This window comes from Pleurodeles waltl, chromosome 12 (genome assembly GCF_031143425.1).
Source record: "Pleurodeles waltl isolate 20211129_DDA chromosome 12, aPleWal1.hap1.20221129, whole genome shotgun sequence".
Lineage (NCBI taxonomy): Eukaryota > Metazoa > Chordata > Amphibia > Caudata > Salamandridae > Pleurodeles > Pleurodeles waltl.
In genome coordinates, this window is record NC_090451.1 from 164,338,647 (window position 1) to 164,410,735 (window position 72,089).

Genomic DNA, 72,089 nt, shown 5'->3' on the forward strand with positions numbered 1-72,089 from the left:
GAGGTGGGTCGCTAATTGCGGCCCCATAGCGAGTCTAGGCACTCGCAAACATGGAGGCCTGCTGTCGTCAGCAGACCTCCATGTTCGTGACTGCTTTAAATAAAGCAGTTTTTATTTTTTTAAGTGTAGCCCGTTTTCCTTAAAGCAAAACGAGCTGCACTTAAAAAAAAAAACGAAACCTTTAGTTTTTTTTTTTTTTTTCAGGGCAGGTAGTGGTCCCTTGGACCACTACCTACCCTGAAAAAATATTTGTGGGTCCATTCACAAAGTGGAAGGGGTCCCATGGGGACCCCTTCCAATTTGCGAGTGGGTTACCATCCACTTGAAGTGGATGGTAACTGCGACACCATTTGCGACCGCATATGCGGTCGCAAATGGTATTGCATACCACTCAGAATCGCAAATAGGAAGGGAACACCCCTTCCTATTTGCGATTCTGAAATGCATATTGCGAGTCGGTACCGACTCGCAATATGCATTTCTGCATTGGGAAACGCGAATAGCGAGTCGCAAACGGCAATTTTTGCCGTTTGCGACTCGCTATTTGTTTCCTGCATCTGGCCCTTAGTGCTTGAACTTTAGACAGAACAAGTCGGGAAGAGTGAGAAGAAACTGCATCTCTATATTCTGACTTGTTCTGTTTAAACTTCATGCATTCGGAGTGCAGTGCAGAGAAACAAGGTGAAAGCCAACAACACGTTTTTTTAATGCTTTTTCAGAATCAAAAGTGCCCTCAAGCACGCATTTCATGTGAAGCTATGGTGATAAATACTGACAGTGCTATTTGCTTAATTAAATGCAACATTGCATATTTTGTTTCAAACTTTCACTTACTTATGCAACTGCAAATTTCATGAATTTCGCACAACCCTAGACTGGATTTGTGTAACTGTATAAAGTATACAGCAATTCATAATTTAGTTTTACCTAAGAGTATACCACCAGTTCTTAGTGCAGTTATCAGGAAATGAGGAATTTCTCCCATTCTTAATCATGACATTAGGTAGCTAGTCATCTTACCTCCTCTGTGCTGTGTCGCTATATACTCACAGATTCAAAATATCAAAGTCAGTCAAACTTTTCCTAGTATAATGTGCAAGCCTGCAGATCAGCCATTTTGTCATCGTGCTTATTTATGATAATTGTTTCTAGATTTTGATTATGTCTTCCCGAGTCTTGATTCTTGATTTCCGTGCACTGCTACTTTAAATGCCTACTTTAGATATTAAGCTTCTCCCAGTTCAAAAATGAGTTGTCTGAAGTTGTCACACTTTCAGTGAAATAAGTTACAATGATGTCTCTTAATTCTTGCCTGACCACTAATGCTCTGTCCCAAGGAAACAAAACCAGATTTGTCAAGGGTGAAACACTTAACACATATACGCCTATCAAACCGTTTAACAAAAGTGGCTCATGATCAGACAATGTCTTGCCTAGCCTCATCTATGAACTCCTTCAAGTACGTATTGACAAGGAAAAAATCTAATCTAGAATTGAGATCATGTACTGGGAAGAAAAATGAATACCCTGTGTCTGAATGATGTAACAACCTCAATGTTTCAATAACGTTGAGGTTACAAACCCAAAATGCTGAATCTGGTCGAGTTTAATCTTACAGTTGGTGTAGCTAGAGGTGTAAATAATTAACCCTCTCAACAGCTAGGATGATTGAAATCATAGTATATACCAATTTTGTGAGTTGGTTGTTCAAGAGGGCTAGACGTTTGACTTGTAATGTGTTTGGGACATTGATGCACATTATCTTTAATCGGTCATCCTCTAATCGGTCCTTCACCAACACATATCTGCCTTCCAGGTCAATGTGTTCATTACTTATCTCACAATGAGCCCCTGGTATGAGTCATATTAATGCCCAAATAGCATATGAGGAGTATAAAGTGTGTGCCATTACACCCCTTCAACGTTTCAGCAGGTTAGCTTCTTCTTCCTTTTTAAATTTGATTTCCTGTAGTAACGCCATGTTAACTACTGTGAGTGTCCAGTTGTAATAGGTAATACTGTTTTTTGTGTTTGTTTGGAGGTGGGGCTTACTACTGACTGTGAGATTCGCGTGAAGGTATCATGAGTTGAGATTGCCCTATCTGAGAGCTGCTCATGGACTGAGGCCTGGTGCCATACAGCAAGTCTCAGCTCAATCACTACCAAAAAATAAACTACAAATTCTAAAACTCGACATAATCTTACAAGGTTTAGAGATGGGGGTAGCCATCTTGAAAATTCGAGTAGAACTTTCCTTGTTACTGCAGCAAGGTAGTTGTTTTGTGGATTCATAATTCGAGACTTGGAAAAGCCTGTAATACCTATTGTTCCTGAGAGACATTTCAGGTTTTCAGAGAAGTATTTTGGAATGCCAGGTCAGAAGGAAAATAAACTTTGAACTGCATTTTTAATTTATGCTTTAAAAGACCTTGGAAATGTTGCGTTAGTTAATGAAGTTGAATTCTTTTGAGAAAATACTGAATGAATTCCATCATTAACTGTCTATGTTTAAGGTATGTATATGTGATTAATGTTTAAGGTGCTAATTGCATTAGGATGGTAAGTCATATGTGTTTGTTGAAGATCAAGAATTACAGTGAGTTAACAAATGCAAATTATTTTATTTTGTGCTGCAAACAAATGAGACATTAAGGTGTAACTGTATTAGGAGATGCATACGTGTGAAGTTGCTGGTAGTTCTCTTCTAGGCGGGAAGGGTTCGACTTTCTTTTTGCAATTACTTGTGACTGGCAGCATTTCAATTTTCAGGAGAATCGGCTTCATATAAAGAACACATAGAGCTGGTTCTAGAGATACAGCATCAAGGTATTACAATGCTACTGTGAAAGTAAAATATGCAGACTACTCATGGCAGAAAATTCAGCATTTCTTATTTAATTTTAGATATTAATTTTAACCTGCAAACACCAGCACACAGAAGACTGATGAGATAGAAAAGTGATACTATGTTTTTCCCCCTCAGGTTCTTATCCCTTCCCCTATCTCTTGCTTCTGTAGCTTGTCAGACATTTCAGACAATAGTGGTTGTGATGAGGGATGGATGAGTGCATCCACTCCCTCACCCCCGGATAAGGTTTACCTGGTTGGTACTTTCTGACAGTTACTCAATAGTAAGGTTTGGACCAGTCTTTTAGCAATGGGGTGGATGGGCGGCTGGGACTCTATGGGTTCTTTCAACTGTGAATAACTTTGCAGTGCAATGAGTTGCTTAACTAAATGTCTTAGTTCAATATTTATCCTTTAAACCATCTCCAATAAACCAATAAGTAAGTCATTGTTTCTTCTGGACCAGTCTTCAAAGTCCTCCACTGTATATTCCAGAAATCAAACCCACTCTTGATGGCTTACAGAATAGGGCTCACAGCATATATTGTCTGAAAAAAATAAAGGTTCAAGGGACATTATAGTTAGGTTAAAATGTTGGTTAGCGCATACCACTGAATTTCTAAGTGTTTTTTAATTTAAAGTAAGATATTATTACAGCATTTAACTGTAATACTGTAATGTCTCTTTAACCATTGTTTTGTTCTGTGAATTTATATGTTTTTATAACATAAAGTAAGATGATCATTGCTCTGCATGGTGTGGAGTTGGGTGCAGGGCCTGGCCTGCGACCAGGCCCTTTGCCCACTGCACCATGGGCACCTTAGCTTCCACTGCACATGGCCTTGAGCCATGTGTGGCATGGAGTTAGGTAGAGGGCTTGATCTGTTGCCAGGCTCTGTGTCGAACCCTCCTACTGTTATCCAAACCCCTACTGCACACAGACTTCAGCCTATATTTTTGGGATGTAAAGTAAGATGTCTATCACTGAGCATGGCATGAGGTGTGGCACCAACCCCCGTGAGAACCCCATGCCTCCACTACATATGGCCAAGACCTGCACCCAACCTCCCACTGCACCCTAGCCCATGCTGCCCACAGCCTCTGGATGTGAATGGTGTGAGGTCTGTCCATGGCTTGGTTTGCTGCCAGTCCCTGTGCCTCACCTTCTGGTGCCACCCACCATTCCAGTCCACTGGGTGCCAACAGGGAGATGGGTGGAGGGCTTGGCTGCAGACCTAACCCTGCGTCCACCCCACTGCACATAGAATTTGCAGGAGTAAGTGTGTAGCACTATAACAAGTACCATTTTAGGTAAGGCAGACCTACTGACTTTGTCAAAGGGCCCGAACACCAAAATAAAAAAAGCAGGACTAATGGTTTATCAAGAGGTCAGCTCATCAACAGATTTAAATCAGATCTATTGTCTTTGTCAAAAAGTCACCAATAACTATAATCAAATGTATATCTTATAAATTCACTAATTCAAACATTTAATAATAGAGAGTGTCATAAAATATCTTTAATAACATATGTTTAATAACACTTTATTAAAAATAGCATCAACAATCATTGGAGACTTTTAAAAATATTATTCAGGCCTCAAAATTCAACCCTAGAACCCACCACAAAAAGGGCTCCATTATGAGTTTCGAGGATGGAAAACTCTGTCTGCGTAACTCCCAAAAGGGTGGCCTCCGCCTATGTGTCAACCTCGATGCTGGAGCTATTATGGGTTTCCTGTTAGGTAGGCAGGCCGAAACCTTAGTTTCTGCCCACTGTCCTAGCGGGAAACAGGCTACAGTATTGTCTCTGGCTGGTGATCGAGCAAAACAGACAGTGAACATTGAGATGGTGCTGGCCGTGGGGGGGCAGCACTGCCCACATTAAGTGCATGGGCAGTGCAGGCCCCCCTGTGGCCCACCTGCACCTGTTCTCTGCCAGCCTTTTTATGGCAGTGCTACCGTCATGCCACCGCCAGACTGCCGAGATCCACGGTCCTGACAGAGCTGGCAGTTTTCTGGCGGTTGGACCTCCAAGGTTGTAATGTGGCGGTTGGACTGCAACCACGAGTGTGGCGCTCTATAGACTGCCACATTCGTAATGAGTCCCAAAGTCTTTGCAATCCAGATGAAAAGCATACAGCTGCAGCTCGGAGTGCCTCAAAAAATATGGTAAGCTCTCCTGGGGTCATAGATTCAATGACCCCGGAAGGTTACTATATTTTTTTTATGTTGCTGAGGACTTCTGCCTCCCTGCAGTCCCCACAACATTAACAAAATGGTTGATTGTGCCCAAGCCCTACTAGGGAACCACCTGCAATAAAAAATATAATAAAAAAAAGCCCTAGGGCAATATGAAGCAGTGAATAATAAATGAGCTGTTCTTGGTGCTCATTTATTATACCTTTTTTATAATGGGTGACCCTGTACCCACCTGGGGCACCCACAACATATTTCAATGTTGAGAGTTGTGGAGGGAGAGGCTTGAGGGGAAAATGCAAAACTTGGTCCCTGGGAATAAGGTCTCCAGGGCCATAAGAGGCATGTGTTAGGGGTCAGACACACCTTGCCCAAAAAAGATAATCAGCTCCACGGGATGGGGTCCCTGGGGTCAAAAAAGGCTTAGGATGGGGGTTTGCATATCCAATCTTAATTTTATGAACTGATGCCCCAGGGGATTGCATCCCTGGGGGTCTTTAAAAATTGATTGGGAAAGCTGTGTGGTCCCTTCCTCAATTAATAAAAAGTGTCCCCAGGGGATGTGGTTTTCTGGGCCTAAAAAGGCTTGCTGATGGGGACCACACATTCCACTTCCTGAAAAAAAAAGAAAAAATGCTGAGTCCCATGGGCCGGGGCCTAGGCCCTCCCCTGGGGGCTGAGATTTGAAAAGGGTGGGAGCCCAAAATGTTTTTTTATTTTTATTGTTGCAGATCCTCAATGGATCTGCAGTGCCAATAAAAAAACATATTTTTCAACCAGGATGTGTCTCCTGATAAGGCCTATGGGTGCAAGGTAGGTCTTGTTCCAAAAAGCAAGTTTTTTTCTTATCTGGCGTAAATCTGGTCAGTGGTTTTTGAGAAATTAGGGTTAGAAATAGTAGTACATATACCACTGTGGATGGATCTGTGGCTCTAACAGATCAAAAGATATAATATCATCAATAAAGACGTAGTGACAGCCATATTAGGACTGGGGAACTCAATCCCTGTCATGAACATCTTACAAAACAAACAGAGGAGCATGGTAGGGGGACCTTGTCCACTGGGCCTGATGAGAAGGTGTCACAGAGGGACTGCACTGGAGCTAAAGACCTTATTTTGTTTAGCAGTGCCATGGATCTGCAGAGGATCCACTAATACGTATCTCTGATTAAAAAAAAACAAGGGCTCTTGCCTTTTTCAGATCTCAGCCTTCTGGGTTGCAAAAGAGCACGGAGGGTCAGCAGTTTTATTTTTTGGCAAGGGGGTGTGAGTTTCCTTGAGCTTTTGCCTCAGAGCCAATTTTATTTGAAAGGGGTTCACGTAGCCCTCTCGTTGACTCTTAATTAGCCTCCTGGGACACATCCCTTGGGCCACATTTGATAATATTGGGAGGGGGACACTGAGCCTCCTGCTTGAGTCTTTTTCTCCCCCAGGTCCCCATCTCCTGGGTCAGTGTTTTTATTTTTACTAGTGGTATTAGGCCCCCTTTCTGGGCCGTTGATTGGCCCAGGGGACCCCATCCGTGGGGCCCCATTCCAGTGCAGTGTCCAGAGGGCCTTCTCTCCTAGGACACTGATGGTCTCTTCCCAAGAGAGTGCAGACAGTGAATATAACTATTCCCTACCGCAGTCTTCCTTACAGGGAACACAACTTTGTTCTTCCTGGGATGGAGCAGTGAAAAATGCTGCTTCAGCCAGGGAGGGCACAAAGGAAAGATGCTGGCTCCAGACTGCACCACATTGGGTGCTGGCTGGTCCCTATTCACTGGGGCTAGTATTTTTGGGGGGAGGAGGCATCAAGCCCCCTCTCCCCGGTCGTAGGGTACCGTTGGGGCCCCATTCCAGTGCAATGTCTCAGGGACCCCATCTCCCAGAACACTGATTTTCCCTGCAGAGGAGATCATGGGCAGGGAATATAATCTCCCAAGATAGAGCACAGAGAAATGCTTCTCCCACCAGGGCAGAAGCAAAGGAAAGAAGCTGGCTCCTAATATCACCACAATGGGTGGTGGCTGGGAAGGTGGCTGGACTGAGGCAGCATTAGGGCTCCCCCCACAGACCTTAATGATTTTGGAAGTCGTGGCTGCCCCTGTTAGCCACCGTTTAAAAAAAATATGCCACTTCATGCTGGCATGCTGTATGAGTGTTGGTGGGGAGCTGGGAGGGGCCTCAGGGCTGCCCCCTGTTTCCAACAAGTTGGCTAGTTGTTTGTGCCACCGCTCAACCCTGGACCACCCCTTTTTGGGAAATAAAGGCTGGCTCTTGCTGGCCCTTATTATGGTGTGCTGGCTGGGGAGCCAGCAGAGGCCCTAAAGTCTTTGGGGCTTTCCCCACTGCCCCAATTTATAAAACAAATGCGCCAGCCACCCATCACCAATAAGAAAAACACTGTAAATCTCTTGGGTCACAAAATCCATTACCCTAAAGGAGCTTACCATATTTTTTTAAAGTATTCCTACCTGATGTTGTATGCTCTTCAGCAGAGGTGCGAGGACCCATTGTGGCGGATTATAGGGTTCCAATTTGTGGCCTTAAAAAAACTGAAAGACATGTTGATGATTTTCTCAGTAAGCCTTTATTGAAAATATTGAAAACTGTAATAAGTGAATTTATTAAATATGTTATGATTTGATTATAATTATGTGCAATGTTTTTGATAAAGACAATAGGTCTGCTATAAATGTATGTTGATGTGTTGACCCTTTGATAAAGCTAATAGTCTACCTTTTTATTTTGATGGTCTGATCCTTTGACAAACTCAGTAGGTCTGCTTTACTTATGTACCCAGAGGTGCAGGACAACAGCAATGCAGCAGTCCCTCTCAGAAAAGCAGTCCAGGTGAGTCCTTTGGGCAGCCAGGCAGTTCTTCTTGGCAGATTGCAGGTTCTGGTTCAGGGATTCTTCACCAGCAAGTTTCTTGTCCAGAAGTGTCTGAGATGGTAGGGGCAGAGGCCCTTTTAAAATACCCAAATGTGCCTTTGAAGTGGGGGATACTTCAAAGAGTGGCTTAGAAGAGCACAAAGCCCCCCTTCAGTTCAATCCTATCTACCAGGGTCCCAGTAGGGGGTGTGGCAGTCCTTTGTGTGAGGGCAGGCTACTGTCCTTTGACATGTAAGTGTCAGGCCCTCCACCCTTCCAACCCAGGACGACCCAATCAGTATGCAGATGTGTGCAGGTGTGACTGAGCATTACATGTGTTTGTGGTTGTCTGGGTGAAATGTACAAGGGAGCTCTCAACCAGTCCAGCCCAGATGTGGATTGGAGACAGGCTGTAAGGCACAGAAGTTTTTTAAGTGCAGAGAAATGCTTACTTTCTATGAGTGGCATTTCTAAAATAGTAATAGAATCCAACCTCACCAGCCAGCAGGATTTTGTATTGCCAATCTGGCCATACTAAATATGACTTGTCTACCCCTTTCGGATCAGAATCTACCACTCAAACAATATATGAGGGTAGCCCTAATGGCAGCCTATGAAATGAGCTGGACCTACAGCAGTGGAAAACTTTTAGGAGGTTTCCACTATCAGGACATATAAAACATACAGGTATGTGTCCTGCCTTTTAGCTACACAGCATGGTGCCATATGGGTTGCCAAGCGCCTACCTTAGGGGTGACTTATATGTAGAAAAAGGAGAGTTTAAGGTTTGGCAAGTACTTTTAAATGCCAATTCGAAGTGGCAGTGAAACTGCACATGGAGGCCTTGCGATGGCAGGCCTGAAACATGGTTAAGGGCTACTTATGTGGGTGGCATAATCAGTGCTGCAGGCCCACTAGCAGCATTTAAATTACAGACCTTGGGCACATGCAGTGCACTTCACTAGGGACTTACAAATAAATTAAATATGCCAATTGGGTACGAGCCAATGTCACCATGTTTTTAAGGAGAAAGCATATGCACTGTAGAACTGGTTAGTACTAAAACAAGCAAAAACAGTGTCAAAAAGTGAAGGGAGACACCCTCTATATTGTTACATCCCATAGTTAGCCATGCGCTCAAGGAGTATCAGGCCAGGCCTTGCCCCAAATCTGATGTCATACCGAGCAAAAGGCCATGCACCACAGGAGGAAGAAGGCCTGGCCTTGACCCCAACCCCACACCTTGCACACTGATGAACATCTTACATTATATGAAAAAAGATAGAAAGTCACTGCTTACTGTGACGTTTCAGTTAGCAATTGTAATTTTATTTTACTTTACATTAAAAAAAAACTTTGAAAGTCACTAAAAAAAACAACAGTTTAACGGAAATTATAGTTAGATGGGAATGTCTGTTAAAGCATACTGTTTTAAAAGAAAAAAAGCACAGTAATTGACCAGTTATAGTTATCCCAAGTAACTATAACTCATGCCCTAAGGTGTCTATAACTCACACCTTTCTCACGCACTGTTAAATACCCACATATTACATCTCTCATGACATGTTCCATGACGTGGCATGTTCTATGACATCAGTGATAACATCTCTGAAGCATCTGAAATGATATACTTGATAACACTGTGCACAATTCACTCAGCTCACTGGGAAACAAACAGAAACCCGGTACACCAATGGTCAGAATTCATCTATTTACTCTTCAATGGTGCATAACATTGTCAAGATGATGCGTTTCAGCTGAATCCTCTGCCTTGTTCATAGTGATTGCTGTTTCTTAGTTAGCATTTTAAACATAGTTTTGACTTGTCATCACAAAAATGAATCACTCACTCACTGACAAAATTAATTTCAGTAATTCTTGAATGGTTATGTCCATATAGCAATATGTCTATCATTTCACTTTTATTGATACTGTCTGATTCATTTCTCATCTATTTACATGGTTTCAAACTCCTTCACATTGTATATCCCAAGTGGAAATATGATGTCTGAAGGGTCCAATATTGCTATTAAAGTAATCTAATGACTTCATAAACCAGAGTAGAACAATATTACACTTCTCACTTATTATGTATTTTTAAATAACATGCTTCTTTTTGGGATTTAGCCTGAAAAAGTTGTTTTCTTCAAGGTGCAGCTAACAATGAGCACTGATTACTCGCGCCCTCGCTATGCATAGTTGTCTCATCTATAATTTTACCGCAAATGTTGCAGTGAGAATATGAAAGACGGCATAGAATATGTCATCAATGAAATAATATGTGAATTAATTAGCTCTGCATGGTAAAGGCGTGATTTATAGTTACTTTAGGGCGCAAGTTTTAGTTACTTGAAAGAACTTTAAATACAGTTGCTACATTTCTATGGTTTTGTACGAGTAAGTTCAGAATCTAACTGTAATGTCCCTGCAAACTTTGTTTTTTTCAGTGTATGCCTATTTTTTTTAATGTATAGACATTTTCATTGCTGTACATGAATCCTACCACTGCCAGACCCTGAGGTCAACCCCCTAAAAGCACCCAACCTTGCCCGGCCTTTTCTTGTGAGCAGTAGGGGTTGCCTCCAAGGGCTGGCCTGCAGCCAGTCCCCACAGCCAACCCCCCTAACTAACCAACCTGATGCAGTGCATGGCCCGTTGCACATGCACAACAGAAGTTGGCCGCACCCTCTCTGGATGTGAGAATAGGTGTGAGAGGCTGTATCTAAGGGTGAGAGTGGCTTTTAGAGTGTCTGTCTGGGTGTGAGAGTGTATACATCAGGGTCTTAGTGGGTAAATCAGTCTGTGAGTGGGTGCATCAAGGTGTTAGTGGGTATGTGAGTGGGTGTGTGTCGTGATTTGAGTGGGTGCAGAACTGTCTGAGTGAATCTGAGTGGGAGCGTGTGGGTTTGACTGGGGCTGTGAGTGAGTGCATGAGTGTCTGAGTGGCTCTGTGAGTGGGTGTGTGAGTGCCTGAGTGGGTGTGTGAGTGAGTGAATTGATTGAAAGAGAGAGAGAGAGAGAGTGAAAGAAAGTAGGAGGGAAAGAGATATAGGGGGTCATTCTGACTTTGACGGGTGGCGGAGGCCGCCCGCCAAAGTCCCGCTGGCAGAATACCGCTGCGCGGTCAAAAGACCACCGCGGTAATTCTGAGTTTCCCGCTGGGCTGGCGGGCGACAGCCAGAAGGCCGCCCGCCAGCCCAGCGGGAAACCCCCTTCCATGAGGATGCCGGCTCCGAATGGAGCCGGCGGAGTGGAAGGGGTGCGACGGGTGCAGTTGCACCCGTCGCGATTTTCAGTGTCTGCTTGGCAGACACTGAAAATCTTGGTGGGGCCCTGTTAGGGGGCCCCTGCAGTGCCCATGCCATTGGCCCCACGACACCCGTTACCACCAGCCAGGTTCTGGCGGTCAAAACCGCCAGAACCAGGCTGGCAGTAAGGGGGTCGGAATTTATGCACTATCTGGCTCCCCCATGGTCCCTCCTTATTTATTTATTTATTTTATAATAATTTGTTTTAATAAGAAGCACTGCAAGGACACAGATGAAAGATTCAGATTTTGACAGTGGGACCTGCTTTACAAGTCCCACTGTTAAAACCTTAAAACCCGAAATTTTTGCTGTGGCTTGGCTGCAGTTGCAGAGCTGCAGCCAAGCCACAGCAAACAGCTATGTCCCCGGGGGTGGGCACACTGGGACATAGTAGGAGCCAGACCTGAGGGGTGGCAGTCCTCAAGGCCATCTGTGGCTCTGCGAGGGGGTCCACGCTGCCCCCCTCCAGCGTAGGTGTAGCCCCAGGTGGTGATGGTCCCTGGTATTTGGGGGTCCCAAAAGGACCCCCTTTCTTTTTTTAAATATTTGCCCAGTGGGGAGGTGGCCCCCAGGAAAGCGAGAGAGCCACAGGCCCCATGCATATATAGTAATGAAAGCCCTGTGGAGGTGGAAGTCCCCAGGGCAGCGGGGGGCACAGGCCCCTACATTTCGAATAATGAAAATCCTGGGGAGGTTGGCAGTCCCCAGGGCAGCACGGGGGCACCTCTATAATAATGAAAGCCCTGTGGCGGTCCCCAGGGGAGTGGGGGACCGCGGAAACCCCTGCATCTATAATAATGAAAGCCCTGTGGAGGTGGTGGTCCTCAGGGCAGCGGAGGCCACTTGCCGCCAGCATATTAAGTAATGAAAGTCTTTGGAGAATGGCAGTCAACAGGCCCCCTACATATATATAGTAATGAAAGCCCTGGGGAGGTGGCGGTCCCAAGGGCAGCAGGGGGGGCACAGTCCCCCGTATTTTTTAAAATGAAAGCTCCAGGAGATGGGGGATGTGGGTTAGGGTCTCTCCAACCTGGCCCATTTTATTTATTTTTTACTTTTTTTCTAGGACTCGGCTCAAGTCGGGTCCCATGATGACTGTCAACACTTCCTGGTTTGAAATGTTGGCAGCCAATCACAGGCGTGCATTTCCCTGCACAAGCTTGTTTTTGTTCGCAAACACTTTGCCACCAGAGATATCCAAATTTAAATTTCCCTACATTTTGTAAAAGCTACTAAATGGATTCATACCAATTAGCAAAAAGCACAAAAGGCGTACCAACGGCAAGCTTTCTGCCAAAATTTATGTAATTCCATCCAGCGGTTTGCACTGTAGATGTGTTGACAGATCCTATGGGAATTCAAATGCGAAACGCAATGTTTTTGTAGCCCCCTTTTTCTCCGGCCCCGCTAGAGGGATCACCCCAAAACTTTTCCATGTGCATGAAGAATCACGGGCCACTCTTTTTGAGAAAATTTCGTGAAGATTTGCCAAACGGTGCCAAAGATATAAGCAAGTCAAAAATGCTTTTTCTATGGAAACATGGTCCTAACTATGACTGCCAGTAGGTAATAACTATATATATATATATATATATATATATATATATATTTATATAATGAGAAGCCTTCCAATTCCAATCTGGTACGAGTTTATCTCACAATGAAATGGCAGCAAATCATTCCTTCCTGCTGTGTTTCGGCAAAATGCCTTGTTTACAGGAGAGCAGTTGCATGCAATCACAGATGCTTCAAATTAATACGTCACATGATTCAATGACTGAATACTTCAAATCCCAGAATGCACCCTTCATGCCATTGTATTACCAAATTGTGGTGCACTCACATTATATTACTTCAATAGCATCTCTTCACCACAATTTTAAATTATAGTTCATGTTTTGATCAGGTGCAAAATGTCTCAAATAAAGTGGTCACGTGCAATTTATTTGAAAATAAAATGAGCTTTCAAAGTCCAGCAACCCTCATTGTCACAAAATGCTGTCATGAGAAGTACATTAGTATCTCTCACCCTGTGTGCAGCAGCATTGTCGCTGGCTCAATTATGAGCACCTTTCCCACTGGGTTGACCAACAGAAACCTTTGTATCTGTGACGGTCTCCTTGTTGCGAGTTTGGCGGACACCAAACTCCTAATGAGCCCCATAGTTCTAGGCTTATAAAGTCTTTATGCACTTAATCACAGCCCATAAGAAACTTTCTATAATACTACAAATATAAGGACTCAGTAAGGTTTTTAGAACCAGATATATAGGTTGACAGTGTACAGATATTTGGGACCTCAACAACTTAGCAGTATAACTGCTTTTTCGATGACTGCAAATTGAGCCCACTTGTCAATCAGCATACAGCTATCTGGATTGTTTATCTGTAGAGAGCCCTTGAACCTGGGTTCAAGAACATCAGCTGATCCAAATAAAACTCTATGGACAGGGAAGCGCTTTCTCATGTCGTCAATTTATGGTAAGCAAACTCAAAATAAAGCCTGGCCTTCAGAAATATGCCAGTTACGGTTAAACAGCAATGCACAACTGATACAACGGTCATGCATGCCATAATTCACGCAGTAAATGAAATGCTTACGGTCTCACAATATTTATACACAAAATAATTAAATAACCACACATATCAGTAAATAATACTACAGTCTTTCGTAGAGTAAGGGAACTATCTGTAATACTGTATACTACATCTGTGGTTACCTCTGTCACAACAAGTGAGAGATCTTGTGCATTGTTGTGGGTGTAACTTTGGTACCTCACACAGAAAATGGACAACAGCAGCAAAATGTCACTTGACCATAGTTACCAAGTTTCCTTTGTCCATGTGTGATGTGCAGCTCCAGGGATTAGTGACATTACATCAAGCTCAAAAACATTGGGATACACAAATATTGTGTCAAAATATAATTGACACAAGGATCAATTCCCCATACATATAATGGAAAACACAAAAATATTGAAAAACAATATCAATCCACATTATTATTGTAAAAAATAGAACAACCCTATTGATTTTTATTAAATAGACAGTATAACATAGAAAATATGTAATATTTTAATACATAACATTAATATAATGTATATTCAATAAATATAAGTAATGTTTATTATTAAAAATAAATATTTACTTCCATAAACATATATATATATATATATATATATATATATATATATATATATATATATATGTTCAATATACATACATACATTATACACTACTATTAAAAATATACATTAGATAATATTATTTTCTTGTTTTTTCAATTCATTAATATAAAATCAAATATATGTATTAATATGACTATAAACAAAGATAAAATATAAAAAAACCAAATATAAAACATTAAACACTTACCAAAATAATTAAAATAAAAAAGTACTAAAAATATAATAATATATTTATATATGCATATATATATATATATATATATATATATATATATATATATATATATATATATATATATATATATTCAAAAAGAATACAGAACTCTGGGTAGTTCCCAGGGTTAGGTGGAGAGCAGCTCTAGTAAGGAGCACCCTGCAACACCAGCGACACTCTAGATTTGCTCACCTCAATATCTGTATATATATATACAGTATATATATATATATATATATATATATAAACAAACATTAATATTACAGAAATGTAAAAGATATTAATAAATACATTAAACTCTAGAAATAATAGAATTATATGTCATAGATGTAAAATGTACTATTCCCACAGACTATGCAACAGGTGGGAAAGCGTTGGACTCAGGAGGGGTAAAATTTACCATTCCCATCCCAGTCTGTGCAACAGTAGGGAAAGCTTGCACTCCAGACAGGTGACAATTACTATTCCTACTCCAGTCTGTGCAACAATAGGGAAAGCGTTGCAATCAGAAGGGGTAAAATGTACTATTCCCACTCCAGTCTGTATAGCAGTAGGGAAAGTGTTGGACTCAGGAGAGGTAACATTTACTATTGCCATTCCACTCTGTACAATAGTAGGGAAATCATTGGACTACAGATCGGTAACATGTACTATTCCCACTCCAGTCTGTGAAACACTAGGAAAACATTGGACTCAGAAGGGGTAACATTTACTATTCCCACTCTAGACTGTGCAACAGTAGGAAAAGTGATGGACTCAAGAGGGATAAAATTTACTATTCCCACTCCATTCTGTGCAACAGTAAGGAAATCATTGGACACAGGAGGGGTATAATTCACTATTCCCACTCCAGTCTGTGCAACAATAGAGAACGTTTTGGACTCAGGAGACGTAAAATTCACTATTCCTACTCCAGTCTGTGCAACAGTAATTAAAGCGTTGGACTCAGATGGGTCACATTTATTATTCACTCTTCAGTCTGTGCAACAGTAGGGAAAGCATTTGAAAGAAGAAAGTAGCTCACTTAAAAAACATAACATAATTTAGTAATAATTCACCAAAAATATAAATGTTATGATATAAAAATTATATACATAACTTTAAATAAGATTTACACATTGTACATGATTATTAAATGTTAAAAATTGATATCAACTAAATAAGTGTTATTAATTGTTTATTTATTTCAGTGCCCACAGTATATTCCCACAAACCTAACATCCCAAACTAAAATATAATTAAAATAAATAAGTCTAACAAAATTAACATATTAATAATAAAAAAAAATAACCAAGTGATAATTAATTATTATTTGTATAATCTCCTATGATCCTGCAAACACAACAACCTACAACTTATAAATAGCATTACAAATATAAATATTGAAAACTGTACATAATTCTAATTCAATTAAATATTTCAATAAAAATGAATATTTACTTAGTAAATCATTATTACTTAATTAACAAGTTGATTAATTCTTAATTAACTTCCTACCCTATACCCCTACAAACCCAACAACCTGCAGCTAATATATAACATAAACAAATTAATTATTAAACAATTTGTATAGTTATAATTCAATTAAATGTTTTATTGAAAATCAATCAATAATGTATCTATGTATAGTTTTGCCACATATCGTGTACACCAACGAATGAATACGACCGTTCCCCCGAAGCGCGGAAGAATAGAAGATGCACAACTTGGATGTACCAATGTTATATGAAAAATAACATGACAAATCAAATTTGAAGTCAATTGAGTAGCCCTGAAGAAGCCCTATGGTAAAGGATGAAACACATTGGCTGTTGCTGCTATGAATATATGTACTGTTGGAAAAGAGAAAGAATAAAAAGAAGATTTGCATAATATCACATCAAAGAATTGGACATTGAAATATTATTAGTGGTGGTGCACTACCATTGTTCTAAATTTATAATTATTACTTAACTTCCCACCCTATATCCCTGCAAACTTCATATCCCACTATTAATATATAACATTAAAAATATAATTATTAAACAATTTGCATATTTGCAATTACTTTTATTAATAACTAATGAATACTTAATGTATGCCCCACCCTATACCCTTGCAAACATCATAAACACTATGACACTAAAAATTGCTATTACCATTAAATTGTAAAAAATAAAAAGAAAAAAAATAACTCAACATTTCAAACTATGTTTACAAATATTAGGAACAATTATACAATCAATATAAAACACATATAATTAAAATTTAACAAAAACATAAAGATATTTTTTTACAACTACATTTCTGAAAACAATATTAAGGACACAGATATTATTGTGAATGATGTTATTTACCTGTTTTTAATGTCAACGATATTTCTGCATCACATTATTTCTGTATTACGATATAAAACACTTGATGTTTGTATAACTCAGTATTATTTAGCTGATATTTTGTCCAAAAAACCAGCTCCAGTTGAGGTTGGGAGTTTTAGTCCTGTTTTATAATGTAATAAACGAGATTACAAGTCTCTGATTTTAAAGAAAATAACCCAGACTAGAGCAGCACATCACACATGGACCTGAGGAACTTGACAGGACTGCATGCCCAATACGGGGAGGCATTCATTTTAAGATTTAGGTCCACTGACAATTCACCAACTCAGATTTAAAGACTATATAAATAATAACAGTTCAGAAAGCTTTGGGCCTGATTTAGATCCTGATGGTGTTACCGCCAAGCCGCATCGGTGGAAGATCTGAAAACACCACCAAGTCACTGGGTTCCGCCAGCCGTATTCAGATGTTACAGCTCTGCAAGCAGTGGATTGGCAATAGATTGCTGATGGAGGAAGACAGTGGCGGGTCCCAATGGACTGTGTACAATTGCCGGAGCTATGGAATAGAGGTAAGTGACACACAAACACAATGTATCTTAGCCATATGTGTCCCCCTGCACTACACATTACACAACACAACACATACACACCATCATCTATTATAATTCCAACACAACACAACCTGTACATGCCGAAAACACACATTGACACACACCCATGACACAACATACACACACTATTGACACTGCACCCACACATGACACAACCAACAAAACTACACACCTCTCTACACAAACAAACTCACTCACAAGCACAACATACATCATGGCAACATCTGTCATACAGCAATGACACTTACCTGAATGTGTCACACGGCAACACAACATATACAATATAATCGATCTCACATGCAAGTCCCGCACATACAGACACAACCATGTCACCCACTCCAGCTCCCTCCACTTCAACCAGACAATCCACATACTCATATATACACGTACTGACTCACATACACAACAGATGGCAAACACCCACCAGTAAGGTCCCCTTGCAAAGCGCACACATGGACACTATTTGCAAGTGTGAATGTGCTATCATTATGGTGCCAGCAGTCATCTGGCAATGAATCTGACACCACAATGACATGAGTATATATGTGTGATATAAGTGTTGGGCCAGTGTATCCCCAGCCATGTGTGATACAATTGTCTCCCTGACATATGATTAAAAACAAATTACCTACCTAACGTACCCTGGCAATACGGCGTCCCTATCTTCAAGACTAGCAATGAGGGAGGTCAAATCTTTTCTGTGGGTAGATGGCAGTAGTTACTGCAGGTGTTGTCCTGTCAGGTTTGGTTTAAAACAGAAGTGGAGTCAGGAAAAACTGTGGGTTTTCACCCCTTTTGCCCCCAATATGCCAACTCAGAAGAGGAGGTCAGACATCACTTTGTGCTTGGCAATAAGACACATCCAAATCTGCATGGCAGGAAAGGGGACTAGGGTTTGGCCGACATCCACTTTTCTCTCTCCTGTCATCAATGAGTTACTTGGCTGAGATAGAGGTTCAAATTTGGGCTTTTGGCTATCGGACCACCAACATCCAAATATGGCAGTTGGACCGTCAGAGCAGTGGATGGGTTTTCAGTTGAAAACTCAACGGTGGGACTGTTACTCCCAACATCTAAATCAGGCCCTTTATTTTTCAACCCCTTTAGGTCCACAGGCAAGTTTTTTTTTTTAAACTAATGTGATGAAAAGTTTACCTAAACAACTCAAAAGCATGCCCCTCATAATAGTTCTAGTTTCATGTAAAGTTTAGTGTAATACTGATTAAGGTTTTTTTTTCTGCAGTGAAGCACAAAGACTCAATGATTTGTGACCCCCATTTATCCTCCACACCTTATCAGATCTGCATAAATTCTGAGGATACCTCACTGAGTTTACCATGCTCACAGCATGCCAGATTTCATGAAGATTCATTGAAGAGCACTGATGTTACAAACATGAAAACATGTTTGCTCTCTGTTAGACCTGGCATCATTGGGATGCTTTCTTCCTGACTTTTTGCCCTCAGACCGCCTGTTTTGTTGGCTTCATTTTCCTTGACCTTAGGATTCTTCACACTTTACCACTGGCAATCATTGTTAAAGTGCTTTTGCTCTTTCTCTAAAACGTGGTATCACTGGCTTATCTCCAACTGGCATATTTACTTTACTTACAAGCCCTTAGTAAAGTTCACGACACATGCCCACAACCTGTAAATTAAATGCTACTAGTGGACCTTCTTATCACATAACACATATTCAGTGAAACTCACTTTAAATCGATTTTGTATATTGTAGCAGAAAAATATCTTGCTGCTGACTTAATCACCCCACAATTTCTGAATAAAGACGGAACATCATCTGTCATAAACGCATCAAATTGGTCCACTAAAACCAGTACCTAAACATGTGTAATAACACAAGTTTATTGATATGAGAAAAACATTACCATGACATAAAATATCCTTTATGTAATCAAACTGTAAAGTAGAAAAGTGAGAAAGTGCACCCCAAGTGAAAAAGAGATGCCACGTCAAAAGGCAATAAAAAAATTGCTTGTTTTTCTATAGTCTCTGGTATATCACAAAAAGACATCCTCTTATTGGATTTTAGAATACATTTGTCAATACAGTAATTTATCATTCACAACACAAGAATAGAGGTCCGTCTAATTAGACTGTCGATGGTGACAATTTAAAGACCTCATTACAAATTCTCCCAATCGGAATAATAAAGTTATCTGTAACAAATTATTACTCCGATTGGGAAAATGTGTGTGCACAGCGTTCCTCATTTTCGAAAAACTGCCAGTCAGCCCAGACTACATACTAAGGTGACTACAGCACTGTCTTGGGCTGGATATGGATACCATTACTTTTTACCAAGATGAGGTCTTTGAATTGTCTATATTGTAACAACTACCATTCCTCAGGTTATTGTTGCCCTGATGAGATCCTGGTACCCATTGTTTGGGTTGAAGCGTTGTTGACATTCTAATGAGACAGACCTTCCTTGCTGTGTTGTCGACCTGCAAAGTAACCATTTTGCCTGGCCCACAACCTTCTATTTAATACATATGTCTCCCCCAAGGTAGATCCTAAGCAGCCACAAAGGCAGGATGTGCTATACTTATAAAGTAATACATGTATTTGCCCTAATAGTGAAAACCACTGCAAGGTCTATCTCTCCCCTAGCTTAACATTAGGATTACCTTATTTCATCTTATAAGTGTAATTCACAATCTTGAAAAGATACTTTTTTTGCATTTGATGTCTTTGGAATCACAACTTAAGATCACAACTTATGGGAAAGTCGGATTTTAAATTGCAATACTTTTAGAAATCTGGCATTTTCTTCTCTTAGGGCCTCATTAGGAGTTTGGCAGTCCATTGGCTGCCATGGCAGCGGTGGCGGTCGGACCACCATTGGCTTGGCAGTCAGACCACTGTATTACTAGTCAGGTGGACCTATAGAGCAAAGACCACCTTGGCCCACTGGCACAGCCAGGCGGCACAGACCACTGTGGTTACAAGGCCGGTGGAGCCTGTGTTTCTGCCGGACACATTATGAGGTTGCACACTGCCAATGTGACCGTGGCGGTAGAGCCATCACATTTCAGCAGACAGAGATAGAGAGTATGAATGGAAAAACTCACCTGCAGGCAGTCTTACACGTCGGGTGCTGCCATGGAGCCCATCACACATGTGCTGCTGCTGTTGGTCATAGAAGGAGCCCAAAATCCATGCCGCCGTGAATGCAACCTACTGTAAGCACACACACCTACCTGTGCCACTAACCTTAACAACAGATTGTCATGCCGTCAGTCACATGATAAGGGGGTCACGCTACGGGCACCAAGTACACGTGACATTGTATACACAGTTGCAGTCATTCACAGAGAAGGACACATTCACAGTCATCAAACGCCCCCTTTGGGCATGTGACTCACACTGCACTGCAACACTACTCAAAAACACATGTCTTACACATGTTAGGCACAGGAACAGTGAAGTGCACACAACATTGTGTCACACAACAGCAACTACATAGCAACATCACATCTGCAAATATAACTGACTCACTCACATTGGACACATGCCTTGCACTGCTGTCACATTCAACACATATACGTATGGATGAGTCATGGAACACAGCCACCCTCATTAAATAGCCCTGCAATGGACCCACACATCACCCACATTGCAAGGACAATGGGATGCACAATACACAGAGAGACAAATATGCAAAGCTCACTATGCAAACATTACCTACACAATAGGGATGAGGGCACCAGGAAAACTCAGGGAAGAATGCTGCCCTGGGACACATTATGCTTTGCACATGCCCCCTAAAGCAGCATTTGCACAGGAACTGGCCCTTCAGGTATCTCAGGGACAAACAATAGTAGAGCCAAGTGACATGCCCAGCTGCACAATGTGGAAGTGCAAGACAAGAAAGCGCATACATTAGCAACTGCATACGTCAGACATCTAAAGGAAGTAGCTGCAAGGTACACACATAACAATGGACACATACACAGTCAAATGCAAAGCAAGCTAGCATGATTGAACATCCTCCATGTCTGCACAAACAAAACTTGATCTCCTACATATGAGACAAATGTGCAATCCATATCAGGGGGACAAGTCTCACGCTATATATGCTCACAATGGACCACACAATATGAAATACTCACAATACGAAACAGAACGCAATGCAATGATGAGACAATTGCATTTACATCCGCCTATCCATATAGTCAAACCATACCTTTGTCTTGGGTGACACCAGCTCTGGCCACAAAGTCAGATATTGCAAACCACAGCAAATGAAGCAGCAAGGAGACTGAAACAAGCGTAACTGTAGGCATACAGCACAAGTTGCTCAAGAACAGCAAAAAGTTAGAAAGGGAATTGCAAGCCTAAGCTGTATCCAAAGAAACAACTGTTCAGGTTCATTATGTAGAAAATTGGAAATGTCCAAGGCCATTGGCCAATCCATCAGTTTTTAAAGTGGACAGTACTGTGCCAACACTCCTTATACTGCCAGGGAACCTCCACAGAAAGGGGCAGGCAGTCCAACTAGGGATCATCCATTGAGGGGGTGCATTTGGGATGGGTGGGTTTGGGAGGAGAGGACTCTTTCTTTGGTGGTGAGGGCTTCTTCTTGAGGGTTATGGTACTTGCAGGGGAGGTAGGTGTGACAAGGGAGGACTTGGAGGTGGGAGGAATGGGTTTGGGATGGGAGTGGAGGAAACCGACAAAGGGCCAGGTCAAAATAAAACTTTCCTTAGGAACACAAGGATGATCATCAGAAGGGAGTGGGGATTTGGAGGCTGCGGGAGTGGTTATCCTTTATGTCAGTGTGGCTGACTTGGGTGTGTGCATGTATGAGGTATGTTTATGTTTGGAAGGTGTCTGTTAGGTGTGTTTTATTTGCATGTCTTGGGGGCTGGGAGGTGAAGGTGCTGGGTGATATGGGAGTGGTGGATATTTGAGTGTCTGTTGGGGTGGTGTCTGCAGGTCTGCCTGTAGTGGTGGATGTGTCTGTGTGTGTGGAGTGGTATCTGCCGGTATGATGGATGTGTAGGATGTATGTGTGACTGTTGGGGTGTTGTCTGCAGGTATGGTGCATGTGGTGGATGTCTGTGTTTCTGTTGGGGTGTATCTGCAGATATGGTGGGCATGGTGGGTGTTTCACCGACTGTTGTGGTGATGCCTGTGGGTATGCTGGAATTGGTGTATGGGCCAGTAGGGTTGGTGGGGGTGTCTGGGGAAGTGGTGGCAGATGCTGTGTGTGTTGGTGTCTGTTGAGTGCTTGCGTGCCAGTGAGTCATGTGGTGTTTGTGTTTATGTGTGCCGCTTTTGTGTGTTGAGGTGGGTGCATGCGGATATGTCCATGTGCTTGAGATAGGTAGGGGAATTCAGGATTTAGATAGGGACAAGGGGGGTTGAGGTGGAGGAGGGATGAAAGGTAGGGGTGACTTCCATCACTGAGGAGGACAGAACCTGAAAATATCTCTATAGGCCAGATATGGCACTATGAATGCCTTCCAGGAAAGCATTGGTCTGCTGAAGTTGGCAGGGAAGTCTGATCCACGGAGATACACCTCAGGAGGTCAATAGCCTCCTCGCTCAGGGCAGCAGGGGGATCAGATGGTGGGGCAGACGCGTCTTTGGCAAAGAATATGCTCACCCTCTTAGGTGAGCAGGCATGGCCAACTCGGTGGGGGGCTACAGGGAGGGTGGAGATAGAACTGGGGGTGGCGGACAAGGATGGTACTGGAGTATGTCCCGATGGATGTGCCACCACTAGGGAGTGGCCACTGGATGAAGAATCTGATGATGGGGATGTAGATCCTCTCTCCTTTGTAGCACTCCCCTCACCCTTCGGGCCACTGGTTCCCTTTTGAATGCTGCAAATACAAAGCAAAACAGGGTCATCACATGTCCATGATCATACTTGAACAACAGCTCTGAATTGCAAATATCACCATGATGTCAAGTATGCCCCAGCTAGGTGGCCCATATGTATACCATTCCATATGCATGCATGCCATCTGAACTGTCAACAGTTGCCCACAGGAAAATCAGGATCTCAGACAACTACAGTTGCATGGTTAAAGGTGTGCAATCACAGCAACCGTTGAACAAGTATGAAACCACATCACCTTCAATGCTTTGCCTCATGAAGCATAAATCAGTTACCTGTTGTCACACAATAGTAGACCAATACCAACTACATTCCCAAAGATCCCACACAAGGTCATGTAGATGTCTGTGTCATATACACAATCTCACAGCAATGAGAAATGATACGCCCAGAACATGCCATGTTTCTGACAACAGTACAGTATCCCAGAGAAGGTGGCATGGAATTACTCATGTCACACTGGAAACATATCAACAATGCACACTTCACCATGTGAACTTTGTCCCAGTGGCATCATGAAGCTAGTGCCAATGTTGCTCAGATATGCCACAGAGTTGGCATGGAAATATACACAGTGGACATCGTGTGCAAAATGTCAGGCAGGGAGATATGTCCCTAAAATCCACAATACAATGAATCGGCAAGTCCCAGGAAAATCACCACTAATATCTGGCACAACTTATAAATGTCAAACCTTGATTGCATCAGTAGACACCATTAGTCCTTTGTAAGTTGGAAAGGCCCAGAGGTTTGCAAGTACTTGTAGAAGGCCCTCAATGTGTTGCCCAATAGGAAGCTACATCACTGTCTCCATTTTGGCCCTGCAAACCCAGATATCTGAGGATGAATGGCTGTACCCAACCACATGTGATTTCATCATAACAGTCAGGTTATAAGCCTTCCCCATTACACATGTGCATTGCACTTTGCTACATGATGCCACATCAATGGCATGGAAATGGTCTGTAACACTGAGGAGTAGTGGTCAGTTGCACAGAATTTACACCCCCTACAACAACAAACAGTATTCGATTGATCCATGTGCACAGCCATATATTAACCCTGGAAAGCAAATAATTTGTGCATTGTGCACAATTGTGTCCTAGGTCCGTGGGCCAATTTGCATGGCACATCAGTAGGCACCACATGACATGTCTACACAAACAATCATACATCTACTGTGTTACACTTGGTTCATCCTTAAGAATCACGGACAGATTTCGGAACCTGACACAATATTCTGACAATGTGACATGCAGAAATATACCCTGTACTCTGCTGTGCTGTTCTCAAATGCCCATCAGGGTCTTGGTAGGCCACCAACAGAATGCATGCCATTAGAGGGTTCATGGTCCGATGTGCACCCCGCCCACACTGGGAGGACATCCCTAGCTGGGCCTCTGTGATCTTCCTGGCCCACCATCTCAGGTCCTCCTACCTCTTCCGACAGTGGGCATTCTGCCAGCTGTGGCAATACATATCCCCTTCTTCTGATGGGCATTAACCTGCATGGATGCAAAAGACAAATCAAGAGGTTGTAATCACAAGTTTTTCACCAAATGGTTGAGTCACAAAGATGTCAGAAACACCAAGCTAGAACTTTTCAATTTGTTAACACTCCACGAGTGTGAAACCCACAAGCCAATAAGTACAGGTACAAGACTACAGACATATAATTTTCCATCAGTAGACTAATCCACTACCCTGCTCATCGCCTACAATGACTAAGCAAGCTTACTGAGGTCAGTTAGCCAATGCTCCAGGAACAGGTACTGTAATATGAATCACAATGAAACACTACACACCTATGTGGCTTCTGGAGGGTAAACTCTTTAGCCCTGACTGGACCAACACACTCACATTGTGTGAGATTGACTCATGCATACAGTCTCACAGGCAACTGACATAGTACAGACTTCACCATTACACTTGAGTGACAATCAAGGGGCTAGCATGGTGGGTACTGACAGGGTCTTCCTTGTCCATGTGGGGACATATGGCCTACGAAATGCAGACTCATGTCACTTCAGGGGGTGGCTTCTGTGGTATTTACCAGTACCACAGAATACTCCTTTGGACATGTGTGTCTGACGTACAGAGATTGCATCCAATATACAAAGGCATGCATAGTACAAAATCTGAAATGTGACCAAGCTACCGAGTCACATAACATGCCCTCCCAGGAATCAACACACTGTCTGCACAGTTGGTTTGTCATTTTTGCAATACACCTGTACAGGACAAATATGACCTGTGTGAAGGTGATAACAGATCAGTGGAAGTTATGGACCTGTAATAAGTCAAAAACATACATTGACTATGATGCAAATTGCACACATGGACTAGTTTAATGATTTACCTCAGTACTCATTCCTAATCTAGCCAATGGACTGAAGCCTTCAGGACAATTTTACCACTAGAGAATCATATTGTCCAAATGACTGGATCTGCTGGTGTACAGGGAGTGGGCACTGTGCCACAGTTGCATAGCCACAGTGATTCCTCCACAGCCAGGCCTATGTTGTTACTGGGAGATACATTTGACAGGCCTTGGTCTATGCATACTGAGCATACAGACCCTAATTACACTCTATTTCCATCATTTCCATGCATGACAGCACATCATGTGGACATCAGCAATTTGGCATGTGGTGTGTAAGGCAACTTGAAGGGCAGAGTGAGTCAGGACATGGATTCCATACAACATTTTGGCATGGCCAAATATGGGTTGAAAGATCTATGATAAAATACAGATTGCTTACAAGATCCTCATACAAAATGCATACACAGCTCATGCTGTCATGCACATACATGTTGTCCAATGTTTACAACCATCATAAACAAAAAGATGTGATTGGATGGCAGTAAAGTCTCCTTGCCTAGTAATGTGCATCCAACACTATGAGGATCTAGCATCCGATACACCTCACAGGACACACTGTGACTGGACTTGACATATAGTACTGGCCAGCAATTCTGCACAATGTTCATACCATTGATGCCACACAGACTGAAACAACAGACACACTTAAAGTCTAACTGGCACATAGGGACACATTGTAGCCTCTGTGGAGGGAAATGATAGTGAAGTACAGAGAAGATTGTGCACATGAGATACATACCTGTTCCTCTGGTGAGCCATAGAGTTGTCCATATAGAGGTAGGAACTCATCAACTAGCCTCTCCAGTTCCTCTAGAGAGAAGGCAGGGGCCCTATCACCTGCTGGACGTGGCATGGTTGCTCCCATAGTTGGCACACAGCAACTCAGGTCGTGGAGATGTTGCGGTTTGCGGGCAGCATTTTCAGGGGTCAAGTGAATGAATCTGCTCAACATGGGGGTCACTCCCATCATGTACGTGGTCATCACCGACGGCGGACACAGTCATTGGCCATGACTGCCTCTGGCAACACTGTAAGCCTATGGGTGTCTCTGCCGTGGTTGCAACCACCTACCACGGGTGGATCCTAATGTCCAGGGAAGCAGGTCAGGCATCCGCAATTTTGGTGGCCTGAAACACTATATTTAACATTTTAAACTGTGTCACACCTACAATTTATGGTGTGTTGCACCACAAACATACTTATCGTGTCTTGTTATGTATGTCCTTCTACTCCACCACCATTGTAGTATGATGCAGTGCACAGGTGCCATTTTACAGTGGTGCAAGGTCTACCACTGCAGTCAGTCATTTTGGCAGTGCACTATACAGCCATATTTTAAGGGGCAATTGTGTTGCACATCTATGAATTTTGTCAGAATCATTGTTATGGACACATGTTATAAACCATGGGGGTCACATGTGACCCTTGTTTATTTGCTAGCTGGAATGTGCAGTGGGTGTCATGTCTATCCAGTCAGAAATGCTTTGTCACATGATATTATTGGCATGCATAACTTAAGTTGGTCTAGACACACTGACTAATGTTACAAATTATGGGGGTCATTCTAAGTCTGGCGGGCGGCGGAGGCCGCCCGCCAGACTTCCCCCACCAAAATACCGCTCCGCGGTCGAAAGACCGCTGAGGGTATTTTGGGATTTGCCCTGGGCTGGCGGGCGACTGCCAAAAGGCCGCCCGCCAGCCCAGGGCAAATCATCCTTCCCACGAGGACGCCGGCTCAGAATTGAGCCGGCGGAGTGGAAAGGTGCGACGGGTGCAGTGGCACCTGTCGCGTATTTCAGTGTCTGCATAGCAGACACTGAAATACAAAGTGGGGCCCTCTTATGGGGGCCCCTGCAGTGCCCATGCCATTGGCATGGGCACTGCAGGGGCCCCCAGGGGCCCCGCGGCACCCCCTACCGCCATCCTGCTCCTGGCGGGAGACCCGCCAGGAACAGGATGGCGGTAGGGGGTGTCAGAATCCCCATGGCGGCGGAGCGCGCTCCGCCGCCATGGACGATTCACAAGGGCAGCGGAAAACCGGCGGGAGACCGCCGGTTTTCCGCATCTGACCGCGGCCGAACCGCCGCGGTCAGAATGCCCTGCGGAGCACCGCCGGCCTGTTGGCGGTGCTCACGCCGACCCTGGCCCCGGCGGTCTCTGACCGCCGGGGTCAGAATCACCCCCTATGTCTTGTCACACATAGGTACCCGGGGAGAGGGAGGATGCAACACCCGCCTGTCTACCATCCACTGCCAGACCTTCAGACCATGGAAGAATACCACATTATAATGTGCTATCAGCTGAATAGGCAAACAATAGTGGACTTATGCGATCATTTGGAGCCAGATCTGATGGCACCTATCATTTATCCAACCAGCATACCACCCATCGTACAGCTTATGTCAGAATTGCACTTCCTGGCCACAGGGACCTTCTAAATGATAGTGGCCTTATCTGCTGTTATGTCCCAACCTATGTTCAGTCTGGTGATGAAGGATTTCCTCTCAGCAATGATGAAACACATTGACAGCTATATCAGTACCCCCAACATGAAGATTTAGCAAATGTGAAGGCTGACTTCAATGGTTTTGGCCACATCACACATGTGGTGGGGGCAATTAATGGCACAAATGTTGGCTTGATGCCACCGAAGGTCTATCGCAACCAAAAGAACTTCCATTCCATTGACGTGCAAGTTGTCTATATGGCGGATCACTACATATCACTTGGGTGTGCCCGTTAACCGGTTCAGCTCATGATTCCTTCATAATGTGGAACAATACCAAAGCACAGCTGATGTCACAACTGCACAGAAAGAGGGCCTGGCTGCTTGGTAAGTCATGTATGTCCTGCTTGTCTGTGAGCAATGTCCGGTGCTGTGTTAGAAATGGGGTCTCTAGTTTTCAGTCAGTTTACACCCTGTCCAAGTGGGGACCCTCACACTAGTCAGATAACTCCTGCTCTCCCCCTTGGTAGCTTGGCACAAGCAGTCAGGCTTATCTCAGAGGGAGAGTGTTAAGTATTTGTACAAACATGCTCAGTAACACAGCGAAAATATCACAAAAGGACTCCACACTAGTTGAGCAAGATAACCAATATTTATCTAAAGCAAACAAGACCAAAACAACAAAAATCGAGCATACACAATCAGAAATATGAACTTTAAAAGATTAAATCCTAATAAAAACATGTAAAAACACAATAGCTCCAACTAGGGCTATCATGACGTTGTTGATGGAGTAGTTCCCAACAGGACAACGCCACTCATGGGGAAGACAGGGCGGTCACAGAGTTGCACAGACCCCCTGGTCTGTTTTGTCTTGGTTTCAAGCCAGCTTTCACTCCCAAGGGCCCAGGAACTGGACTGTCACCACTTGGCAAGTCAGGGTCCTCAGCAGGAGTACCCAGGTGCTGGCAGGTGATGTTGTTGATGTCCCTGCGACTCCTTCACAGGAGGCAAGCTCAGTCCATGCCTTTGTAGAAATTTCACAAGCAGGATTTCAAAAAGTCCAGTACTTTCCCTCTTAAAGCCAAAGCAGCAGCAGGCCAGCACAGCAAAGCAACAGGCAGAGTGGCAGGCCCTCCTCAAGCATCAAGCTCTTCTCCTTGGCAAAGGTTCCTCTTGATCCAGATGTAATCTAAAGTTGTGGTGTCAGCAGTCCAATACGTAAACTCATATCTGCCTTGAAGTAGGCAGACTCCAAAGGGAAGTCTTTGTAATACAAAATACCCTGCCTCTTCGGTGCCCTGCCCCAGACACACTCTAGGGGGTTGGAGACAATATTGTGTGAGGGCAGGCACAGCCCTTTCAGGTACAAGTGTCAGCTCCTCCCTCTTACTCTAGCCTAGGAAGACCCATCAGGATATGCAGGACACACATCAGCTCCCTTTGTGTCACTGCCCAAGTGAATTCACGAACAGCCCAACTGTCAGCCTTGTATTTCCAAACAGACTACCTAAAAACCAACTTTACCAAAAGATGTATTTTAAACTGTGAGTTCAGAGACCCCAAACTCTAATTCTCTATCTGCTCCCAATGGGAAACTGCACTTAAAAGATATTTAAAGGCAATCCCCATGTTAACCTATGGGAGAGGTAGGCTTTGCAATAGTGAAAACTGACTTTGGCAGTATTTAACTATCAGGACATGTAAAACACACCAGTACATGTCCTACCTTTTAAATACACTTCACTCTGCCCGGGGGGCTACCTTGGGCCTACCTTATGGGTGACGTACATGTAGTAAAAGGGAAGGTTTCAGCCTAGCAAGTGGGTACACTTGACAGGTCAAATTGGCAGTTAAACTGCACACACAGGCACTGCAATGGCAGGTCTGAGACATGTTAACACGGTGTCTAAGTGGGCGTGGCACAATCAGTGCTGCAGGCCCACTAGTGCACTATATTAGGGACATACTAGTAAATCAAATATGCCAATAATGGATAAAACCATCACCAATTCAATTTAGACACTTTACCACTGGTTAGCAGTGGTACATTACCCAGAGTCCTCAAACCAACAAAAACAGGTCAGAAAAAATAGGAGGAGGGAAGCAAAAAGTTTGGGGATCACCCTGCAAAAAGGGCAAGGTCCAACAAGCTGCAATCATGAAGTGAGCAACTGATTCTTGCACTTATGTCACATTCACTGTCAGGAGACTCAGCATATCCAAACTATCCTTGGTTGTTGACGCCAGAGAGGAATCCAACTACACCAGGGGAAGTCCTCTTCAATGAGGCCCATGTAGGAACACGGAGGTCTGAGGATTGGGCCTTTGGGTTCATGAAGGCCACATTCTGCTGTCTTGATCGGGCTGCTGGAGTCATCCTCTCCTCACCTGACACTGGGCATGCTGCATGCTCCCCAACTATTGCCCGGTGGAGGAATATCCCATACATCCCAGAGGAGGGGGAGCCTGTAGTGCCCCCAGGTGAGAATCCTCAAATGCCAACTGAGGATGACAGTAGTAAAGAGGAAGGAGCTGACCTATGGGAAGATCTTATCAACAGCTACATTTCATGAGTGTAAGTACGTCATGTGATGCAATGACTGTGACTGTACAATGAACTGTAGTTGTGAGAATGTGTGGAGTTGAGAGCTTTGGAAACATCCAAGGAGCTGATACTCTGCAATATTCAGCCAAAGGCTGCTTTATAAGATAGCTTTTGACACATCCCCACCGTGATGATGTTGCTTTGCTTGTGTCAGATTCCTTGCAATTAACTTTGTTTTCCAGATGCCTGCTATGTGACTTGTGTCATAGGTATGGCTTCAAGCCTAAACTCCTTGTTTTTTTCTTTGTACCGGTACTTTAGCCGTGTCATCTTCATGTGGGGATTTCGGAGTTGTGATAGTGGCATGTATGCAAAGTGGGCATGGACTGTTCCAGGTAATATAGGTTGCACAGTTGGGATGTATGAGGCATGTACCAAGAGATTTTGCACAGTTTTTGGATGGTGATACAGAGGTGCACATTGGACTTGTTTTGTGTGTTGTGGTGGGCCTGATGCATCATTTGTGTCATTATATGGTCATAAGATTTGAAGCCTGGCTTTTGACCAAGTCATTTCACCTTCCTATTGGCTAAACATTATTTTTCTCTGACCTGTGTGTAGCTGTAGATATGTGTCATCATTGCAGGGCACAGTGCCTGTGCCACAACATCCCACCAGATGCATGGTAACTGGATTATGATGGGCCTATGGTCAGGGAATATTGTACTGCCATCAGTCTGTATTTTGGAATATGTGATGTTGGATTACTTTGGTGTGGTATGTGATAAGGCTCAACCTGCTGACATTAACCACTTTAATGTTTCCCATTTCTACAGGACAATGTATAACAAAGCCCATTCTACCATGGTCTGGGGTTCTGTATCTTGAAATACGTACTTTGACTCAGTATGAGTCACACATTCTTGTTTATAAATGTCCCTACTTATTGACAGCCTATGTGCTGTACACTAGAATTATATTTTTGGTTTGTTCACACACTAGTACTAATGTGTTTGTGTGTAATGGTTATAATCCTGAGCTGGACACTGTGTACCTGTAACATATCCCTGCTTGCACAAGTAGCTTGTTTCTTCATCATGTGGTTCATATGGTCTTACATCTCAACTTAGGAAAAAGTTGAAAATTAAGCAAACAAACAATGAGTTTGTGACAGGTGATTTTATTACAAAGGTACTGCAGAAAATACATTTGGGACATGAAGAAACAAAAAAGTAAAGTGGAGGGGTCAGTCATGATGAATGAAATGATTGGAGTAGATGCCACACCACTGGGAGTTCAAAGTCCAGAGTACTCCTCCAATTGGAACTGGTAGGTGATTGAGGATCAGTCAACAGACTGAATGTGTAGCACACAAAGGAGGTCCTTTAGGAACAGATCACTTGCTGGCAGTGGTGGGTGCCTTGCCATCCGCACCTCCTGGATTCTTCGCTGGATGTCGCCACTTGTGTGCTGGGGGGATCTGCTGCTACAGAGGCAGGGGTGTGTAAGTCTGGTTCTTCGTCTGGCAGGACCGCCCTTCCAGTAGCTGGCACCAATGTAGAAGTGCCTGGTGTTGATGAGCTAAAGGAAGGGATAGACTGTTGTTGGGAAGCCCTCTTCAGGGTGGTGTGAAGGTCCCTCAGCACCCCTGTTAGGTAGGTCATGTTGGTTTTGTGGGCCTCCATCTGTTCCCGCATGTCTCTGTGCATGTCCCTCTGTAGCTGCTTCATTTCCCGGAGTTCGTTCGCACCTGGTCCATCACTCCTTGGGATTTCTGATAAATCCCCAAGACGTGGCTGATGGTACCTAGCCAGGATCAGCCCTAGTGGTCTCACACCGCTGGCCCACAGCATCCCTCCTACGTTCCCTGCCACCATGGGCCTGTGTCCTCACCACAGGGTGCCCTCTCCAACTCATTCCTAAACCCTAATTGTCAGAACTGTTACACTGCAACTCAGAATCCAGGACTGAGGGTCACGAGATGGTAGACATTGTGCTAGGCACACAGGTTGGGGGGCGAATGGTTGCTTATGATGTTGAGGCAACCAGCTGGGAGGTGTTGATGTGGGCATAGTGAGACTCACTGTTGATGTCTGACCAGGTTGTCCAGATGGGCGAGAACCGTCCTCCACGTCCAGATGACCAGTAGTGTCTTCTTCACTGAAGGCGTCATTCAGGGGGTAGTGGCAGTCTGTTGTGTGGCCTCTGAGTGCCCAGTGGCAGCTCGATCTGTTGATGTAACAATTACAGTGTTACTGGTTGTAGTGTGGCATCTACCTCAAACAGTTTTGTGTTACAGTAAGCAGAGACTTTGTACAAAGCTAAGTTGCAGTTAATCCTATTGTGGCAAGTAACTATGGTTTTGGGTGTATTGACATGACATGTGAAGCATGGTAATTCCATTTATGTCAAGCAGCTGCTTACATGTGCAGATCATTAGCACTTGGGAGGATGGCATCAGAATGCCATCTTGCCACCAGTGCAGGCAAAACAGTGGCTAGGCAAGATATGGCTTTGTCCTTGGTTGTTGTGCAGGCAGACCCAGGACTTTGTTGCATATGTGACTGAAGTCATCACATGCCTAGTGCAGTGTGAATGTGTCTGCTGCCACTACTAGTCTAGAGATGAATCTTGCAGCCTTATGTATACTTGTTATTCACACAGGGTAAGGTGTCATTCCTGTCCTCCAATATTTCATCTTGGGTTAGCAAGTCAAGATAGATCTATGTCGACAGATATGTCTGTGATTTGGGCATGATCACTTCCAGGTGAGCATACTTCATTTAAGAGTTGACAAACAGATGTGTTGCAGCATGTTGATACTGTGCTGGAGTTAGAGAAACATTTCCTCCTGGGAGTTTCAGTCATGTCACACACTTGAGAAATGTTATCCTCCAAAGTGAATAAACTCATTTGGGAGTTAACTAACAGATGGCTTTTGGCAAGTGAACACTGTACTGGTGGTTGGTGTTAGGGCTACAGGGCCTATTGGGCTTTGCATTCAGCTCACTCCCTCTACTTCCCACCAGTTGACAAATGTTACCCTCCCAGGTGAGTAAACTTCATTTGAGAGTTGACTAACAGATAGATTTGGACAATAAAACCCTGATCTGGCGTTTGGAGTTACAGCCATAAGAAATACTGGCCTTAGAAGTCCTGTCAGTCAGTGTACTACACACTATATAAATGTTATCCCTCCAGATGAGTACACTTTAATTGAGAGTTTCCAAACAATGGTATTTGGAGAAGAGAACACAGGGCTGGTCATTGGATTAACAGTAAACAAGCCTCCAGGCCTTAGCAGTTATGTCAGTCCCTGTACTACTACACACTATACTAATGTTATCTTCCCAGATGAGTCCTCTTAATTAGAGAGTTACCAAACAGGTGTTTTTGGGCACATGACCACTGGGCTGGTGTTTGGAATAAGAGAAGCTGTACCTCCTAGGAGTTGTACTCAGGTCAGTCCCTGTACTACACACACTATAAAAATGTTATCAAACCATGTGAATCCACTATAATTGTGAGTTGCCAAATAGGGGTGTTTGGACAAGTGAACACTGGGCTGATAAGTGGAGTAACAGTAAAAGTGACAACAGGTGAGCTATGGACATGCACAACATGGCATTTTGCTAACATTTTTAGTGTTGCGACTTATCAGACTCCACTCCCCCAGGCATTCCTGTCAAGCCCTCTTGATGCAGGATGGCCAAGACCTTCTCCTCCCATGGAAAGAGATGTAATGGGGCACTGAGAAGGCCAACGCTAGTCTTCTTGGCCTGCAGCTGGTGCCTGGAGACCTGGCCCCAGAGGTCGCTCCACCTCTTCCTAATGTCCTTCCTTGTGTGCAGGGTGGTGTCTATAGCATTGACTCTGTTAGCTATCATGTCCTACATTTTGACTTTCCTACTGAGAGGAGGGTGCTGGACCTGCACTCCAAACAATTGTGGTTCTACTCCTATGATGTCATCCAACATGGCTCTAAATTCACCTCTGAAAAACTGTTTTTTGTTAAAGATGACATGGTGGGGAAAAAAAACTATGGGTGACAGTGACTCACTAAACAGGGGAAATGTAAAAAGGGTTTGAATGGACAAAAGTGTGTTCAGGGTGTTCTATGAGATGGTAAGAAAGGTGTGCCTAATTTATGGAGTGTTTGTGAAAAAAGTCTCTCTGACTTCTGTGTCTTGCTATGTAAATGCAAAGGATTGTGTCCTTTGCAGGTGTGTCCACTGTGGCAGTGTGTGTAAACTGTGTTGTTTACAAATTCATCCAATGCTCAGTTGTCTCCTGCTTTGCTGACTGTGAACCGCCATGGTTCAAACCACAATTGGCTCACCGCCATGGCAACTGTGTGCTTGTAATATGCTCGATGTTTGGTCACTGTGCTGTCCGAGCTGGAGGTCTGACTGCCTATTTCCAGGCCGCTGTGCCCCTGACAGTCTGCAATTTTTGCTTTGCAGTCCTGCCTGTGTAAATTGTAATAGGGCAATCTGAAAGACCACCAACATGGCATTTGTTTTGGGACCACCATCATGGCAGTCTTGCGGCTCAACTACCAAACTCATAATGAGGCCCCAAGCCATTTGGTGCCTGCTGCCTTTCTCTGATGACCTGTGTTTGGTGGGTGGACAGCTGGGCTTCATATATTGACCATAATCAGCTACAAGCAAAGGGAGCTTTTGTGTGACTTGATAGGTAATCCATGTCCTGATGAGCCATGCTGGGCAGGATTTGACGGAGGATCTGAACACAGCCTCACTTACACCTGATTAGGCTGTGTTCTCTCCACATACAAAGGGCTGAAAACCCCTGTGTAGTGGGTCTGGAGCCAGGGCAGGACAGAACCTGACACCACCAACTCAGTACACTTCTGGACCTGTGGATACTCTGCCAGGAAGAAGGGCTGATGTGCTGCTGAAAGGACTGTCACTCTGCTGAACTGCTACTCTGAAGAAGCTGCTGACTTGCTGTGGTGACCTGCTGCCCTCCTGCCTGGGGAAGATGATTGGGACCTGCACCTCCATCTTGCTCCCAAGATCCGAGTGTGACTCCAAGGGCTAGTCTGCTGGCTCCTGATCTGAGCGTCAGGGACATATCAAGCTCTGAATCCTGGACCTGTCTTCAATGCATTTCTGACCCCCAAGAAGTGCCACCCAGGTTCTGTGCCATTGGTGTGGCTCTACACCTCTTTAAGTCAAGCTTTTGGCCTTTTCGTGAACCCGACCAGGCCCTTTGGCTCTGGAACCTAGCAATCATTTTGTGGATTTGCACTAAACTGGCATACCCACAGAAGTCTAAACCCAATTTTCATATGGATTTATCAAATGATGCCACAGTTGTTGGCATCAATTTTTTACAATAACAGCTGCCACTTGTAGTTGGGGTTCAGATGGTGTTTCCATGGAAAAGGCATTATTTGATTTGCCTATAAGTTTTGAACCCAATGGATTGATTTGCACGAAACTTGGGAAAATGCTTGCTCAATCAATTTTTCTATGTCAAGGTTTGTGAGCAAAGCTCACTCTACATGCTATGCTCGAAGCACCACTTTTTCAGCCCCATAGAAACACCAAAAACAGTTGTCAGGAAAACAACAGGGTGGACAGTGAGGGTTATGCTGGCTATTGTGTATTTTGTTAACTGTAACTAGCAAATTTCATCATTTGTCTAATTTGAGCCAGAAGCATAGTTTACTATGTGACTGTGATTTTTCTGTTTTTTTTGCACATGTCTGTGTGTATGTGTGTGTGTTGTTCTGTGTCTGCATGAAGTTATGAATTAGATCATCTCTGTTGTGTTATCTGTATTTGTATAGTGCGGCATCCAGGTGCTCTGTTCTGACGTGTGTGCCTGTAGATATTCTTGTGAGGTAGCTGTCCTGGTATTTTGGTTTTATTTTTTGCCATATGTGGGGCTTTCGTGGTATAATACGCCCAACCTTTGCAAATTGTTGCCACATTCATATTGTTGATAATTGTGATATTTGCTTCATCCATTGCATGTTGTGCTTACCCCTGGTAAAAGGCAGGACTAGGCATATTGTTGATAAAATGGCAAATTGATGGCATTCCAGAATGGTACTCCACGTTGGTACTGCTGGCTCTAACAAAATCATGTCATTCCTGGCCATTTTGGCCTTTGTGGACATTTATGGGACGAATATGACAAATAACCCGCATAGTATCTGAATTACTTTTTATTTTTATTTTTTCATTTTGGGCTTTGCTAATAGCTACATACCACCATGCAGACCAAACAAATGGAAAAAACCTTCCATACAGTGGCTATTGAGGGCATACGATGGTAAGTTGCAGCATGCAAGACAAACGGCACCATGTGTTCCGGAAGTGCCTTGATTATCTGATGAAAATGATAAATTGATATTTGGACACGATCATGTATTTACCGAAATTTAAAATGATAATCTTTTATTTGGGAGAATTGGGTTTATTATTCTAAAATGAAACTGGTTGAATTATAGAAAAGCTGCACAGTTTCATGAACTGATAAGTTGATAAGTGATCTTTTGAAGAAAAAAAGTTTGCATATTTAAATATATATTTAAAGCATGTATTTGATTTATAACAGCTGGCGCCAGCTCATACCCTAAAAACAGAGAAACAAGTTTGCTGTCTGTTAATCCTGTCTACGGCTACTCTGCATCCTGAAATTGCGAGGTGTGCATGTTTATTTTTTATTTTTCCTCCCTTTCCCTTCCCGAGGGGATTCTCAGTCATACTATAGGATTGTGAAAGTGAAAAGAGGCGTAATGGAGAAGTACAGCTTGATGTTATGATAAATAGTAGATCAAGTGAAATTTAATTGCAATAACTGCCTGAATCATCTATGGCTTTTTATACTTTTTAGTGAAGTTGTGGTAAAATGTTTACCACGATGTTTCACAATTATTTTCGAGAAAATGAATACTTTATAATGTCCTTTCAGAGACTATGGTTTTTTGCAAATGTATATGATAATTTTGTGTAATGTTGCGATGCATAATGTACTTACTTGCAGGGCTTTTAGCCAGTCCTCTTCATCCATTATTCCGTTATTGTGCTTTTCAAATTTTCTTCTGCCTATAGTAGCATACACCATGGAGCAATGGATCAGCCCACATATGCCATTGGCTACGTTCACTGTGAGTGACTGAATTCTGTCCTTTTACAAGAAGCGCATCCATACACAAAGTAGCTCCCTTTAATGCTGGGGAATACTATTGTAATGCCTGCTCTTGAGACCAAAAAACATTGATACTTCTTTTAGATCTATGTAGGCCTATTAGGTTTCCAAACAAAAAAATGCCAATTCAAAACAAGCATTGATAACGCCAAAAGGCTGGCAGTTAACACCTAGTGGCTTTACCAATGCTTGTTGTGTATGGGAAGTACTGATGTTGTTGCAAGGACTCACATATCTCAAACAGACTGCTGGATTGGGGGGAAGAAGCTCTGCCTGGAGGCACCCCTACACCAGTTGGCGATTGTCGGCCCAGTCCTTCCGGCTATCTAGCAGCACCTCACGAAAATCCAAATAGTAAAGGTGATTTCTGACAGCCTAGCACATGGACTCTAAAAATTTCTCAGGGAAATCGCAGTGGAACAAGTCTTTCCCTTTTCTCCCGCTGTCAATAAGTCTCTTACACACACACAGGCAAGAAATAAGATGTAGGATAGTTTTGAATACATTTATTGAACAGGCTGCAATCTGCAATAAAATGCATGAGCTGCAATGATTAGGATAATAACGAGTAACACAATCAGGATTGTGAAATTAAGCAATGTAAATATGAACAACCCCAACATATTGCATTAACAATGAATATGCAAACTCCTCCCTAAAGCGTGTTTTCTACCCTAAAGAGAGCAAGGAATGATAAACCTAGTCTACCTAATACTGTGTCCATGAAAAGCGACCCAACTCCCTTTAAGTTAGGACATGGCCGGCCTCCAGTCTCCAGATCACGCCCTGTAGAGACGCAAAGGCTGAGGAATGCTGCAAAGTGATGTGCAGTATAGATTGAATATCCTGGGTTGAACTTCATCTAATGGCCTTGGTCTCACAAGTTTTTTTTATAAGGCAAATGGTATTGTTTGTGCAAAAATCCGAAAGTGGGTATGTACGTAAACGTTATATTGTGTGCGCAAAGTTGTATCGACAATATCATAACAAATGCCTGACATGTTTACATTCTGTTGTTCTCCAACGTAAAGCAAAAGACCTTGATCACAATCTAATACATACATTACTAATAATGATGCTTTCAAGGAATGCCAACTGATTATGAAATAAAAACAGTTTTCTAAAATGCAAGCAATGCTAAAATGAATTAAAAAGAATAATAAAAACAGAGCACGTCATCTAGGTAAAAGAGCACAGGCCTGCAAGCCAAAGCTAAGCTAAACTCCTGTACCCAGGCAGAAAACAGAAATGGACCCACAACACCCTCTTCTATTGCTGAAACAAGCGTGCTAAGTCCAAAGTCTAAAAATACTCTAAACTAACAACTTAAAAGCAAATTTAAAATTATACATAAGAGAAATAGTCTCTCATTATGAGTTTGGCGGTGCAAGGACCGCCACGGTGGAGGTGGCGGTCGCATCACCACAGGCCCGTTTTTATTACCATGGCGGTGTTCCCAATAGGACACAGCCAATACACCACTAGTACCGCCAGTGTGACGGATCACCGCGGCAGGCATCTCCAGTGCGACAGGCACCATGTTACCACTGAGCATATTACGAGGTTACAAACCGCCAGGATATCCCACGCGGTCGGACCGCCACAAAAACCCTGGCAGAAACGACCAGTGTAAAAGGAGACACTCACCTTCGGGAACACAGACAAGTCTGGAGATTCCATGGAACCAGAACTCGAAGTCTTCCCACTGCTCCTGATGGTATTGCGACTCCAGAACCAGCAACGGTGACGAAGACAGCAACGATAAGTACACCCACCTAGCATACACTGGAGGGAAAGGCATTAGTATACAACGACACACAACACACACATCGAGGATGATGAGCTAGGGCCACCAACCCAAACTAACACCAGTACCAACACACATACACACACCAACATAAAAGCATGCACACACAACCACACAATGCCACACAATACCATCACAACACACCACACCAAGTAAAAAGCGTAATGAAACCACACAACACATGCTGCAACACAATCACATCACATCAGATACACAAAACACACATATACCAAATCCCACAAATACAACACATTGATCATTAAGGAAAGGCAGGACAAGTATGTCTCCATCGAGACCAACAGGTGGTTGGCCCATATCTATTGTAAATAAAGATTGAAACATTTAAAGACATGTACAAATAGGGTCAACTGGCCAGTCCAAATAGTCCATGTGCCACCATGCACATATGGCACTTTTGAATGCCCCAACTTGACTCCTGACTGCAAAGTAGCCCCAACTTGACTCCTGACTGCAAAGTAGCCTCCACATGGAAGGGGCATTAAGGGGGCAAGCAGGAACCTCAGGGGTGATGGGGTAGTGTTCTGGGGACGTTAGGTTTGGGAGGGGGGTCCTTGTGTTTGCCCTTGGGTTGTGAGAGTGGGTTTTGGGCCTGTCTTTCCCCTCATGTTGTGCCTCCTTTGGTTTGTCTTTGGGAGGGGGGAGCTTGGGTTTGGGGAGGGGGTTGTTTTTTTGGCAGGGGAAGGGGCATGCGCAACACCAGGGGGTGCAAGGGAGGACTGGGAGGTGGAAGTGTTGGGTTTGAGGAGGGACACAGTGAGTTTTGGGGAATCACAAGGTGGAAGAGTGGTAGGGAAGAGGGAAAACTCATAAAGGAATCTTTTTTTAGGGACGCAAGGGCGCTCATGGGAAAAGTGTTTGGGGGTGGAGGGAAAAGGAGTGGTTGTGAGGTGTGTACATGTAGGTGTCCTGGGTGCAGGTGCGTGGGTGGAAGTCATGTGTGTGCTGGGTGTCTGTTGGGTGTGTGACTGCGTGTGTGTAGGTGTTATGGAAGGAGGTGCAGGGAAATGACATGCTGGATGAGTGATGGTCTATTGGGTGGTGCCTGCAGGTAAGGTGGATGTGCTGCATGTGTGGTGTTAGTAGTTGTCGTGTGTGTGCATGTGGTGAATGGGGTGGTGGTATGCAGGCTTGGAATTGTGGTGATTGTGGGTATGATGGGACTGGCATCTGGATCAGGGAGTGTTGGTGTTGTGCTAGCAGGTGTGATTGGTATAGTGTCTGTGAAGGAGGGGGTAGTGTGGGGTCAGTGTAGGGAGTGGATTTTGTTGTGTGTGCAGGTGGGTGTTGCTTGTGTGCATGCCAGTGGTGGGTCTTGTGGTGCTTGTGTTTGTCACTGCGAACCGTGTCTGTTAAGGTGGATGAATGGTGGTCTAACTGTGTGATCTGGATTGGTGTAGGGAGAGGGGTATGGGATTGGGCAGAGGTATCTGGAGGTGGAATGAAAGGAGAAGGGACACTGGCTGCCATCAGCAAGGAGGCCGAGCCTGAAAGCATCTCCGCAGGCCAGACAGGGCACAGTAAATGCCTTCCAGGAACGCATTTCTCTGCTGTACCTGAGCTGCCAGTCCCTCAATGGCATTTATGATGGTTGTCTGACCCATAAAGATGGACCTCAGGAGGTCAATAGCCTCCTCACTGAGGGCAGTAGGGCTGACTGGGGCAGGGGCATTTGTGCCTACTGCAAAGGAGACACCCACCCTCTTGGGTGAGTAGGCACAGGCAAATGGATGGGGATCTGCTGGGAGGGTGGTGCTAGTAAGGGGGTGGCAGACACAGATGGTGCAAGGGTGGTCCCCGATGGGTCCGCCACCACCAGGGATTGTCCCCTGGAAGAAAAATCCAATGATGATGTTGAAGAACTAGTCTCCTCCGTGGCACTCCCCTCAGCCTCCATTCCACTGGGTCCCTCGGCCTCACTGGATCTAGCCTCCTGGATCCCATGGGTTGCAGCATCTCCACTCACCTCTTCTCCTTCACCAGATGGTGCTGATGCCCACAAAGAGAAAGAAAGAGAGGGGTAGCGACAAAGAGAGGTAGGGAAACAGTCAAAACCTAACTCTCATTTACATATATGAACATGCACATATCACACTTTACATCTCATGTCAGGGATTGCCATTTCCAAGGCACTCCAAGTTTGCCAATACCTATTACACATGCAAAGCTGTAAGTCTTAGTTTATATCATATGGGCACACAGCTAGGAATATGGACATATGGAGGCTGTGACTTTGCTGTACTACTATGATATGCCTAGAATATGTGGTGATTCACATGGAGTCCTTACGTTGTCACATCAGTTAGGTCCCCGGGCAATCATCTGAAATAGTAGCACTCCATTTTAGCAAGGCCTTATCCACACCCTGACATCTAAATGAGCAGCACTTGCACCGTACCATCAGCCCTCATCTCAGAACCATTAGCAGTATCCAATTGTAGTGTGTCAACACATCCTTGAACTCTAACAGTAAGGAATCAGCTATCAGTCCAATACTCTAGTCCCATAGAGGCCCTTCTCATGGAGGACATGTTGAGCCAGACCCACATACAGTCAATGGCAGCTACTGTATCATGTTAAATGCAAACACAGTTGCAGTAGCTCTGATACAAAAATGGATTTGTATGGAGCTCATCAGACAGAATGAATAGGGTGTTGAAACAGGCTCACCCATGTCAAGTTAGGAAGTGCACTTCACTAGCACCATTGGCTTGTCATACTTACTCCATGGTTACCCTGGCAGAGTCACTGATATACATTGTCGATGTGCACCTTACAGTGCGCACATTTACAGATCGTCAGTGTGCAGCCACTCAATCCCATTCAAGGCCTGTCAGATGACACTTTACAGGCAGTACTTACCGCCTTGTGGCTGCTGTTCTGTGCTCAAGCACTCATCCACCTCAGGGTCGGCCACTGCCAAAATGTGGTACCCATCCTTCTCTCATTGGGAGGACATCCCTAGCTGGGCTTCTGTGATCTTCCAGGCCCAGCGTCTCAGGTCCTCCCACTGCCTTCTGCAATGGGTGCTCCGCTGGCTATGGACACCCAGGGTCCACACTTGCTTGCCGATGGTCCTCCGAATCCCCTTCTTCTGATGGGCACTGGATGTGGATGGGTGACACAGCCAGGAGGAGATTGTGATTAGGAGTGGCACTACATCAACAGCAGTGGCCTACATACACCACACACACACACATCTCCATCCACATCTTTCCAAATGAATCACACTCCATATATCCATGCCCTCAGCATGCATGCACAGCATGACCGGGATGGCACTGCTACTCACAGCGACACACCCCATCACACACACCAATGGCATTTTGGACCTCTGTCCTCAGTTTTGGGCTGATCTACTGCTTGCCATCTGCAATCCCAATGCTATCCCTCCCATGTTCCAAGTGTTGTTGGTGTTGCACTGCCTTGCCACAAGGTCCTTCCGTTTTACAGTGATCTTGGCTGCAGGGATGTCACATCCCATGTTTAGCATTGTGTTGTGGGATGTACTGTCAGCTTTCCTAAAGCACTGTGAAGGCTGACTTCTATGACCTGGGACACGTCCCTCACATAATAGGGGCTATTGATGGCACACATATGCTTTGGTTCCTCCAAGTGTCAACTAACAGATTTATCAGAACAGCAAAAACTTCCACTCTATAAACCTGCAGGTGGTGTGCTTGGTGGACCAGTATATCTCCAAAGTGACTGCCAAGTTTCTGGGATCTGTCCATGAGGCCTACATAATGAGGAACAGCAATATCCCAAACATGATGGCACGTCTACAACAAGAGATGGCTTGGCAAATTGGTGGGTATCTGTGTGGAAGTATGTCTCTGTTGTTGCACCTGTCAACATTATCTTCCACGTGTCTGTACCTGGTTTCTAACAGGTCCTGGCTCTATTCCTCCTGGAGACTCTGGATAGCCTAACCTTCCCTGGCTGTTGACACCACTGAGGTACCCTGCCTCTGATGGAGAGACACATTACAAAGAAGCCCACAGTAGGATGAGGTGTGTGACTGAAAGAACATTTGACCTATTCAAGGCAATATTTAGATGTCTCCACGTCTCAGGAGGTGCCCTCCTCTACAGTCCCCAAAAGGTGTGTAAGATAATTGTTGCCTGCTGCATGCTCCACAATCTGGCCCTCAGATGTCACATCCCATTACTGGCAGATGAGGAGGTGACTGCTGGACCTGTGGGTGGTGATGGACACATGGAGAGTGATGAAGAGGCAGATGAGGATGGTGCAGCTGAGTCCAGGATGAAATTGATCAATCAGTACTTCCAATGACCTACAGGTATGTTGTCTGTGTGATTTTGCAAATTACATCTTAGCACTGAAATAGCCATCCTGGCCACGTTCATTAGTGTGGGTGCCAAATGTACTCTTCCCTTATTTGGCTGATGAAGGACATCTGATTGTTTGTCTGGAGCAGTGTAAGGGGTCAACACACTGCCATATTGACCATCTATAGGATGGTTTGTTCACATCTATTTGCAACAATAATTTGATGTGCAATGTGTCATGGCATCTCCTGTTCAGAAGTGAGGCAGGCTATGGACTGTATGAAGAGTTTCATTACATACCCTTTCTGCTGGTTGAGGCATTGATGGCAAGTTATGTCTGCATACAGTTAGGGGTGTTGTTTACAGCCCATTCCAGATGTCAGCTACATGTTTTTGGTTAAGAAGTGAATGTATTTTTTGATGTAGAGAGGCAATGTGATATGCCCGGTTTCCTATGCATATGACAATGGCCATCAAGGCAAGTTCCTGCATATGTGCATAGGGTGGCACCTTGACACAGATCCTGATTTGTGTCCCTTTGTTGTATTTGTTTACAGATTGGACTAGTGGGTCTACTCTGGTATGTGCCTGGGCTACTGACTCTCCTTTGATACCACTAATAAGCCACCTGTGGTGTCCTAGGTTCCCTGCAGAGGATGCATACCTCTACTGTGATTTACACTGGATGTGGGTAGATGGGTGGAATCTGAAATGTCATTTAAGGTTATTAACATTTACACATCATACAATGAAGACACATATGAATTTTCTGTGCTCTACAGTGTTTATTGTGCATATTGGGTTCACCAATTGATGAGTGGGCTCATGTTGGATGAAATCCTCACAGTGGATGGCCTAGCTGTAGGTACTACAGGTCCAGTGTCCAAGGGCCATAGGAAAAGTTGAGTTATGGCATTGAACAGTCAACAGGGTGTGTCAGTGGCATACAAGGGAGTATGATCAGGGGAGGTTCACTTCCTGGCAGTGGTTTTTGACTTGGCATCTCCTTCAGCTGAATGCCTGGCTGGATGGACACAATTTTGGGGGGGTTCCTCAGCTACAGAGGGAGGGGTGTCAGTGGCCTGTGGGTCCACTGGCAGGGCCTCCAGTCCATGGGCTGACGTAGGTGGCTCAGATGAGGGGGCCAATGGAAGGGTCCTGCTGGTGGGTGGAGGTTGGATGCAGGATGTTGGGGAGGTCCCTGAGCACCCCTGCAATGGTGGACATAGAGGCATTGAGAGTCTGCCACTGCTGCATGGCCTCCTAGTGGTATTCCCTCTGCAGCCTTTGTGTTTCCCACAAAATGGTGATTATTTGGCCTATCTTTTCCTGGGATTGCTGGTATGCACCCAGGACTTGTGAAATGGACTCCTGGTCAGTTGGTTCCCAACCCCCCACCCTCCTGTGCCTTTGCCACAGGCACAGTGTGTCCACTCCCAGTGCCACCAGGACCTTCATTGTCTTGGGTTTGAGGGTTTGACTCTAGTCCCTGTACTGCAGGGCACACAATTGACTGTCCTGTCCGTGTGAGACAGGTCTGGGGATGAGGGGTTGTCTGTGATCTTGTTGCCACTAGGTTGGGGGGGTTGGTTGTGGTCAGGGTGAGGCTGGGAGTGGAGGACTGACCAGATGTCCCCAATGGGCCAAATAAGTCATCAGTGTCCATGCATCCTGAGGCATAGTCACCACTGGGGCCTTCATCCTGGGAGGGCTGGCTATCTCTGGCATTGTCTCCATGGTGCAAGCGGCGGGGTTACCTGTGAAAGGAGTGGAAGAGTGCTAACTGGTGAAGGTGTGATTGGTTGTCTGTTTATCTCATGCATACAGTGTCTTCACTTAATTACCACTTATGGCAATCACAGATGCAGCACTGTAGGCATTGTTTGTGGATTGTGAGGGGGTGATTCGTTACATTGTGAAATGGGGAATGAGAATTGCATAGATGTCATTGTCATGAGTTTTCCTCATTCTATGCATCCAGTTGGTGTGGGGGATGCCAGGGTTGTACATGCAGGTATTGTATTGTGTAGTCCGGTTAACAGGTATTGCAGTGGATGTGCAGGTGCATTGTGGGAGGTGTAGTGTTTGGCATTGGCATTACTATCCGTTCACTTGGGAGGGGCTGTGTGAGCATTGTGACTGGGTGGTATTGTTGCTTGCAGGGGAGAGGTAGTGGGTGATTGGGTGTGAGATGGAGTGGTTGATAGGGTGATTTGAGGAGTGATATGGTGGTGAGGAAGCATGCTGGACAGTAGTAGTTGGTGCTAGGGGAGGGTTAGTGACTTACCAGACTCTAGTCCTCCAGATATTCCAGTCAGGTCTTCATGATGCAGTAATGCCAAGACCTTCTCCTCCCACAATGCAAACTCTGGAGGAGGACGTGGGGTTTCACCACCAGTTTTGTGAACGGCGATCTGGTGTTGTGATGCCATGGAAGGCACCTTACCCCATGGGTCATTCCAACTCTTCCTGATATCCTCCCTTATGCGTGGATGATTGCCCACTGAGTTTACCCTGTCAACATTTCCCTGCCATAACTCATTTTCCTGGCTATGGAGGTTTTCTGTACCTGTGCTCTGAACAGTTGTGGCTCTACCCTGATGATTTCATCGACCATGACCCTCAGCTCATCATCTGTGAAGCGTGGTGCTTTTGACATGACATGGTGGTTGTGTTGTGGGTGGTGGTGTATGTTGTGTGCAAGGGTGCAGTGTGTGGTGGTTGGTGTGGTGTTTGGTTATGTGCACTGATGTTGTGTGGTATTTTTGTGCAGTGGGGATGTGTGTATTGTGTGGTTAGTGCAGTGGTGTGGTTGTTGTACATGTAGTGTGATGCTGGCTATGGTATTGGAGTATTGTGTCTTCCGTGTGTGCGCTCCTCTCTGTCAGCGTGTTTTTCTGGTTGCTAAGCTTTGTGGGAGTGTGTGGAGGGTGTATTATATGGTGCATTGAGCAGGTGTGTGGTGTGTGTATGTGTCTCAGGTGTGGGGTATCCGCACTGTCCAATGTGGTGTTGTGTTCTAGTTAAGGTGAGTTTTTGAGCGCAGCAGTTCGGACCACCATTGGTTTACCGCTGTGTTAATTTGTGGGTCGCAATATGGAGGGTGGGATGTGGTTGGTGTGGTGGTGCTGGTGCCCCTTTCCCACCCTCAGATGTCGTAGTGGTGTCAGATTTGTGGCTGTATTTTGGCGGTCTTCATTGTGGACTCTCAATTCAGCGGGTGGGATACCGCCAACACTGGTGGTCTTTTGGTACCGGCAACCGTGGTGGTCCGGCCAATAGACCACCAAACTCTTAATGAGGGGCATAATATCAAAAGTGACAAACAAAGCAGGCCGCCAAACAGGTTGAATTCTAAGGCAATTTGGTTCCACATTTTGAGATAAAACCCAATGGTTGAATCAACAATAATCATAGACTTGCATAAGGTCTCCGATGTCATCAATGGAGAATGTGACCAGAAAGAACTCCAATTCAGCAGGCAATATATGGATCAAGGGATTAGCAGAGGGATCCATGGAGCAGAAGTGTGTAGGAACCTGAAACACAGAATGACCTGCAGAGGCAGCACCGTCCATTGTGCTAAATATTGTTGGAGCCAGGAAATCCACATTCAGTGGCTCATAAGATGCCATGCAAATCAACCTCAGACTCAAGGGGCATGTCCGTGAATAAACCCTCACTGAGAACATTACCAGATCCTTGTCCACAGGAGGCACAGGCTGCACGCCAAGACACACTATACGTGCACATTCCAAGGGGCACCAAATGGAGTGGAAACCTGGCTGCAAACATGTTGGGACTGGTCGGAACGTCAATGACCAATCATGCTCCAGCTCTTCCAGCAAGGAGGCTCTGAAGTGCTGCACCATGCGATCACAACACAGCTGTACTGGTAGTACCTCCATCACTCCACTTCACTGAGGTAGGACAGCCACTGCCTAACAAAAATGGCAGCAGCCTTATTCTGCCAATTAATGACAAAGTAATTGGGAATCCGCTAAGGACACTCAAAAAGAGTGAATGTATAGCTGAAGGTATGACTTCAAACACGGTCTGGAAGGTGCTGACAAATCCAGAACCAACAACCTTAAAAAAGTCCTCAATCCCTGCAGTACTGGAAGCATTGAAAATTCTGCTCACTAGTTCTCCAAAGTGTCTGGTGTAATTTGCATTTAATAGGGACAGTATCTCAGCTGATGACCTTGCTATCTGGAGATTGTATATCTCTCTGGCCGATGTCAAGGCTACTTGTTTTTTAAACAATATCGCCTTTAGTCTGCTCAGCTTTCAAAATTTACTTTAGAAGTAGCATTGTGGGGCCACAAGTCTGATATTCTTATCTCTTGTGTAGGGGGAATAAAACATGGCTGCAACAAGTTACCATTTGAGAAACCGAAATGACATGAGAAATTCCAAGCTTCATACCACAGAAGCTTTCATCGTTCAGAATCACATAACTTTCATTCAAAAGTGTCTGAAAGACTGGACGAATAAAAGGGAGTGGAGTGTGTGGTGGTTGGTGTGGTGTTTGGTTATGTGCACTGATGTTGTGTGGTATTTTTGTGCAGTACCCTTCAGATGGCATGCCAAGTTTGCAACCTCTTCATTGTGAAGGCTGTGCAAGGACACCTGCTTACTCATCATAGAATGACTAACAGTAGTCTCACATTTGATTCCGCTAAGAGACCTGTTTTGCCGTTAAGACATGTGAAATCGAAAGGCAACTCCCACACTTTGTGTATGTAACTGTCTTCTAGCCGCTTATATCTGCCTACAGCAAAATGTTTTAAACATCTTGTGAAATGAAAGGTGGAAATGGGCAGATATATAACTCTGTGTATTAACCAAACTGCTGAGGGATTTTTTTGCCACAGTAAAAGGCAACTTTTTGAGCTTTTCAATATTAAGCATGATGTAACTAGCTTCTTTTTTAGCCATTATCTGTTGTTGCCTAGAAAAATGAAAAGTGGCAAATCATTTTCTACTATTTATGTTATTCCAGGGTATGCACTCATTTTTTCAGAACCTACAAAGTCCAACCTAAGTGTATGATGGAACGCAGCCTACTTTGCCCATGTTGTAAAAAGGACATGTCATTCTGACTGATGTCAATCGCAGATGAAACAATATTATTTAAGGTGTAAAATCTGATTGACAAAGTGTTCATGCCATTATCAACAACAGCTAAATCCTTTTCCATGTTTTCTTTGCTGATCTGCCTTAGACATGCAGCAGCTTTTATTTGAGAAAGCATCAGGATCTCATTATATATGGCATACAGGAAACGATTTTAGTGTTGGATCCTAGGTCCTAACAAGAAATATTGTAAGTCTATTTCCTCAGAAAGGAGAACAAGTTGTTCTTTTACAACTGCTAAGGTGAAAGAATGCAACTATTGTTGGCACAGTTTACCCACACTGTATGTAGTAACAACACCTGAATGCTGGCCTGAGACATAGCAAGGGTCTTGCCGGCTTGCTTTGAACCCCTGAGGAATTACCAAAACATGCCTGGCAATCATTTGAGTCTTTTGGCCACAATAACCACCCACTGGGACTTGAAAGTGAGGTATCAAAGGTACCATTCTGAAACCAAGCCACGAGTTGATCTTCAGTGACATTTGAAAACTTTTGCCAATTGTGAAATTTAGCTGGCGTGGGTATTCTGGGTCTGTTTCTCTCTTTTATTTTTGCTAATCCCAAGCAAGATATTTGCTGGACAGTTTCATTTAAAAATATAGGCCCTCATTATGACATTGGAGGTAAGTCCTGCTTACCGCCATACCGACTGCCGCCAACATACCGCGACTGTGGCAGTATACTGCTACCCATATTATGAACCACACATAGAAATCCGTCACTATACAGACCAAACGTAAGTCCGCCAGCCCAAAGGTCAGTGATGAAATGGCGGTAGCAAAACCCACACCGGTACTCCAACAGAACTACGACCACAGCATTCTGACCCACGAATCATCGCGGCGGACATTCAACTGCAGTAAACCATTGGCAGTACATACCGCCGCGCTCAAAATACACATACAAGACAACACCACATTGGACAATTCAAACTACACACACCTGACACCCATACACACACCACACCCACACCACTATAAAACACACACCCACACCACCCACAACTGTTTACGACTCAAAGAAATTGACAACTGAGAGAGAGACACACCAAGAGCACCCACAGAACCAGAGCCACAGAACACCATCACCCATACACCATCCATGCACCTCACAGCACACACCCTAACACATCACCTCACACACACTCACACACACCACACAAACTACACCCATGGCACCACAAAGAGACCCCAGGTTCTCAGAGGTGGAGCTAAGGGTCATGGTGGAGGAAATCATTTGGGTAGAGCCACAGCTATTCGGATCGCAGGTGCAGCAGACATCCTTTGCAAGGAAGATGGAGCTATGGTGGAGGATCGTGGACAGGGTCAGCGCCGTGGGACAGCACCCCAGAACAAGGGATAACATCAGGAAGAGGTGGAACGACCTATGGGGGAAAGTGTGTTCCGTGGTTGCAAGACACCAGATAGCTGTACAGAGGACTGGCAGTGCCCCCCCCTTCCCCCACAACTAACAACATGGGAGGAACAAGTCTTGGCAATACTTCATCCTGAGGACCTGGCAGGAGTAGCAGGAGGACTGGACTCTGTTAAGTCAACTCTTTACTACTTTCACCCCGTCCCTCCATGCCATCACATACCCCCACCCTCAACCTCACTCCCATCACTCCACCACCTCCCACACACCCGCCATCACAAACCACCCATCCCAGTACCCAGCACTGCATGCACCACCAATGTATGGACACCACTCACAGCCCTGCATGGACACCCATCACCACAGCATGCACATTAGAGACAGTCACATAGCCCACAAAATAACTACTCACTCAAGGCAAACCTCACATGGCACTCACAACCATACAGGGCAACACACCCCTGCACAAGATGTCACACCCAGAAACAATAACACTGCATTTATATCCCCACAGGTCCCCCACACAATGCCACTGGAGAGGAGGTGCCAGCAACATCCAGCCCCCCGCAAAAGAGGCCCACAGTGATGAAAGCAGCTCTGCTCGCCTGGATCTGGATGACCAACCTGGCCCAACAGGGACCTCCGGACAGTCGGTTACCCAGCCCCAGTCCCATACCACCACAGAGCCTCCCCCCTCAGGAAACACCAGCACAGCACCCACCCAGCGGGTCCATACCTCTGTCCCCAGGACACGTCAATCAGCAATGTGTCCACCACTAGGAGGGACCCCAGGCCACCCCACAAACACAGGACAATCAGGGACCTGGGGTCAGTGGCAGTTGGCACACGGGTCAGGGGACAGAGGCACAGGACAACAGGGAAGCTGGGAGGACTGCTGTGCGACAGGGGGAGGACAGGCCCAGGGAACCGACTCTCTACAAGGCACTCACCAACATCCTGGGAGCATACCACCATTGCCAGGAGACGATGGGCCAGATACTGGCCAAGTTGCAGGAGACCAAGCGGCTGCAGGAGGGACAGTGCTTGGGGATCAGGGAGGACCTTAGGTCATCCACACCACCCTGGTCACCATTGCAGGGGTGCTGGCAGACATGGCCAACACCATGAGGGAGGAAGTGGCACACCAACAGGCCCATGACACTACGCACACCGATTAACAGCCCTCCACCTCCACTGATGCTAGTGGAGAGGAGGCCCCGCCACAGGAACAACAGGCCATCAGCACGCCTACCCCTGCAGAAGGAGGACCACCCTGAAAACGGTCCCTGCGATCAAGGCAGAAGCCAGAGAACATTGCAAAGACCTCTGCCAGGAAATAAGACTCTCCTGATTGTCACCCATGTGTTCCACTCTGTCATTCTGTCCACCTTGAACTGCCATTGCTCCACCCCCTATGCCCCCTTGGACAATGCACCTGTGATCCACATAGAATGGACTCTATCTTGTATATTCCACCACCATCACCCCCAGACCATTGCACATCCCCATTATATTTTCAGCAAGTAAATAAACACCACTTAAAAAAATACAAGTATGTAGTATGTCAAATGATTTAAGCATGTATTCCTTTTACAATCTGTAGACATTGCAAGTAGACTGTACAGTAATGTATACATAGGTATGACCTGTATTGCGCTGCAGTCAATACACCAGGAGCCAGACTAGGGCACACATATCTGTAAATAGACATGTCAAAGGGCACAGTAAGTGGCCATTGTAGTGGGAACAGCAGCCTGCCAGTAAAAATTTACAACGCAAAACTGCAATGGGAGATGAAGTTACAGTGTCTTACCTGTGTGTCACTGGAAGTACTGTCTGATGATAGATGTTTGGTTGTCCATATCCTCATTGTGAGAAAACAGGGCTGATTGCAGAGGCCCCATAACTTTTTGCCCCCATTTTCCTCTTTTTGCTGGTGTTTTCCTGACTTTGATGGTGCCCTGGGTACTGCTAACCAGTCCCAGGGCCTGTGCTCTGTGTAAAATGGATATGCAAATTAGGCTAATTATAATTGGCTAAGTTAACCTACCTATACGTCCCTAGTATATGGTAGGGCATGTAGGTTTAGGGACCACAGCATAGGTGGTGCACGCCTAGGTGCACTGCTGAGGTGCCCAGTGTCATTTTAAAAGCAAGCCTGCCTTGCTGGCTGCTTTTAAATAAAAGTTATATGCAAATTCGACTTTGGAATTAAAGGTACTTCCAAAGTCTTAAACTACCTTATTTTTACATATAAGTCACCCCTAAGGTGTGCCTTATGTGCCCCTAGGGCTGGGTGCCATGTAACTATAAGCAGGGACTTTATCAAAAACAGATTTATAAGCCCTGGTGAGGTAAAAACAGCCAAATTCGTTTTTCCCTCATTGAAGTAAATGGCCTTCATAGGCTAGAATGGGCAGACTTTATTTTACATTTTAAAGTCTCCTTAAATGTTACATACCAAGAATTTGGTATCAAATTAATTGTTGTAATAAATCCCACAACTTCCAGTTGTTGGATTTAATATAACTTGTTCAGGTAAAAAGTTTAGACTTTACCTAAAAAGTTGCCAATTTCAGCTCTGCATTGTTTTTGCTGCTGTGCTCTGCTTGGCCAGCCTGCAGCAGCTTCTGCCAGGCTGCCTTGATGAGGTGTGAAGTGGCCTGGCTTCACACAAAGGAATGTGCTTGGGGGAGAGAATCTCCCCTCAGCAGATGGTGAGGCAGGAAGGGGGAGGGCTGCCAAACTTGTCTTCAAAGGCAGAGAAGGACATCTGGAGCACCCAGCAACACCCCCACATCCTGCAACCCCAGACAACTAGGTGCCCCCTTGATTAGATTAGGAGAGGGCAGGAGAGGGGTGTGTTTATGATTTTTAGCCACACCAGTGGGTGGGCTCAGCCAGATGTAACCTCCAAAAATCAGATTCAGCCATGTTGGATTTTTAGAGACTGTTGCCTTTTGGGAGGGATTTTTGCCACTCTTCCCAGGAAGTGGTCATCACAGGGGGACCACCCTGTACCTGATTGGAGGACCAGGACCCCCTGCTTTTCACCCAGGAGCAAGGATAAAACTGGCAGACCTGCCCCCACACCTCAGATCCCCTCCAGAATTCAACAAGAAAGGAACTAAAGAAGAAGAAGGACTGCCCTGCTGGACCCCTGGCCTGCACCTGGAACCTGCACTCAGAAGGACTGCACCAGCTGCACACTTGGGCTTCACCACAAGAAGGACTTTGCCTGGCTTCAACTGGTTCAAGGAGGGACTCCCTGTTTGCTACAGGTGAAAAATTGCTAACCAGAGTCCCCTGCACCAACTCCTGAAGAAAGCGACCAGCTGACCACTGTCCAGTGGCCAAAAAGGAGTTTGCGCCAGGTGCATTCTGGGAGTTGAAGTCCGCACCCCCCAAGGACCATCACAGAACTTCTGGACCCTTGGGGTGAGCTGTGGACCCCAAAAGAACCTTAAAAGAACATCTGGGTGAAGCCCCAGAAGTTTGGAAAAGATTTGAGAATTTTTGTAAAAAAGCTCCAGAGAGGGACCGACCCGCCGTGGAAATTCTAGCCGGCTTGCCTCAACCGCGACCCGGCCTGACTTCGTGGCTCGTATCGGTAAAGAAAAACATCCGAAAAAGAGACTAAGTCCGAACGTAAAAAGTTGACCGGGACCTCCCAGCCATCGTATCCGAGAAGGGCTCCACGGACGTCGGATCAAGATCCAGGTTTACCCCGGTCGAAGGATTTTCATCTCGAAAAAACGACTAAGTCCGAAGGTAGAAATCACCACCGAGGAAACCCACATCGCGTATCCGGACAAGGGCTCCAGGAGGTCGGATTCAACTGGCAGGTTCGTCCCAGTGAAGAAAAACTTCAAAATAAAGACTAAGTCAGAAGGTAAATTTTTGACCGAGGCCTCCCGCGACCTGTAGCCGAGCAGGGCTCCATCGCGGTCGGCCTGAAAGTTTGACTTTGCCCCGGTCCTGGTGCAACCAGATGACCCGATTGGCGCTTTTTGTTTCTAAGCGCTAGAAAAATAATAATTCTTTAAAAATTCATATCTCCGGTTCCCCTGAACCGATTTTAATCGTTTTGTGTCATTTTAAAGATAAAAATATAAACTATTTTTATAAATTGGTTTTGGATTTTTAAACTGTTTCCTGTGTTTTATTTGAATACTGTTTCGTGATATTTGAATGCTTTACACTTTGTCTCCTAAGTTAAGCCATGACGCTCGTTGCCAAGCTACCAAGGGTTGAGCTGGGATTAATTTACTGAGACCTAACTGTACCTAGGTGGAGGTTAGTGGCTTGTTGCTAGGTGTAGGTACCTACCTGCCCTACCAATAACCCATTTTCCCACATTTTTGGAAGCAGCGACGGGATCCTGTACTTGTGTTCAATATCACGTTATAGTTTTAAGTAAAACAAATAAAAAATCCTTTAAATTGTCCTAGTGCAAAAATTGTTTTTAATTTTTAATTTGGATTAATTTCAATTATTGAATTTTTTTAATTTTTCTAAATTCTTGTTTCCAATTTTTGCAAAAAGTTTTTGTTGACACAAAACTAGGGAACCATGGAGCTTGATCTGGCTAGCCTACCCACACTGAGAGTAGTCCAGCTTAGGGGGTTGTGTATTGAAAGAGGGTTGCCTGCAACCACTGATCTCAGGAAGCAAATCCTGATCACATCCCTGACAGCATGGGCTGAGGCCCAAGAGGTAGAGTCAGAAGAAGCTCCAGAGGAGGGAGAAAGAAGGGAGGATGCAAGCTCTAACCACTCAGGGGAGGGAAGGCATCTGAGCCTAAGTGAAGATGAGGAAGAACGGTCCTCAGTAAATACAGTCACTAGGGGCAGACCCAAAGCTAGTGGTGGGAAGGGGGTCATTCAGGAGGAGAGAACCCATCCATCAGAGAAAGAGAGCTGGAGGCCCAGCTAGCATACATAGCTTTGGAAGCAGACAAGCTGGCCCTAGAAAAGAAAAAGTGGGCATACAAAGAGAAAAGAGATGGAGGCAGCGATAAAGAAGCTGAGGTGTCCATGGGTGGGGGAGTTTGCCCCAGATTACCCAAAGGGGTGGTTCCTGCTTATGTAGAGGGGGATGACATAGATAAGTGGCTGGAGGCCTTTGAGAGGGCACTCCAAATGAGAAGGGTTAGGCCTCAATACTGGGGTTCCCTTTTGTGGGAGTTGGTCCCCAACTCAGGGAGGGATAGGCTTCTGACCTTAAGGGGGGAGGAGGCAGATTCATACCCTAGTATGAAGAGGTGCTTAGCCAAGAAGTTTGGTCTGACCCCAGAGCAATATAGAATGAAGTTCAGGGACACCCAGAAGGTCAGTACCCAGTCTTGGGTTGACTTTGTGGACATTTCACTAAAGGCACTAGAGGGCTGGATTATTGGTAACAAAGTAGATACTTATGAGGGGTTATACAATCTGATCATGAGAGAGCACATCTTGACCAATTGTACCCAAGAAAGGTTACGCCAGCATCTAGTGGACTCTAAGCAGACCAACCCTAGAGAGCTAGGGGAGGCAGCTGATGAGTGGTTGAGAACCAGGGTGGTTGTCAAGTCCCAGGGGGGAGACTCCAAGAAGGGGGGGACAGGTCCCCAAAAACCTAAGGAGGGAGGTGGCAAGCCCACCACAGAGACTCCCTCTGTACCCCAGAACCCTAAGAAGGAGGAGAGTAAATCCCACTCTGACCGGCAGAGACAGTTAGACCCAGGGTTAAAAAAGCTCTTGGACAGTAGGGCTTGCTTTGACTGTCAGCAGACAGGTCACTTCAGAGGAGATGCAGCCTGTCCAAAGAAGGTGGTTAGCACTGGGCTGTCCAGTGTAGCCATAGAGGAGGATTCCTCAGATGATGAAGTCCTCCTAGCATTGAGCTGGGAGACAGGACCAGATGGTAAGCTGGTGATCCCTGAGGGTGGGAGTAGGCACTTCCACCACATTCAAGTGAATGGGATCCCTACCACTGGCCTGAGAGACACCTGTGCCAGTCACACTATAGTGAGTGACCGGTTAGTGACCCCAGACATGTATGTCCCAGGAAAGACAAAGAAAGTCAGGATAGCCACAGGGGAGGTCACCTCCAAACCTGTAGCCATAGTGCCCCTAGAGAGGGAGGGTATCCTTGACTGGATTAGGGTGGTAGTCAGTGCTGACCTTCCCCTTGATTGTATCCTGGGCAATGACCTCCCAGAGGTGGGTCTGGTCCCAGATGGGGCGGCCGCCCAGGGCGCCCCCCCAACCCAAAGTCCTGGGGAGTCAGTCCCTACAGTTAGGAGACAGGGGTCCCCAAGAAAAGGAAAGAAGAAAAAGAAGGGTAGGCCACTCTTAAAGAGAGTTCCAGGGAGCCAAAGGCCTTCTGCCCCAGTAGGGGGGGAGCCCAGAGTTGGCACTGGTGAGGCCTCCCCTGACCCCAAGGAAGTCCTGAGTAGTCAGGCAGCTGTCCAGATGCAAGGTGTTGCCCCAGCACTGACAGAAGGGAGAGTGGAAGGAGGGTGTCTGCCACAGGAGGTGGTAGCCCCCCACTCTAGACAGCAAGAGGGGTGCCAGGACCCCAAAGTTGCCCCTAAAGCAGCTCAGCCACCTGTCAGTGGAGAGCTTAGGGTGTGGTTCTGGGTACTGACAGCTGTCAGTAGCCTCTGCTGGGTGCTAGCCTTCCTGGCAGCACTGTACTTGGTCTGGGAGGCAGACCCCAGGGCCAATAGCAAAGTAGGCCCCCTGACCCTGTTGGTCATGGTGGGGTTGCTCAAGAGTTGGGTGACCTCTTTGGGTAAGCTAGGTGTTGCCCTAGCAAAGTTTGGAGTAGGGGAGGTGGGCACCTCACTACCCAAGTTGGCAGAGAGAAAGGAGGAAGACCCCCCTAGAGGAAAGTTTCAGTTTGAGTTGGGTCCTTTGACTGTTGGGATGGCTTCACTACCCATAGGGAGTGACCCTGACAGGAGGATATAAGGCAGAGTAGGCCCTGCAAAGGGACAGCCAGTTTTCTTCACTGTCTTCCTCGCCTAACAAGCCAGGAAGACTCTCCCAGGGTTGGGCTGAGTCTCCTGGGCGTGTGGGCTGGGGGGGGGGGGTTGTGTGAGAAAACAGGGCTGATTGCAGAGGCCCCATAACTTTTTGCCCCCATTTTCCTCTTTTTGCTGGTGTTTTCCTGACTTTGATGGTGCCCTGGGTACTGCTAACCAGTCCCAGGGCCTGTGCTCTGTGTAAAATGGATATGCAAATTAGGCTAATTATAATTGGCTAAGTTAACCTACCTATAAGTCCCTAGTATATGGTAGGGCATGTAGGTTTAGGGACCACAGCATAGGTGGTGCACACCTAGGTGCACTGCTGAGGTGCCCAGTGTCATTTTAAAAGCAAGCCTGCCTTGCTGGCTGCTTTTAAATTAAAGTTATATGCAAATTCGACTTTGGAATTAAAGGTACTTCCAAAGTCTTAAACTACCTTATTTTTACATATAAGTCACCCCTAAGGTGTGCCCTATGTGCCCCTAGGGCTGGGTGCCATGTAACTATAAGCAGGGACTTTATAAAAATAGATTTATAAGCCCTGGTGAGGTAAAAACAGCCAAATTTGTTTTTCCCTCATTGAAATAAATGGCCTTCATAGGCTAGAATGGGCAGACTTTATTTTAAATTTTAAAGTCTCCTTAAATGTTACATACCAAGAATTTGGTATCAAATTAATTGTTGTAATAAATCCCACAACTTCCAGTTGTTGGATTTAATATAACTTGTTCAGGTAAAAAGTTTAGACTTTACCTAAAAAGTTGCCAATTTCAGCTCTGCATTGTTTTTGCTGCTGTGCTCTGATTGGCCAGCCTGCAGCAGCTTCTGCCAGGCTGCCTTGATGAGGTGTGAAGTGGCCTGGCTTCACACAAAGGAATGTGCTTGGGGGAGAGAATCTCCCCTCAGCAGATGGTGAGGCAGGAAGGGGGAGGGCTGCCAAACTGGTCTTCAAAGGCAGAGAAGGACATCTGGAGCACCCAGCAACACCCCCACATCCTGCAACCCCAGACAACTAGGTGCCCCCTTGATTAGATTAGGAGAGGGCAGGAGAGGGGTGTGTTTATGATTTTTAGCCACACCAGTGGGTGGGCTCAGCCAGATGTAACCTCCAAAAATCAGATTCAGCCATGTTGGATTTTTAGAGACTGTTGCCTTTTGGGATGGATTTTTGCCACACTTCCCAGGAAGTGGTCATCACAGGGGGACGACCCTGTACCTGATTGGAGGACCAGGACCCCCCCTGCTTTTCACCCAGGAGCAAGGATAAAACTGGCAGACCTGCCCCCACACCTCAGATCCCCTCCAGAATTCAACAAGAAAGGAACTAAAGAAGAAGATGGACTGCCCTGCTGGACCCCTGGCCTGCACCTGGAACCTGCACTCAGAAGGACTGCACCAGCTGCACACTTGGGCTTCACCACAAGAAGGACTTTGCCTGGCTTCAACTGGTTCAAGGAGGGACTCCCTGTTTGCTACAGGTGAAAAATTGCTAACCAGAGTCCCCTGCACCAACTCCTGAAGAAAGCGACCAGCTGACCACTGTCCAGTGGCCAAAAAGGAGTTTGCACCAGGTGCATTCTGGGAGTTGAAGTCCGCACCCCCCAAGGACCATCACAGAACTTCTGGACCCTTGGGGAGAGCTGTGGACCCCAAAAGAACCTTAAAAGAACATCTGGGTGAAGCCCCAGAAGTTTGGAAAAGATTTGAGAATTTTTGTAAAAAAGCTCCAGAGAGGGACCGACCCGCCGCGGAAATTCTAGCCGGCTTGCCTCAACCGCGACCCGGCCTGACTTCGTGGTTCGTCCCGGTAAAGAAAAACATCAGAAAAAGAGACTAAGTCCGAACGTAAAAAGTTGACCGGGACCTCCCAGCCATCGTATCCGAGAAGGGCTCCACGGACGTCGGATCAAGATCCAGGTTTACCCCGGTCGAAGGATTTTCATCTCGAAAAAACGACTAAGTCCGAAGGTAGAAATCACCACCGAGAAAAACCCACATCGCGTATCCGGACAAGGGCTCCAGGAGGTCGGATTCAACTGGCAGGTTCGTCCCGGTGAAGAAAAACTTCAAAATAAAGACTAAGTCAGAAGGTAACTTTTTGACCGAGGCCTCCCGCGACCTGTAGCCGAGCAGGGCTCCATCGCGGTCGGCCTGAAAGTTTGACTTTGCCCCGGTCCTGGTGCAACCAGATGACCCGATTGGCGCTTTTTGTTTCTAAGCGCTAGAAAAATAATAATTCTTTAAAAATTCATATCTCCGGTTCCCCTGAACCGATTTTAATCGTTTTTGTGTAATTTTAAAGATAAAAATATAAACTATTTTTATAAATTGGTTTTGGATTTTTAAACTGTTTCCTGTGTTTTATTTGAATACTGTTTCGTGATATTTGAATGCTTTACACTTTGTCTCCTAAGTTAAGCCATGACGCTCGTTGCCAAGCTACCAAGGGTTGAGCTGGGATTAATTTACTGAGACCTAACTGTACCTAGGTGGAGGTTAGTGGCTTGTTGCTAGGTGTAGGTACCTACCTGCCCTACCAATAACCCATTTTCCAACACTTTTGGAAGCAGCGACGGGATCCTGTACTTGTGTTCAATATCACGTTATAGTTTTAAGTAAAACAAATTAAAAATCCTTTAAATTGTCCTAGTGCAAAAATTGTTTTTAATTTTTAATTTGGATTAATTTCAATTATTGAATTTTTGTGATTTTTCTAAATTCTTGTTTCCAATTTTTGCAAAAAGATTTTGTTGACACAAAACTAGGGAACCATGGAGCTTGATCTGGCTAGCCTACCCACACTAACAGTAGTCCAGCTTAGGGGGTTGTGTATTGAAAGAGGGTTGCCTGCAACCACTGATCTCAGGAAGCAAATCCTGATCACATCCCTGACAGCATGGGCTGAGGCCCAAGAGGTAGAGTCAGAAGAAGCTCCAGAGGAGGGAGAAAGAAGGGAGGATGCAAGCTCTAACCACTCAGGGGAGGGAAGGCATCTGAGCCTAAGTGAGGATGAGGAAGAACGGTCCTCAGTAAATACAGTCACTAGGGGCAGACCCAAAGCTAGTGGTGGGAAGGGGGTCCTTTCAGGAGGAGAGAACCCATCCATCAGAGAAAGAGAGCTGGAGGCCCAGCTAGCATACATAGCTTTGGAAGCAGACAAGCTGGCCCTAGAAAAGAAAAAGTGGGCATACAAAGAGAAAAGAGATGGAGGCAGCGATAAAGAAGCTGAGGTGTCCATGGGTGGGGGAGTTTGCCCCAGTTACCCAAAGGGGTGGTTCCTGCTTATGTAGAGGGGGATGACATAGATAAGTGGCTGGGGGCCTTTGAGAGGGCACTCCAAATGAGAAGGGTTAGGCCTCAATACTGGGGTTCCCTTTTGTGGGAGTTGGTCCCCAACTCAGGGAGGGATAGGCTTCTGACCTTAAGGGGGGAGGAGGCAGATTCATACCCTAGTATGAAGAGGTGCTTAGCCAAGAAGTTTGGTCTGACCCCAGAGCAATATAGAATGAAGTTCAGGGACACCCAGAAGGTCAGTACCCAGTCTTGGGTTGACTTTGAGGACATTTCACTAAAGGCACTAGAGGGCTGGATTATTGGTAACAAAGTAGATACTTATGAGGGGTTATACAATCTGATCATGAGAGAGCACATCTTGACCAATTGTACCCAAGAAAGGTTACGCCAGCATCTAGTGGACTCTAAGCAGACCAACCCTAGAGAGCTAGGGGAGGCAGCTGATGAGTGGTTGAGAACCAGGGTGGTTGTCAAGTCCCAGGGGGGAGACTCCAAGAAGGGGGGGACAGGTCCCCAAAAACCTAAGGAGGGAGGTGGTAAGCCCACCACAGAGACTCCCTCTGTACCCCAGAACCCTAAGAAGGAGGAGAGTAAATCCCACTCTGACCGGCAGAGACAGTTAGACCCAGGGTTAAAAAAGCTCTTGGACAGTAGGGCTTGCTTTGACTGTCAGCAGACAGGTCACTTCAGAGGAGATGCAGCCTGTCCAAAGAAGGTGGTTAGCACTGGGCTGTCCAGTGTAGCCATAGCGGAGGATTCCTCAGATGATGAAGTCCTCCTAGCATTGAGCTGGGAGACAGGACCAGATGGTAAGCTGGTGATCCCTGAGGGTGGGAGTAGGCACTTCCACCACATTCAAGTGAATGGGATCCCTACCACTGGCCTGAGAGACACCTGTGCCAGTCACACTATAGTGAGTGACCGGTTAGTGACCCAGACATGTATGTCCCAGGAAAGACAAAGAAAGTCAGGATAGCCACAGGGGAGGTCACCTCCAAACCTGTAGCCATAGTGCCCCTAGAGAGGGAGGGTATCCTTGACTGGATTAGGGTGGTAGTCAGTGCTGACCTTCCCCTTGATTGTATCCTGGGCAATGACCTCCCAGAGGTGGGTCTGGTCCCAGATGGGGCGGCCGCCCAGGGCGCCCCCCCAACCCAAAGTCCTGGGGAGTCAGTCCCTACAGTTAGGAGACAGGGGTCCCCAAGAAAAGGAAAGAAGAAAAAGAAGGGTAGGCCACTCTTAAAGAGAGTTCCAGGGAGCCAAAGGCCTTCTGCCCCAGTAGGGGGGGAGCCCAGAGTTGGCACTGGTGAGGCCTCCCCTGACCCCAAGGAAGTCCTGAGTAGTCAGGCAGCTGTCCAGATGCAAGGTGTTGCCCCTGCACTGACAGAAGGGAGAGTGGAAGGAGGGTGTCTGCCACAGGAGGTGGTAGCCCCCCACTCTAGACAGCAAGAGGGGTGCCAGGACCCCAAAGTTGCCCCTACAGCAGCTCAGCCACCTGTCAGTGGAGAGCTTAGGGTGTGGTTCTGGGTACTGACAGCTGTCAGTAGCCTCTGCTGGGTGCTAGCCTTCCTGGCAGCACTGTACTTGGTCTGGGAGGCAGACCCCAGGGCCAATAGCAAAGTAGGCCCCCTGACCCTGTTGGTCATGGTGGGGTTGCTCAAGTGTTGGGTGACCTCTTTGGGTAAGCTAGGTGTTGCCCTAGCAAAGTTTGGAGTAGGGGAGGTGGGCACCTCACTACCCAAGTTGGCAGAGAGAAAGGAGGAAGACCCCCTAGAGGAAAGTTTCAGTTTGAGTTGGGTCCTTTGACTGTTGGGATGGCTTCACTACCCATAGGGAGTGACCCTGACAGGAGGATATAAGGCAGAGTAGGCCCTGCAAAGGGACAGCCAGTTTTCTTCACTGTCTTCCTCGCCTAACAAGCCAGGAAGACTCTCCCAGGGTTGGGCTGAGTCTCCTGGGCGTGTGGGCTGGGGGGGGGTTGTGTGAGAAAACAGGGCTGATTGCAGAGGCCCCATAACTTTTTGCCCCCATTTTCCTCTTTTTGCTGGTGTTTTCCTGACTTTGATGGTGCCCTGGGTACTGCTAACCAGTCCCAGGGCCTGTGCTCTGTGTAAAATGGATATGCAAATTAGGCTAATTATAATTGGCTAAGTTAACCTACCTATAAGTCCCTAGTATATGGTAGGGCATGTAGGTTTAGGGACCACAGCATAGGTAGTGCACACCTAGGTGCACTGCTGAGGTGCCCAGTGTCATTTTAAAAGCAAGCCTGCCTTGCTGGCTGCTTTTAAATTAAAGTTATATGCAAATTCGACTTTGGAATTAAAGGTACTTCCAAAGTCTTAAACTACCTTATTTTTACATATAAGTCACCCCTAAGGTGTGCCCTATTTGCCCCTAGGGCTGGGTGCCATGTAACTATAAGCAGGGACTTTATAAAAATAGATTTATAAGCCCTGGTGAGGTAAAAACAGCCAAATTCGTTTTTCCCTCATTGAAGTAAATGGCCTTCATAGGCTAGAATGGGCAGACTTTATTTTAAATTTTAAAGTCTCCTTAAATGTTACATACCAAGAATTTGGTATCAAATTAATTGTTGTAATAAATCCCACAACTTCCAGTTGTTGGATTTAATATAACTTGTTCAGGTAAAAAGTTTAGACTTTACCTAAAAAGTTGCCAATTTCAGCTCTGCATTGTTTTTGCTGCTGTGCTCTGATTGGCCAGCCTGCAGCAGCTTCTGCCAGGCTGCCTTGATGAGGTGTGAAGTGGCCTGGCTTCACACAAAGGAATGTGCTTGGGGGAGAGAATCTCCCCTCAGCAGATGGTGAGGCAGGAAGGGGGAGGGCTGCCAAACTGGTCTTCAAAGGCAGAGAAGGACATCTGGAGCACCCAGCAACACCCCCACATCCTGCAACCCCAGACAACTAGGTGCCCCCTTGATTAGATTAGGAGAGGGCAGGAGAGGGGTGTGTTTATGATTTTTAGCCACACCAGTGGGTGGGCTCAGCTAGATGTAACCTCCAAAAATCAGATTCAGCCATGTTGGATTTTTAGAGACTGTTGCCTTTTGGGATGGATTTTTGCCACACTTCCCAGGAAGTGGTCATCACAGGGGGACGACCCTGTACCTGATTGGAGGACCAGGACCCCCCTGCTTTTCACCCAGGAGCAAGGATAAAACTGGCAGACCTGCCCCCACACCTCAGATCCCCTCCAGAATTCAACAAGAAAGGAACTAAAGAAGAAGAAGGACTGCCCTACTGGATCCCTGGCCTGCACCTGGAACCTGCACTCAGAAGGACTGCACCAGCTGCACACTTGGGCTTCACCACAAGAAGGACTTTGCCTGGCTTCAACTGGTTCAAGGAGGGACTGCCTGTTTGCTACAGGTGAAAAATTGCTAACCAGAGTCCCCTGCACCAACTCCTGAAGAAAGCGACCAGCTGACCACTGTCCAGTGGCCAAAAAGGAGTTTGCGCCAGGTGCATTCTGGGAGTTGAAGTCCGCACCCCCCAAGGACCATCACAGAACTTCTGGACCCTTGGGGTGAGCTGTGGACCCCAAAAGAACCTTAAAAGAACATCTGGGTGAAGCCCCAGAAGTTTGGAAAAGATTTGAGAATTTTTGTAAAAAAGCTCCAGAGAGGGACCGACCCGCCGCGAAAATTCTAGCTGGCTTGCCTCAACCGCGACCCGGCCTGACTTCGTGGTTCGTCCCGGTAAAGAAAAACATCCGAAAAAGAGACTAAGTCCGAATGTAAAAAGTTGACCGGGACCTCCCAGCCATCGTATCCGAGAAGGGCTCCACGGACGTCGGATCAAGATCCAGGTTTACCCCGGTCGAAGGATTTTCATCTCGAAAAAACTACTAAGTCCGAAGGTAGAAATCACCACCGAGGAAACCCACATCGCGTATCCGGACAAGGGCTCCAGGAGGTCGGATTCAACTGGCAGGTTCGTCCCGGTGAAGAAAAACTTCAAAATAAAGACTAAGTCAGAAGGTAACTTTTTGACCGAGGCCTCCCGCGACCTGTAGCCGAGCAGGGCTCCATCGCGGTCGGCCTGAAAGTTTGACTTTGCCCCGGTCCTGGTGCAACCAGATGACCCGATTGGCGCTTTTTGTTTCTAAGCGCTCGAAAAATAATAATTCTTTAAAAATTCATATCTCCGGTTCCCCTGAACCGATTTTAATCGTTTTTGTGTCATTTTAAAGATAAAAATATAAACTATTTTTATAAATTGGTTTTGGATTTTTATACTGTTTCCTGTGTTTTATTTGAATACTGTTTCGTGATATTTGAATGCTTTACACTTTGTCTCCTAAGTTAAGCCATGACGCTCGTTGCCAAGCTACCAAGGGTTGAGCTGGGATTAATTTACTGAGACCTAACTGTACCTAGGTGGAGGTTAGTGGCTTGTTGCTAGGTGTAGGTACCTACCTGCCCTACCAATAACCCATTTTCCAACACTCATCCTCTGCCTCCTCTTCGTCACTGTCCACAGGCTCCACTGCTGCCACATGCCAGTCTCTAGCCTCATTCGCCTGCAGAAAAGGCACCTGGCATCTCAAGGCAAGGTTGAGCAACATGCAACATACCACAATGATCTGGCACACCTTCTTGGGTGAGTAGCACAGTGATCCACCTGTTAGATGGAGGCACCAAAACCTGGACTTCAGGAGTCCAAAGTTTCGCTCTATAATTCATCTTGTTTGCCCATGTGCCTCCTTGTAACGTTCCTCTGCCCTTGTCCTTGGATTCCTCACTGGGGTCAGTAGCCATGAGAGATTGGGGTAACCAGAGTCACCTGTAAATATTGAGGGATACCTGTTTACCAGACACTCATTGTTAGTGCCAACCCCACACTCATATACCAAACATACACTGGGTGGGGACTATGGGCTCACCTGATAGCCACACTTGGTGCCTCTGGAGTTGAGCCATCACATATGGGATGCTGCAATTCCACAGGATATAGGCATCATGCACAGACCCAGAATACTTTGCATTCACAGGGGAGATGTACTGGTCCGCCAGTCACACTTTCTGCACATTCATAGAGTGAAAGCTCTTGCGATTTCTGAACACCTGTTCATTTCTCCGGGGGGGGGTACAAAGGCAATATGTGTACCGTCAATTGCCCAAATAATGTTGGGGATATGTCGCATTGCATAGAAGTCAGCTTTCACTGTGGTCAAATCCTTCACCTGGGGGAAAACAATGTAGCTGCGCATGTGTTTCATCAGGGCAGAGAACACTCTGGTCTGCACCTTTGAGGACATTGGCTGGGACATTCCTGCTGCCATGGCCACTGTCACTTGGAAGGAGCCACTCACCAAGAATTGGAGCACAGATCGGACTTGCACAAGAGGGGGGATCCCAGTGGGCTGATGGATAGCTGAGATCAGGTCTGACTCCAATTGGGCACCCAGCTCTTGGATTGTGGCCCTATCAAATCTGTAGGTGAGGATAATGTGCCTGCCCGCCATTGTTGCCAAGTCCACCAGGGGCCTGTACACAGGGGGATGTCTCCATCTTCTATTCATCCTCAGCGTTTGTACTCTAGGGGGCAAAACAATGAGCATCTGATCAGTTCTTAAAATTTCCTCAATGTACAATGCATTGCATGTTGTGACAGAAACAGTATCTTTATGTTTATTCCCAAAATGTGCTTATGTCGGCTGTGACGCAGTTAGGTGCAATGGCCTGCCCCCCTGAAATGGCGGACACCTGCCCTGTTTGGAGGGACAGGTGGAAATGAGGTAATGCCGCTGACATTGTGCGCCGTTGCGGGAGGCAGACAAGTACCGCCGTGCAACTCCTCATTGGTTATCATTGGGCTCTATGGGTTACAGTGGCCAATGGTGATGTAAGCTGGCGGTGACAGTATGCACCGCCACGGACGTGACTGCCATTTTCTATCTGTTCACTCACTTGCTACCTGACCTTCAACAGGAGAGGACATACACTGCAAGTGCTGCTGTGACCTGTGTCTGGAAGCGACCATGGCTGAAGTTACTGGGGAAAGGGCCCCTACCTTCACTGCTGCAGAGTTAGAGAAACTGGTAGATGGGGTCCTACCCCAGTACCGATTGCTTTATGGGCCTCCAGACCAACAGGTGAGTACACTGTAGGCACGATGCATGGGGCATGAATGCATGGTGTGATGTGTTTGAAAGCCTTGTGTAAGAGGGGGTGGTGGAGGGGTCCTGGGCAGCGTGCAGCATGTATGGTAGGCAATGTATGTGCGTAAGGGGATGGGAGGGATATGGTGGTCCATGGGTGTAACAGGCTGGACAGTGTGACTGATCCTTTTTTCCATTTTCATTTTTGTGCAGGTCAGTGCCCATCAGAAAAAGGGTATATGGCGTGCCATCGCCAAGGACGTGCGGACCCTGGGGGTCTATGGTAGGCAGAGCACCCACTGTCGGAAACAATGGGAGGACCTGAGACGCTGGGCAAGGAAGACGGCAGAGGCCTAGCTGGGGATGACCTCCCAACAAGGAAGGGGTGCCCGTGGAACCCTGATCCCCCTGATGTTCTGTATACTGGTGGTGGCCTATCCAGAGTTGGAAGGTTGCTTGAGGGTATCACAGCAGCCACAAGGGGGTGAGTAGAGTTTCAAAATCTGTAACTTGCGCGTGGTGAGGTGGTCTCTGGGTCAGGGATGTGGGACTGTGGGTGCCCCTAGGCCAGGCCAGACATTGCAGGGTAGGTTCCATGTTGGGCAGGGGCTGATGCACTCCACCCCCAAACATGCTAGTGGGCATCTACTATTGGGTAGGGATCTGTGGGTCTCAGGTATGCTGCTATTGGCGTTAGGTATTACTGTCCATGGCCTGGTGACTAGCATTGTGAGTGGTAGTGCATCGCATAGTGCGTAGGGCTGTCCCCTGTGTGTTGTGTACGCCAACAGTGGTGTTGTTGCTGGCATTGACCAAGTGTATCCTCTGTCTCTTCCCCCCCTTTTTGTTTTGTCACCCTGTCCTTCTGTCCATTAGCTTAATCTGGCGGAGGAGCAGAGGCACCGGAGACGGAGGGAGCGGGGAGCACCACGGCACAGACAGGAGGGGACAGTTCTGACAGTGATACCTCCTCCGATGGAAGATCCCTGCTGGTGGCAGACACCTCTGTGGCCACCCCAAGTACAGGTACAGCTGCCACCCCCGTACCAGTACCGCCCTCCCAGGAGCCCCTCAGCAAGTTTCCGGTGCCCGCTCACCCAGGAGGGTGGGCATCTCCTTTGCCCCAGGCACATCAGGCCCTGCCCCAGTTAGCCCTGCAGCCCTGAGTGAGGAGACTATTGACCTCCTGCAATCCATCTCTGTTGGGCAGTCAACCATAGTGAATGCCATCCAGGGTCTGGCAGGGCATTTGCAACATACAAATGCATTCCTGGGGGGCATTCGCTCTGGTGTGGCGGCCCATCATAGATCATTCCAGGCTCTGGCCTCCTCCCTGATGGCAGCCATTGTCCCTGTCTCTAGCCACCCCCTCCAACTTCCTCCACCCAGTCCCATTCCCCTGAACCCCAACCTATCCCAAGCACACTATCAGACCAGCATGCACCCAAGACAACACACAGGAGTGGCTCAGGCAACCACAAGCAGCACACATCACCCCACATGCACTCACACAAACACCATCCAGAAGCAGACACACCAACATACACTGCCCTCACTGTGTCCCCCTCCTCGTCCACCTCCTTCCCAGTAGCGTCTCCACTCACACCTGCATGCACTGCATCCTTATCCACTACCTCCATCACCAGCACACCTATCACTATACACCCCTCACTGGCAGTTAGCACCCCACATCCATGAACACGCCCGCTGTGTCCTCTGCCACTGTGTCTGTGCCCCCTCCTCCCAAAGTACGCAAACGCAAGCACTCAGACACCCAACAACCATCCACCTCACAACAGCATCCAGCCCATGCACCTGCACCCAAACACAGCAGACAGACACCTGCTACAACCACTCCCTCTTCTTCCACTCCCAATCCTTCACCCTCTTCCCCTCCCAGTGTCCCTAAGAAGCTTTTCCTCTCCACCCTTGACGTCTTCCCTCCCCCTCCCCCATCCTTCACTTCAGGCCAGGGTGGGCAAAACCCAGGCTAGCACCTCAGCCACCCAGTCCAGGGCAACTGTAGTTTCAGCAGTTACTGCAGGTGTGAGCTGCTCCAAGAAGACACCCATTAGCACCGGCAGTGTGCCTGCACCAGCTGCCAAGGGCAAGGCCAAGGAACAACCACCAGCTGCCAAGGATACACTGCCAGCTGCCAAGGGCAAGGATGCACCACAAGCTGCCAAAGGCAAGGAGGCACCACCAGCTGCCAAGTGCAAGAAGGCACCAACAGCTGCCAAGGACAAGGATGCACCAGCAGCTGCCTAGGGCAAGGAAACGCCACCATCTGCCAAGGGCAAGGGTAAAGGGCCTGCCCCTGCAATCAGGAGAGACAGGAGGCCTGGTGCAGTGACAGGATCTGAGCCCCCACCACCAACCATGCTGCTTCAGCCATCCATGGCTTCAGGGGAAGGTCTGGAGCCTCCCCCCACCACTGGCAGCACCGACACCAGCACTGCCACCAGCACCACTGGCAGCAGCAGTAGCCCCAGTGGGCAGCCGTCCGAGGCTGCAGGGGAAGGGCTGGACCCTCCCCCCACCACTGGCAGCACCGACACCAGCACTGGCACTGCCACCACTGTACAACCATCGACACCGGCAGATGGACTGTAGTCCTGCCTCCATGGAGTGTCATGCATCCTGCCCACAGCAAATCTCGTGGTTCTGACACCCAGGTAAGAGACTGTCACCTTGCACTCCCCATGTGCTGCATCACAGGACACAAGGCCCCCTCCAGAACCAGTGGAAGAAGGCATCCACTCACCCCCTCCTTGCAAGGATGAAGCACACTGGGCAGAAGGCCCCCTCCAGAACCAGTGGAGAAGCCATCCACTAGAGAGACTGTGGCCTTGCACTTCCATGGACCAAGCACTGAGCAAACCACCCACTTGAGAGACTGTGGCCTTGCACTCCCCAGGACCAAGCAGTGGGTAAACCACCCACTTGAGGGACTGTGGCCTTGCACTCCCCAGGACCAAGCAGTGGCCAAACCACCCACTTGAGAGAATGTGGCTTTACACTCCCCAGGCCATCGCAGAGGGCATGTAGCCCCCTCCAGGAGCAGTGGCGTTGTACCATCTTCCAGCTGAGGTGCCCAACTTCCCCTTCCCCCTAAGGTGCCTGTGTATTTTCGACCTGATGACCCAGCAGTGTTCTCTCCGTATCGAGGCAGGAGTCAAGTGGGGTCTTGGCCTATGTGATATGGCCCTGTGGCCCACGGACATTATGGACTGGCTAGTCTCCCTTCATTTGTATATCTGTAAATACTGTTTAGATTTTTGAGGATGTATTTCTAGCATTTTATATTATTACACTCACTTTCTTCAAATCATTTTGTCCTTGCATCTGCTTGTGTGTATGTTGTTGGGGGTGTTGCGTGTGTGGTTGTCACTCTCTTTTTCCTCCCCCATCCTCTGTCTGCTAGGCGGCAGTACTCACCATGGTTGTCGTCGCCGGCGTTGGTATTCCTGGTGAATGAGGTAGACCAGCATGTGGAACACCTGCAGTTTGGGCGCCATGGCGTTGTGTTTCTTCCTTGAGTCTCCAGAGGTGAGTCCTTTGCCTTCTGTGTTCTGTTTCTGTCCGTGCTTTTGATGGTGTTGGTACCGCCCTGGAAAAGGTGGCGGATAGGTGTCTCATAATACAGTGGGCAGAACCTTGTCTTCCGCCTGGCTGTTGGCAGTTACCACCACGGTGCTTGTCGCTACCAACGTGGTGGTTGGTGTGTTAAAGTGGCTGTCTGTATTGGTGGTTTCCGCCATGGTCATAATTCAATTGTTTTTACCGACGGCTTTATCTCTGACCACCAGGGTTGTAATGAGGGCCATAATTTGTTAAGGAATGTTCTAAACAAGCTTTCCTACCCTATATCTGCCAATCGTTTGTTCCCCAAAAACTCTTCACATCAATGGTGTTTTTCCAGTAACATAGCCTTCAATAGCAAGTTGGGAAACAAAGGAATCTGAATAAATCAGGTTTGTGTTAGTTAGCAATATTTTCCTCATTTTGGAAGGCGGTAATTTGAAATAACATGACTCAGCATTTCTAGTATCATGCCTAGTGAAATATGCAAACTTTTCTACAAATGTTTTTGAAATCCCCTCAGGTTGATTTGGATAGTGTTCCCATTGTGTGTAATTGAAAACTGATCTGAGTTAACTAGTTAGGTGCAGAAAGTAATGTCCCTAATGATGATAAAATAACATTTCCCCATAATTTGCTGTGTTAATATACACATCTTCACTTTAAAATATTGTGTAACATTCAACTCATTATTTGTGTTGTGACCAACGATTTGCTGCAGGAACCATTGCTAAAAGTATGTTACAGACTTATGTGGAGAATTATAAGTACATTTTTTTATGATACAAGCCCATATTCTTTATTGATGGACATAGCACCAAACAATGGAATATTATCAACTTCATAAGAGATGCTACAGATTAAAGTCCTTTGCTGATTAAAACTCTGCTGTGAATAATCTTTTTTAGGGTCTAGGTACGTTTTAAACTTCACCAGCAGGGCAATTTAAAAAAGCTAGTAGCTTCATGGCTTCACCTACAGAGTAGATGCTCTGCAAATACAAACGCTTTGACAGAGAAGTTTAAACATTTTTTAGAGAATTTTCCTTCTTTCAATGTATGTTTAGAGATAACATCTCCCTATCAGAGTTTAAGGTACCATGCTGTATCAGAATTAAGTTGCAGAGCTAAGAATAGCACACAACTAGGGTCATAAATATGATCGCATCGGCACCATCTTGATGGAAGATCATTGGCTTCCCTTTAAGCCGTGCCATCTTCAAAACCAGGTACATCGTTTAATAAACAATCACAACGAGCACCCCCACTTAGATGCTTCCTGAAATGTTTGCTGTTCCTATTGCAAGTTGTTGAATTAGCACATTTTGCTCCGACATTAGCGTCAGTTCGTATATTTTTTCTTCTGCTGTAGAAGGAACTATTCTATTCACAACTTTGCAGTACTAGGGGTACCTCTGTACCATAAATGTAATCTTCTGACAAGAGGCCATTCTAGCAGCAATATG